The 72,089-nt window shown below is 31.7% G+C and overlaps 3 protein-coding genes and 1 long non-coding RNA gene across 4 annotated transcripts in view; 3 read left to right on the forward strand and 1 right to left on the reverse strand.

Annotated features, from left to right (window-relative positions):
• Window positions 1–385, forward strand: part of LOC123691872 — a 924-nt gene extending 539 nt beyond the window's left edge. Inside the window, exon 1 of the mRNA XM_045636457.1 lies at window positions 1–385. This exon is cut by the window's left edge and continues 539 nt beyond it. Within this exon, the coding sequence (XP_045492413.1) occupies window positions 1–385 (385 nt within the window).
• Window positions 386–19,976: 19,591 nt separating this feature from the next.
• LOC123691644 lies at window positions 19,977–42,795 on the forward strand. The gene is made up of 7 exons (XM_045636146.1): window positions 19,977–20,184; window positions 32,241–32,446; window positions 33,029–33,182; window positions 38,013–38,130; window positions 40,629–40,795; window positions 41,474–41,536; window positions 42,521–42,795. The coding sequence occupies exons 1-7, from the start codon at window positions 20,148–20,150 to the stop codon at window positions 42,595–42,597; spliced, it is 822 nt and encodes a 273-aa protein (XP_045492102.1). The 5' UTR covers window positions 19,977–20,147; the 3' UTR covers window positions 42,598–42,795.
• LOC123691646 lies at window positions 22,264–23,564 on the forward strand. The gene is made up of 3 exons (XR_006751436.1): window positions 22,264–22,305; window positions 22,763–22,957; window positions 23,405–23,564. It is a non-coding gene; the product is annotated as an uncharacterized LOC123691646 (long non-coding RNA).
• An 11,597-nt stretch (window positions 42,796–54,392) lies between the features above and the next one.
• On the reverse strand, window positions 54,393–55,486 carry LOC123691647. The gene is made up of 2 exons (XM_045636147.1): window positions 55,183–55,486; window positions 54,393–54,769 (listed from the first exon to the last, which is right to left on the reverse strand). Exons 1-2 carry the CDS (start codon window positions 55,244–55,246, stop codon window positions 54,435–54,437), a joined length of 399 nt encoding a protein of 132 aa, XP_045492103.1. The 5' UTR covers window positions 55,247–55,486; the 3' UTR covers window positions 54,393–54,434.
• Between the last annotated feature and the right edge of the window lie 16,603 nt (window positions 55,487–72,089).

Raw genomic sequence — 72,089 nt, forward strand, 5'->3', positions numbered from 1 at the left:
TCCGTTAGTAAAATCACAGATAAATAATGTGCACCGAACTGGAAAAAGTTCCGCATCTGAGAGACCCATATTGCTTAGTCTTGTATCCATTCTCACCAAGGAGGAGATATTACATAACTATAAGAGATTTAACAAAGAGAGTAGAAGCTCAAAACTAAATACCACCCACATAAATATTACCGGCCCACAGAAGCAAATCTTTATATCAGAATCATTATCAACCAGAGCCAAGAAACTCTTCTTTCTCACCCGTGAATTTGCTAAGAAAAATAATTATTCATTTTATTGGACAGTTCGAGGTATTATCTACATCAAAAAGGAAGAAGGTTCGCCAGCCATACGTGTTGATAACGAGTGTACCCTGAAAAATCTGAAACAAAAGTGACTATTTTCTATGTGTATAAGAAATTTTGTGCAGTGGCTCCCGTTTTGTTCTTTAGTTCGTATTAAGGGTCTCATAATTAGCTTATTTTTAATTTTATGTAAACAAATCTTACAAAACACACACATTAAACAAAACTTTGTTCACCTAAACAAGACAATATCAATATTGGAAATCTCTTCACATAAAGTAATTAAGTTACCAATATTATCATATTTTATATCTAAGTATTTTCTTATTTTTCTCACGCATATATACAAATTATATTTTTATAATATATTATTATACATAATAAGTAATCAAACAAAAGTTATAAATATGCACATTATATATCCCAATTTTCACATACTTTTTACAAAATTGTTAACAAAATTATTAAGTAAAAAATTTATATTAAATATTATCGTTAATCACTTGTACCACACAACATCATACGATACTAGATGGCCTACCGTATTCTTTCTGATTAATTTTAATATTCTACAGCTAATGAGAGGGTACCTCAAAAACTTATTGTTCTTTGGTTCGTATTTTAATCTTTATAATGTTAAACAAATAACCCTTGTCCGTTCTTTATATTTCATGCATACAAAGCTTAAGAAAGCTATACTTACTCTTTTTATATTTAAAACTAAGTTAAATCTCCTGCTCAATTTCGCAAAAAATAACAATGTGTGATTTTATACAAACATGTGTGCTTGATGATTTAGATAATAACATGAATCCAAGTGCAGTATACAGTGACCCGGAATCTTGTTGCAGCAAAATACGTAAGAATTCATATTTAAAAATATTAACGCAAAACATTCGTAGTTTGAGTGCTAACTGGGATAATTTGCTTCTATTGTTGTCGAGATTTAATTTTGTATTTGATATTATAGTTTTAACAGAGTGTTGGTTGTCTTGTAATAATATAATTCCTACCTTGACTGGCTTTAAATCGTTTGCAAATACAAAGTATTTAAATCAGAATGATGGTTTAACTATTTATGTACGTGAAAATGTTATGTCTGTAGTTCTTGAAGAACCGGATTTTTCTGAGGCAAATTGTTTAGTACTAAAGATTGGGAGTGATACAGCTCTTATAGCCATTTATCGTTCCCCAAGTTTTAAAAATATTCAAAATTTTATTAATTCTTTGCATTCGATCGTAAATAAATTATCCATGTATCCAAATATTATAATTACAGGCGATATAAATATAGACATAAAATCATCAAACACAGATCATTTATCAAGTGAGTATCTCAATTGTATAGCTATGACAGGACTTTTACCAGCACATTTATTGCCAACCCGATCAAACAACTGTTTAGACCATGTTATGGTTAAAAGTAAAGAGTTATATCATACTTTTATTATTGATTCTTTAGTCACCGATCATAACCCAGTAGTTTTTTGTTTGCACTTTTTTTCTAAAAATAGGCCAAAAAACGAACTTAAATATATAACGACAACCAACTATGATGCCTTGAGTAATTATTTTGATAAATTAGATTTTTCTCAATTATACACAATAACGGATCCTAATTTAGCCGCGTCTTATTTCACTAATCTTATTTCTCAGGGTATACAACAGTCTACAACTACGAAACAAATTTCTTGCCGCAAAAAAATTATCAAACCATGGATTACTCCTGGTTTACTTCGCTGCATTAGATTTAGGGATAAACTACAAAAAAAAATTAAAAAAGCGCCTAATAATCTTAACTTATCTATCACTTATAAACGTTACCGTAACTTTTGTAACGCATTGTTAAAAAAAGTAAAAAGAAATTATGAACGAACACTTATAATAAACTCAAGTAATAACAATAAATCACTTTGGAATTGCATAAAAAAAATTACTCACATGAATACTAGAAATCAAAATGGCTGTGACTTACTTAATAATTCTGAAAATGCGGTTGAAACGTTGAATAGTATCAACTATTATTTTGCTAATATTGGTAAGGAACTTGCAGAAAAGATTTCACATAATACATCTGATGCGACTCTTCCTTTCTCGTCCAATTTTTCTAATTCTTTTTGTTTCTATGAAACCGACGAGATAGAAATAAACAATTTGATAGTCTCTCTTCGAAGTGATTGTGCAGTTGGATGGGACAACATCCCAGCCAATATAGTTAAACAATATAGACCTATATTTGTTAAGCCCCTTGTGTACATTTTTAATTTGTGCTTGTCTTCTGGGACTTTCCCCAACACTTTTAAAAAAGCAATTATCCATCCAATATATAAAGCGGGAGATAGAGGTTCTGTAAATAATTATCGCCCTATATCGATACTCCCATGCCTCTCAAAGATATTTGAAAAAATAATGAATACACGTTTAGTTAATTACCTTGAGAAGCACTGTATTTTATCACCCAATCAATTTGGCTTTCGCAGATCGAGATCAACGACGGACGCACTACAGAATCTTATCGATCACGTTGTGGCTAATCTTGATATAAATAGAAGATGTGTGGCCGTCTTCCTCGATCTCGCGAAAGCTTTTGATACGGTGTCGATGCCCCTGCTATTAAACAAACTAAATTATGTCGGTATAAGAGGTAAACCATTTGAATTGTTCAAAAGTTACTTAACCGATAGAACACAAATTGTTAAACTAAACGGCTTAATTAGTACCGAACAAACGCTTTCTTTTGGTATTCCGCAGGGAAGTATTTTAGGTCCAACGCTATTCTTACTGTACATGAATGACTTGACAAATCTATCTCTTGAAAACGGCAAAATAATAGCTTATGCAGACGACACGGTTTTAATATTTGATGGTCGAACGTGGGAGGAAGCTTTTTCACATTCACAGTCTGGTTTAAATATCGTAAGTAATTGGCTGCTATCTAATTCGTTGACTCTTAATTCTGATAAAACCAAATACATAACTTTTGGCATGAACAAAAATTCTATAAGACATTCAAGTTACTTAACACTTAAAGCTCATTTCTGCCATGATAAACTATCTTGTACATGTATAACTCTTCAAAATGTTGATTCCATTAAGTATCTAGGTGTTATGGTTGATTGCTATCTAAATTTTAATAAACATGCAACACTTCTGGCTGCCCGCATTCGTAAATTGATAATTATTTTTAAAAATCTCCGTCACATCATGAACTTCAACCTCATTAAACGGATATACTTTACATTATGCCAGTCCTTAATAAATTATGGAATATCTGCTTGGGGTGGCATGGCTAAGAGTAACATGCTTACCATTGAGAGAGCACAAAGATCAGTTTTAAAAGTCATGACCTTTAGGCCAATTGATTATCCAACCAAAGATTTATATAAAAAATGCCAAGTCCTGACAGTGCGACAATTGTTTTTGCTGCAACTTATTTTAAGAAAACACCAGGAACTTGAATTTGAATTAAACAGCACTGATAAACGTAGATCCTACATGGTATGTGAGGTTAAACGTTCTCAACACTATTTTCCTATGAAGTTTTATGCAATATTAGGAGATTATATTTACAATAAAGCAAATAAAATCTTAAACATATATTCTATGAATAACTATAAATGTAAAAAAACAGTCACAGAATGGTTAAAGAAGTTGTCTTATGAATCCACCGAAAACTTACTAAAGATAAAACTATAATTAATCTTGTTTCACATATAAATATTATAAAATATATATAATTTGTTTAGTATCTAATCAATTACATATTAATTTATTAAAATTATAACTCAATATTTGTTTATTTTATGTACCTATTTTTTGTATTTTTATTTATTCTCTTTTTTATTTGTAATTTATTTGATATATTTACTTTATTTAATATTTTGACACACATATACACACACCCACACACACCTACACACACACACACACACACACACACACACACATTACTCATAAATTTAATTTTTTTTATATTTATTTAATAATCATATTTGTATAATATGCTTGCACATACCATTTATATATCTAACTAGCTCACTTTTCAAGTTTTTTGTTTTATAAAAGTTCAAATGACTTAGGGAGAAGCTGGTGCCTGTATATACAGGCTAGTTCTTCGAACTAAGCCTAAAACGGGTGCCACTTATACTTTTTAATTGTGAACAAAACTATATTGAATATGTCCATGTTTATGTCTATGAAAGAATAAGAAATAAACGATATATAAAAAAAAAAACGATATATAAATACGAACAGCGGCGGCAAGCTCTACATAAACATTAGTTTTATTATTACAAAAAAATTACCTTTACACTACAACATACATACAATCACGTGATTCTTTATAGAGAAGCCTAAAAGCTAATATATTAGTTTCTTTTGTCACAGTTAAGGTGAACCAAGTCTCTTAAAATACATTCTTTTACATTTCAGAATGTGCCAAAGAAATAACCTACATAAACTTGAAAAACATAAGTTTCCTAATGACGCGGTGGAGTAAAAATGCACAAAGCTTTAAAAGAACAACGGATACAAACATGAATACAGAGAGACACACTTTTACAATTATGCGCTAGCAAGGCTGTGGCATACTCGTAATAAGTAGCTTAAATATCAAGCTCGTCCGTAGAGGACATAGTACTCTTATTAAATTTTTGATATAGTGATGCTAGACCACTCATTTTAAGCATTTATCAGTCCATATGTGTCTGTATTGTAAGATTTAAGCCATCAGCCAATCAGTAGATGCCTTATTGTAGAACTTTCGGTTCTTGGATATGCTTTCATTAAAAAAGTTGTTTCCTGTCGAATCACCGACTTGTATAAACCGGAGATTATTTGACTGAACCGTTTCTAACAATGGTTTCATAACTTATGTTACAGGAAAGTTAATCAAAATTAATAGAATCAACAAACTAATCGTGTTTTAAGTAGCAAAATAGACGTGTTTAACATTATTATACAAAACAATAAAATTACGTCCGATTACGTGTTATTAGCCTAAAACCATTGTGATTTGTTTGCATATTAATATCATATAATACCATCAGTCCCGAATAAACACGGGATGTCAATAAATAAAGCAATGAGATGATAGAATCAATCTCGAATGCATAGAATAGTTTAGTCGAATCGCCGCAGGCCCTTGGAAGGGGCCATTACATGTACGATCGTTTATTTTTATGAAAAATGTTATTATTGCTTACAGAATTGTGTGTTTATGTAATTAATGTTGAATTTAACGTTCGAAGAACTTTCTTCAACAAAGTATTAGGATAAATAATAAATCATATTATGTATGATACTAATAAATCCATACTAATATTATAAATGCGAAAGTAACTCTGGTCTGTCTGTTACTCAATCACGCCTTAACTACTGAACCAATTTGCATGAAATTTGGTATAGAGATATTTTGATACCTGAGAAAGGACATAGGCTACCTACTTTTTACCCCAGGAAATAGGATAGGTTTCATCCCGGAAATCCCACGGGAACGGGATCTATGCGGGTTTTTCTTTGACTGCGCGGGCGAAGCTGCGGGTGGAAAGCTAGTAATACATAAATAGGCTATCTGTCAGAGTAAACCTCAAGAGATAAGCCGGTGAAAAGAGTTCAACCATGTTAACAATGGCTGTAAAAGTGAAAATAAAAAGACAAAAACAATGAAATATGTTTTATTTCTTGGATTAAAGTACATAAGGTGCTTAATAACTTATAAATTGTACTTCATTATATAAAGATATGTAAAATTCGCATTAATTTACCTACATAAAATTTTGGTAAACGAGATTTGGTATACATAAAATTAACCATACAAAGTAATTTATCCCAATTGAACACTGGCTAATATCCAACTAACCACCAGCTTAGAATTTCATTATTTCCCACAATACGTGCTAATGGCGCGAAAACTTTTCTTACACATTAAAATCAAATACAAACCGCCCATTCTGTAGCCACAGTATAGCATATTGGCTAGGGATGTTTGCCAATGCGTTATTGTTTAACAACGTAAACACGGGTGGAATAACTATATTTTTCTAGAAAAGAATTCATAATGTCCTTTATATTGTGCACAAAACCTTTGCTTCGTGATTGCTCTACTTTATTTAATATAATATTCTTTCATTTCTTTAAAACTGTTTAACTAGCTGGATAACCTTTTACTGTGACTGGGTATTAAATGTGAAGTGGTGTATTATTATTAAGAGTATATTATCGCATTAATCTTTGAAAATATTGCTCATAAACCTTTTATTACTAAGTTATCTTTAACATTCATTAATACAGATGCTCAATATTAATACATTAAAGTAATAAATAGGTAATTTTGTTTCAAAGAATTCAGCACTAATAAACAATGATTTGAAGAATATTTAATTCAAAGTTTTATTCAAGACAACTCTAGATTCCAAACACTAAAGGTTATTTATTGTTTTATATATTTACCTTCGTCTTTTGTTAAATATTATCTTAGAAATTGATCACATTATTTTTTAAGATATGATTTTAATTTTATTTATCCGTTATCGTCGAAATCTAGCCGATTTCGAAGATCTATTATTGTCATAAAAATATTTCGTGCCGTAAAATAATCAAATAATACCTATGTATTTTATACTTAATAATTATTAATATTAACTTATAATTATAACTCTTTATAGATATTATTACATAAAACATATACTAACAATTTGAAATGAAAGTATCCTAAAAATATACGAACTATAATATAGACGAAAAACATTGTTCATTTTAATACTTATAGGTACACAAATTATTCAGAACAACAACTGGTTATGTTTAACAACTTCGAATCACACACATTACCACGATCGTAAGCAATACTCAGTTATAAGCGATGTAAATCTTTTGAGCGTCTAAATCACGGGCCATACATATAATTCCGAATATACCATTTTCTAGAGATTTTCCTCAAAATACCATGGGGAATTGTTTCGCGAACTGCGCTCGAATTAGAGGATTTACTGTATGCTTTGCAAAGGTAGGCATGTTACAGTTATACGCAGTTAATTTGTTAAATTGTGTGTAAAATAGCATTAAACATAGATATTTAGTTGGTATGGGTTGAAAAGAGGCTCTCAATTCGCCTGCATTGTTGGCTTTGTTACCTCAGAACATTCGACTCGGTGAACTGATTTTGATAATTCTTTTTTTTAAAGCTGGTGCCTGTCATGTGGTTCCATTTAAATTTGGGTTGGGTCTGACAATATGAAGGTGGTTTTAAGTTTTTTATCAAAAAATAATTACCTATTATGCTTCCTAATTCTGTGTAAATAAGTTTCTGCATTGAAAGTAGAAATCTTGTTTTTATTTACCTTTGTAGAGCACTTTTGCGTCTGTCAACTGTTTTGCCTTTTTATTATATTAAAGAAAACGTGTGGCACTCGGGTACTGCCGCGCTAAAGCTATTGCATAGCATGCCTTCAAGCCACACCTCCGCCCGTCGGAGTGGGGAGCGTGAGGTTTTTTCGTTACGGAATTTCTCGATTCGGTCCCCGCGCTCAAGGCCCGCGATAGAAGCTATGTAATAGCTTAAAAAAGTAAAATTAGGTATGCAATATGCATATTGCATAATACAATATGTAATTACAAACTACGTTAAGCAATTTCGACGAAGAGTAATTACAGTTTTCTTTGTAAATCACGTGAAGCCAAACAATAAAATTTTTGCGGTCATTTTCTCATTCCGATGGTTTTATAACTACGTTAGTTTCGTATAAAAACAGCATTATAATTCTACTTGAAATAAATTATTACATATACCTACTACTACTTAGTAGGTACGTACTACTACTTACGTTCCACGGCTTCACTCGCATGGTCAAAGCACGAATAATATGTTATTCACTCCTAACCACTTCAAACACAAAACTCATTTAAAGTCACTCTTTTGCAACGTGACAGAAAGTCAAACAAACAAACTTCCGCATATAAGGATTTGGTAGCTTTAAATATGCCTATAATCTACATATATGGGGTGATTTCCATCCTGATCCTCGCTTGAATGGAACATTCTGGAAAATGTGTCGCTTATTAACCGAACCGGGGTATAAATTCTGCAAATTGTGGCTTATCGCCTCTTGAGTTAATGATCGGTATAACAGTAATATAAAATGAAAGAGACAATTTACGCGGAAATCGTATGGAACTTTGCAATTATTTAAGAGGTAAATATGCATTCATAACACTTGTGGTATTTTTTTATAAACTAACAGTAGAAGGACACTTTGTCTTTTATATTGTTAAGAAGTAACAATCCTAATCTAAGCTATTTTTATAATAGCAATCGGTATATCGAGAAAATTACTATACAATGTATTATCACATGCAACAAAAAAAATTGGTTGCCTGTAAAGTCGGTATACGGGCGAAAGTTTTACGTGACAACGACTTTTTATGTCTGTCTCTCTCGCTCTTAGGCGGGCTAACCATGCCCGCGTGCCTCTTTCGGTGACTCATCGTAACGTTACCGAGCGTTACACTTTTTCATAAGTGACTCCCAGCCGCAACCTAATTTAAGACGTTGTCACGTCAAAAAAAAAATTAGCCCGAACCTTATCTTCAATTTTCATTAAAGTCGGAAACGAAATTCATATTATAATGTTTCTGATTTTAGGATCTTGGCTTAATTAATTTATTTACTTCGTTTAACTAATGTAGTAGTTAATTTAAGATTGTAATTCAATAAAAATCCTTCCCTTAACCTGTACCATGGAGTAAGCACTTAGACCGCCGCAATAGACTGGTCAATCATTCTATTTACAGTCTTATTCAATAATTCAAGATCTCGAGTCGACACGACAGAACTGCATTTATATTTGGACTTCGCTAACTAAACGGTAGGCTCAGACAGGTTTAGAAAGATTATTTAACGTTCAAGTCTTGATAAAACTGGGTATCATTAGTCGCTGTAGGAAATAGAGTCGCTTATAGTTTTATATGAATTATGTGCATTGTTGTTATGGCAACTGAAAGACGAAATTTTGTACCTAATAGCGAGATTTTTATACACTAGGCATTAACTTTATGTTTTATTTTTTAAAATAGATTATGTTTATGTTTTAAAATAGAGTCAATTTTTAAGCCATAATTTTAACTTTAGATTGAAAGAGACATGGAATTAATTCTTGTTTAATTCTTAGCTTCTACAAAAGCTTAGCATTACTCTATTAAAATACTTTACGAAGAAACAACATTATGTAGTGTATTTGAATAACTAAGAAGGTACTTAATTAAAGCGTCTATATACGTACTATGTACATAACGAGTCTGACGTTATATTTAACGTACGGAAAACGAAACGTACGTACGTACGTGTGAAATCCACTTATAAAAAACATTTCAGCACAAACCGTACGAAAAGTACCAAAATACACTACACTATAAACAATCCTTATCATTCGACTTCCTTTGTAATTCGATACCGAGCCGATATCGAACAAAAGATGCCATACATGCATGATGCAGTGCTTTCAGTTCAAAAGACCTACTGTATTGGTACGGGGCAAATAAAAGGCACTCTCTGTATGCATGTAAATCTGCCCCAGGCTACGATACGGTACAGATTGAAACGTACGGCTTAACATTTTTATTGGGTGCACTCCGAAAATTCAGGATTAGCGCTGTAGATCGCTATTGATAAATTGAAGTCTAAGCTATCGATTCATATTCCATTTTGCTAAGCGATGTGGTCTTTTTATCGATGTTGGTTTAACTGCTTTTTAGTTCGGGTGCAGTTCATTGTTGAATTTATTGGAAATATTGGTAACTATTAATTTTTATTTATAATAGGTATTTAGGTGTTTCAAACATAACATAATACAATCATTTGCAAGACGAGTCCCAAATACTCAATTTATCAAATTTATTTCAACCGAACCAGCGGTAGACAAGATGCCTAATATATGAATAATACAATATTTATAATTTGAATTTTACTTTTTTATGCAATTTTGTCAGTAAATATTAAGCAGGTTCACTCCAAATATTTTGACGCTAGTCAGTCAACTATTTAAAAAATACATTTGCAATAATTCAAATCACATACTTCATTCACTCTAAAAACATTATATAAAAAGTTCCACATTAATTAACATTAAAGATGTATACGGAAACTTAGGTAAGTTGGCAGTGTCCTAACTGAGAATAAATTGAGATTTACGGGGACTCGCCGACTAGATTTGCGCTAACTACTAGTTTAGTTACAAAACTTTGATAATCTGCCTTTGCGTTGAGGCTCTTGTTTAAAATTATGTTAGCCATTTGAAAGGCTTGTGCTACAAGTAATAGGTTTTGTTATAGTTGTACGAATATTTATTTGTATACTTACGTAGGTAATGGTAAAACGTGTGATTTTATGGTATAGTTTTCGGTTAATCTATTCCAATCTATTGATATTATAGCTTGTGTATAATTAATATCTACGTGTCTATAAAATTAAATTGTCGACTATTAATCTTTTTAGAGTGCTTTAAAGTGCTTAAATTGTTGAATAAATTAAGGTATATAAAATCGTTTTATCTCATTTTTTTAACGCTTAGAATCCACTGCATCTTATGTTAAAAACAGTTTTGTATCGAGTGGCACTTTACCACCCTCATTAGGTCATTATAGTCATTAATGCCCGGTTCCTATATTCAACGGATCGTCATAGTATCAAAGCTACTATCCGTTTTTCTAGAACTAACTACGAGTCGTTATTACCGTTCCACAATTTTATTTCTTGACGTGCTGTCGACGGACATTCGTTGGTCATAAAAATACCGAGCCCTCTTCACTCACAGATGTGCGTTTCGTTATAAGCCAAATTGAAATTAAAATTACACAAAATTCAGGACAAAATAAGTTAAATATACAGCCGAATTATAAACTTTAAGAATAAAGTTTCTTATTAATAAAGAACTAATACTAAAGAACTATATATTTGTAGACATCTGCGTGATAATTTTCCTTCTAAACAACCTAATGCGTTACACAGAAAGCAAAAACGGAACGTTTTTCTCGCGCACGCGTGCATTGCTTGTCAGTTGTCAAATTATTGTCATTCATTGTTGATTCATTGTCAAGTTTTATAATTAAAGAATAACAATACAACGACGACTGTTTATATATTTATTAAAAATGGATATTACGCCGGTAAGTACGCCTTTATATTTCTTCTTTAAAATCGTCTGCCGCTTACTTTTTGCTTCGGACACTCTTAAGTTAAACATAGGTATTTCTGTTACAGAAATCGAAGAAGGCTATGAGTAAAGACGAGGTTGCTCAATTATAACCAGTAAGGAGACTAATGCTTCTACGAATAAATTAAAGGATGAATGTTGGTCTTCGTTGACCAACACATTTAATGCAAAAAGTGGTCAAATACCAGGAAAACTTTTTATTTTCAGCCAAAAAATTCAAACATAATAAGGATGATGGACAAATATTATGAAGAAATAATTGAAATACTGAACACACAATAATTGAAATACTGAACACACAATAACTACCTAATTAATTTTTGTATATTATTAAGCAATATATCTAGACAAACGGTAGAAAAAGAATTTGTTAGTACTAAATGTAAATCTTATGTAAAAAATGTAGGTATTTAATTCAGAGAGCCTATTACAGCGTTAAGGAATATAGTATAGAAGATGATAATCGATGGAGGGTTGTCGCGTAAGAATCACAGGACAGTTCTTTGGCATATATTATGTAGTTACATATTATTATGTAAAATTAAACTGTAATAAAGAAATAAAACTTTTATTCCATTTTATTATGTACTTTTATTTATTTTTTATTATTTACAATACAATGTTTAAGAAATTGATTTCTACATTGCAAACATAGACATATAATATATATATACTAGTGGTCCGCCCCGGCTTCGCCCTTGGTACATGTTTATGTTTTCTTTCCATAATAACCATCCTCGTACTTCAAGGAATATTATAAAAAAATAATGATCGAAATCGGTCCACCCGTTCACACGTGATGCCGTGACCAAGGGAAATAGGTCTGCCACTGATATCGATATTGTGCCTAAAGCATAGAACCTCAGCGTCAACAGTAATTGATGTTATGGAGATACCCCATGATTCCTGAAATGACAACATAAATTAGGTATGTAATAAGGTTAGACGTGTTTGGTATAATATTAATGCCTCCATTAAACTAACCTGGCTCCTTTTATTCGTACGTCTGGATAAATTTCAAGAAGTAATTGTTCAACAGATTCTTTATCAAGTCGAAATCTCAATTGAAATTCGTGAGAATCCAGGGTCGCAAAAAAATCCACTCCTTCTCTATAATATATACTCTTTCACGCCCACTATCTTCTTCCGAAATTCGATATAATATTAAACACTTCTCTATCACTATCTGAACTCCACATTTCGATATTGAAGCGGAAACAATGAAATAGTAAGAATTTAACCCAATGATATTTTATGTATAGATACGTTATATACTCACAATATATCAAAAAAAAATGCTTCATATGCAGTGTCAGGCACACACAAATACAAGTTTCATTTTACTTAATTTATTACATTGACAGACTGTATAAGAGAGATGGCTATAATAAAATGATATAAACAAAAAAGACAAAGATAGTTTGTCACTTCCGCGCAGGTGTAAGCAAAAGTCATAAGAATTCACCAATTAAATATAAATAAACAAATAGTTGCCATGGCAATTGGCATAGACTAACGACACAGAAGGTTCAATGTTATAGATGTTTCGTTTCCTGCACACGTAAACAAATGTGACAATTTCATTTACTATTTAATTATTATTATGAAGTTGTATTAAAATGAAAAAAACTTTTTTGGAGATATAACTGTATTAAGCATTTATTACTAGCTGTGGTGTTTGTTTTCGGTCATCATCATTTCACCCGATAAACACCCACTGCTGAGCATAGTCCTCCTTATAGAACTCCATACGGACCGATCTTACGCTATTCGTTTCAAGGCAGTTCCCGGAACCCGTACAAGGTCATCACTCCAACTTGTAGGATATAATAATAGTGGTGCCTAGATGAAAAAAAGTATGAAATAAAAGAAAGGATGAAGTATAAGCCTTTTTTATCTAAAACACAAATAAAATTTATGTTCAATAGCTATTTACAGAAAAGCAAATAGCATTTTTCGTCAGTAGCGATAATCTTTTCTTTAATTTAAACGTATATTCAACATCATTTTTGCAAACAAACATTTTTGCCATCACGATTTCATTGTATATAATAAATAGATATATTTGTTAATTACATGCACTGTGTGGATTTAAATATAAAAATAATCAAGTATTTACCCAAATCGAAATTAATAAAATAACCGTTCTATTTTCAATAATCGTGTCTACATGATAATCTTTGAACACAGTGTGCGCTAGCTTTGTCACACTAGTGATTGAAGCAATGTTTTATCCCTTTCATTATTTCAATACAAGTGTCAAGCAAGTGTCATTCATTAATAATTGCAAATTGTTATTTTTGCTCTAAAATTATAATATTTTAATACATTTACCTGTGATATGATATCCCTCTATCTTTCTTTATTTTACTATCGTAATTTGTGCACTTTCTGAACACACAAGAAGGCATTATTGATAATTTTAACGTTTTTATCAGCATGTGCGTTCGCTGTCACAAGTCACAATCTGACTGATTCCACTGGTCCCAATTAGGACCAATTCACGGTTTACGTTTTGGTGCGTTGGTAACGTATCTACCTCTTGTTTCTATATATAATATCATTGATTTAACCGCCCGAAATCGACGGGTAACCAAAATGCTATACGAATAGTAACTTTGACAGCATAATGACGTTAAAAATATTTAATAGGAACGCGATAAACTGTCTTCTCCATACAATATGCTTACCGTTCGTTAATAGTAACCCTCCCATCCGTCAGTAGGAAGCCGTCGGTAAGTTGCTTGACGAGACGTTTTTTATAGGAACGATTTTCGCTTACGCTTGGTTAATTATACTACTATTCGTAACTAAAACGGATCGTTTTTCAAATATAGGAACCGGGCATTAGTGCATTATTATAGCGAGTGTTTGTCTAGTTCTGTTTATTTTGTGTTCGATGTGTATTTTAATGTCAATAAGGCAATATGAATTGTGAATCGAGTTAGAAATATGTAAATAATTGAATGATTATTTAGGTAATGTGAATATTTAGAGAGTTTAGTACAAAAAAAAATGAAAATTGGTTTACCTATTTTCTCTTGATATTAACCTTTGATGAAATATTTTCTATAAAATAAATCAATTTCGTATTGATACATAGTTTTGTAAATTGTACTATCTGTTCTATCTATTCATGTTTAAAAGTTTCACTGCTGAATATAAAACTACTAAAGTTAAAACTTGCCCTCATTTTGCCCGAAACATTGGTAAAAGAACCATCAATACACTTGTACTAAGAGTTACTCGCACAAACCCGATACGCCTGCATTTTACGTGTGAAAAAACTACGGTGAATATACTTTTGCGTAGTCCAAGTAACATGGGACTATGATTTTTTTTCACCTGTAATAAGTGGTATAACCAGTGAACATGCTATAATTCCTTAATTACTTATTTATAACTCCTGCCATAGAGCGTTGATAGTTGATACCTGCTGGGTGAGGCGGTCAAGAAAAATGGAATTAAAAATTTATCTAGATTGTGTTAAATCATTTTAATTTACAAATATTGTTTACCATTTTTTCAAGACTACAATGGTTATAATAGGCTTTGGCTACCAAGCGATTTCTCTCTCCTGAAATGTGTTTTTCGTCACATTAGAAAACATTGTACTGACAACATAGAACGTCATCCACATTGTTAAATGTTGATGATGATGATGAGTGCTACATTTTCTAACCACATTTCTTACATAAACACCTAGAAATTAAAGATTGTAACGGATTTTATACGCGATTTATTCATTACTACCGGTCTGCCCCGGCTTCGCACATATTTCGCAATAAAAGGTAACCTATGTTCTTTCTCAGGGTCTAAAGATTGTCTGTGCCAAATTTCATCAAAATCGGTCCAGTAGTTTATGAGCTTATTCATTACAATCAAACAAACAAACAAAGTTTTCCTCTTTATAATATTAGTGTAGATATTATTATCCCGACGTTAACCTTTCAAAATGTCCCTTTACACCTTCCAACATGGTCACCAACCACGCACTCATCACGGAACTAGGAGCGGCGCGTAAAAGCAAAAAGTCCGCTCAATTCATACCGAGTAGATGAAACCGCTTTTAGGTCACAGCTAACGTTACAGGGCTCATGGTGATTGATATTAATTTTTCAATTTTTATCTGTACGTATCCGTGGGAGATAAAATTTTATGTATGTGACGATATTGGGAATTGTTAAAAGCCTGTGTTTGTGGTAATTTTGCTATTTTATATACGAAGCATCTATTGTGATGGAATAAATCATAGTGTAGGAGCAAGGGTGTACAATTTCTATGTACCTACTACCTATCTTAGAAATAAGAATAATTGTATAGGATATGTTACAGGGGACGTCTTCAAACTCAATATGTACTTACAGAGGTTAGTTAAACATTTCGGTTGTAGAAAATAAAAGTAATATTTGTTTATTTATAAATTATACAATAGAATAAAAAGACTGACTGGGACAATATGTTTGTAGAAGGAAAGCTCGCTTAATAATGAAATATGATACGATATTGTTTTTGTTAAAAATTCTATTAATATATACAGCTACTTTTCTAAATGTTTTGGAATTAGTCGATACAGAGCGCGTCTCATTTTTATAGTTAAAAACCACTTTGTTGTAATTTTCAATAGCATTTTCTTTATTTATGTATTTTCAATTTATAATCGATTGATTAAATCTACAATTTCTAAAACATTTAAACAACACCCATTAGAAAACATAACATGCACAAATTCGCGTGTTTAATAGAATTCTCGCATCTCATTTACAATATCGCTTCGAAGGTAAAAATCGTACGTGGCGTACATTGATAAGGCCCGGTTCGTACATAACTTTATCGTTATGTGTGTACGTGTTACATGTTTATGTTATCTTCTCTATACTAATGCATGTGGGTTTTTGTATAGTATGGTAAGTTGCTCTAGCTGTTATAGTTCTCTAGTCATTTCGTAGTGAGAAACGGTTCTAACTTAATTTGGAGATTTTTTTATAATACAGTTTATTTAATAATTATTTCTTCTTCTCATAAATAGAAGTATACTTATATTTCGATACAATTTAAAACTTTTAAATATTTATCTTAGACGCTTTTTGAATCTACATAATATTATTATAAGTGCCATCCGAGCCATTCCAATCGCGATTTGCAAAATATTTACAGTAAAACGTTCATTTTTTTAAATGTACATTTGGAGGAGGCATATTATGTCCTGCAGTGGATGTCCTGAAGGCTGGAACGAATCGTACATTTAACTGTATATTCCTCCACACGTATTTTAATACTAATACTACTATAAAAATTCAAATCAATTATTTAAAAAGTTAGTATATATTATATTCGACTTATTCGACTCACGTTATGCACTTTATACCCTTTTATATAAAGCCTCGTCTACACAGTATTAAGACACACATTATTCAAATTAAAATTTACAATGATAAGCATAACTGACCAGTACAGAACTATAGGGTCGTCGCTCATCCGTGGCACAGGAAACGTCGCCGGACATCCGCGACATGTGTACCGTGCCTTATACATTCCAATGTTCGATATCCGTGTTACCGTATTTTGATTTTAGATTTTGATATTTTTAAAGTCTACGTCATAGTATGTGTTTGATTTGTGTGTATATTTATTCACAACATGCATTATTACAGAACAATTTTATGCAACAGCTTTATATTTTATTATCAGTACAGCGTTTAAATTCTCCAAAAATACTTTAACCTACTTTTTTTTCGGTTTACCAATATTCAGCGACTATACAATTATACTTGCATTTAACAGTGCTTAAGTACAGTACAATGTCCTTACATACTAATAATAATTGTAATCTAATAAATTCCCTTAACTGGTATTTAATAAAGATTTACACTCACGAAGCGGTAAGTGTGTGAGGGACATTCAAGATTCAATTAGAGTCTTTATCAGTTGGAACAAATCCGATTTATTGGATAAGGGTGAGCTTCCATTGACGTCTTTATTTCTTATTTCACACGGTTTTAAGAATAAGAAATTGAATAAAATCCTTCTACGAAAGTTAATCTTTTCGTCGTTCTGTACGTAACGGATTGTAATGAATTCTGAGAATTGATGAGTAGACTGTTTCAAATTTTTTTCGGTGACGTGAGCGAGGTATTTTCACTTATAATACCACAAGAGCTTCAAAATTATCGGGTATTTTCCGATAGGTTCGTTGCAAACAAATGAAGGAATCAAGTTTTTAGTCAAGGCAAGCGCGAGTGATTTTTCCTGAAAAACTTGACGACTTTATTTGTTTGCAGGGAACCTTGAGGGAAATGCCAGATAATTTTGAAGCTCGTGTGGTATTCGGGGGATTATTTTTCCGTCCCAAATGTCGGCCAATAATTTCACAATTGAATTCAACCTGTCAAATTGACGTGAACGACCAGAGAAAATTTTCAAAAAATTATCAGTATCCATGTAGGTTGTACCACGTGACGTCGAATGGTGCAATTCTATTGGTCGATATTTGGGTCGGAAAAATAATCATAATAATTTTTAAATAAGCGATTTTAATCATTATAGCATTTTACTAGCATGATTGTGTCCATGTTATTAACCACATTATACTGATACTAGCTGCGCTCTGCGGTTTCACCCGCGTGGCTCCGCTTCTGTTGGTCTTAGCGTGATGATAATATATAGCCTTCCTCGATAAATGAGCTATCCCACACCGAAAGAATTTTTAAATCGGTCCTGTAGTTCTTGAGATAAGCGCGTTCAAACAAACAAACTCTTCAGCTATTATAAAAATATTAGTATAGATTCTTAAATGAAATGAACCTGACCTAGAGTCAGTCAAATTAATTGTGAGTGTTATGACTTATAATACTATTTATTTTCTATATAAATATGCAACTCAAGATAATGTTGTTTTCTTTTTTAGGATTATAATTTTAAAATTCTAGTAACTAAATATTTGAAAAAATTACAAACATTAAAAACACGGGCAAAAATGCCGAATCCAGCTTCATCGATATCATAACAGCTTATAGTGAACGATCACCTTAAGCTTTCGCTACCGGATGAAGTCAGCCGATAAATATCAATTAAGAATGGTCACCGATCTATTGTCACTTGGACTCCCTAATGTGAACTTGACCTTAAGTTCAGTGTTATTAAGTGACATTTTTCTATTGTAACTGTATTAGATACATTACGTATTATTTTTATTTCAATGGAAATCATAAGTTGTAGCAAGTAGGTACTGTAGTATTTACATAGTAAATGTTTTGGTTTATGGTCTATATTTATGTTAGGTGTATGTGTGAGTGAATCGTAAAAGTTTAGAAAAGAAGGTTTTGTATAGTATTTTCAGACTTAAATTATTTAGTCAGTATAAATTGATGGCAGATACGACAAGTTCAATAATTCCTAATTACTCCCGTTTCCGTTTTTTTTTTTTACTTGAGTATATTAATTGTATTTTTCTTCTTCAACGTCACCTCTGTGGTAATGATTTATTTATTTATTTATTTATGCTTAATTGCTCAAGATAAATTACAAAATGAGACATTAGCCTAGGATACATTACAACATGAATAAAAGCTTTTTCCCAAGAGATAGAGAGAGATGTTACATTATTTTGTTCAAATTAAATAAACATGTTACAGTACAATGCGTATCAGTATGGTAATGTGTCAGCATCAGTAATTGGCCTGATATGATCAGATGTAACAATTAGTATATTAACATAAAGCTGTACAATTAGACTGGACAACATTACGCACTGTTGGGAATTTGGTTTAGGTAGAAGGTGGTATGTCAACAAAAATCAAAAGTTCCGATTTGCAAACAAACAAGGTATTATTCACTCTCGTTTAAGCATAGTTATAGTCCAATCCCGAAACATTATCTCTTCGCGGAAGGACTGGTTTATCTTAGGTTTGGCAAAAGCCATCGTGCAATCCTCTAAATACTTACATTTGAATTTCACCCTTTGACTGAAGTCAGTAGCAGTCTCCGGCGTAGGCGAACGCACCATAGGCATCGCACGCGCATAAAGGCCCAACTAGACGACAACTGACGAAAATTGTTTAGTAAAAGCGTAAAATAATAATTAGTAAAAGGCCGAAATATTAGATTTATTTGGGCTTTGACAAAGTCGTTATGCCAGATCTGGATTTGACTAGTCCAACCTACGAGTGACCAAGTCGGGTTTTGACTATAACATTATTTTTAAGTTAGCACAAAAGTCGCGAATATAAAACAAGTTGTCAGCAGAAAAATCGCGCCAAAAATTTTCTTTTGACACTGACAACCGAAAAAGCGCGCCAAAACTTGCACCGGCCATAGACTACCGACTCCATAGATATAAAATTCCACAGATAATACACTAACGAGTGAATAATTTAAAGGAATTACAACATACTTCCGATATGCTTCGCTTACCACCGGACGTCAGTTGCTCCAGCGGTTAGTTACTGAACCGGGTTCGAACCCCACACACGTTGGGAACTTACTTATAACGACTTTTTTGTATTATTGTCACTTTATATATATATATATATTTTAAAGTTCAGTTGATGTTCGAAGTATGAAATTTTGTAACGGTAATTATTGTTATGGTTTTGTGAATTTGTGAGTACTTTGGTTATCTGTGAAAGTGACTAAAAGGATTTTGACAATGTGGTGGTTATTAAAGTTAACCATAATACTGCAATGTAAGTAAAGAAAATATTTATTTTTCAGTCTATACTCTATACCTATCTAATTTTTGCGATTGACTTACATTACAAAAAACTTAAAGGTAAACGTATTATAATATATTAAAAATACGTAATTATTATATGTTTTCTTTTATTACATTTTTACTATTTATACCTATATTCAGAAAATAAAGCTTTTTAACGGATATCAATTCGCCCGTGTAAAATGTTCGTAACGTCTTTCAGACGTCCAAACACCTGTTTTCTCTGTCATTCTCACGCTGTTTAATATAAGACAGAATAAGATAGAACATCACTGCAAACTTTGATTAATGATTTTTGAACGTAAATATTGTTTATGCGAAATCGAAACTAGTGACCTTCAGGTTCTATAAAATCGCCTTTTGCAGTTATTATAATATTATATTGTTAATTATTAATACATAGTTATTTCTATGTACATTGTACATGTTAACTTTTCAAATTAATAGGTAGGTATTTTGAAGAAAACAAAATACGGGTATATTGAAAACTGTACTCGGAAATAAATATACAAACTGTATTAAAAATAATACTGCCAAATATTTTAAAATGATGATGAATAATGTTTTATTTATTATACAGGAACACCATAGATAATAATTTTCAAATCACATTTATATGAGGAAATAAACATAGTCCATAAAACACATTAAAATTCAAATAGAGAATGCCTTATTGCAAGAAAGTATAAAATAATAAGTGAAGAGGATAGGAGATTAATTTAGTATTCAAAAGAGCAACTGTTTTACTCAGATACTGTTTTAAATTCATACCTTACGATAATATTGTCGTATCCGTTATTTAAATATTCCGTTTTACTATTTATATGAATAATATACTTTGTATGAATTAGTATTTATTTTGTTTCAAAGGGAATTTGAAAATATTGGTTGTTATTTTTGGGTAAGTATTCTAATTTTCATTGCTGTTTTAGTATCTGACATTTAGTATAAAGTTCAGTATTGTAACGAAAAGTGATAAAAGATTTATTTTATCCTAAGCATAAAACTACAATTAAAAATATACAATCTTAATAAAATAAACATTCACTCAAACACACATTTACCTGTCGACGTATTGCCAACCACAAAAGAGATAGGGTGTCACCACAAAGGCAAGTTTCTATAATAGATAGGAGTAGGTGCAAGAGCTTCCGCATTTACTTTTTTTATATAAATTCCTATAAACCTTATGAAGCCTTATGACTAAGTTTCACTAGCATTGTACCTCATATGTATAGGTAAACAACTGACTGATAAAAAACTTTTGAAATTTGATGAGAATGAGGTTTTGGTTTAAATATTTTCTTAATTTGAATGGGAATGCGTTAATTTATCCAAAAAATATAATTAGGTGCATTATGGTAATTCCGGATGATGAGTTAATGCAATAATATAAAAATAGGCAACTAGTGACTTCTCGTGATCTTCACGATACTCACAATAACACGATGCTCTGAAGTGGTATTCACAATTTGCCGATATTCAGAATTCCCCTAATGCAATAGGTATCTATATAACAGAAAACAAATCTTTACAAAATTTTATGATATTAAACATCGCGTCGTGTGCTGTAAAGGTCAGTATCAAATGACATTTTGACATCTAAATGTGGGACCACGACAATGACAGCGTCAGTCGCGTAAATCGATGTGTTAGCACCAATGACTAAGGAATCCTATGGACAGGGCATAATGTTCTATACAAACAACTGATTATACAAATATCATGCATTTCGATACCGAAATAATAAAACGAATACTGTCTCTTTCTAACTAATGAATATTCTGCTAAGTGAAAATATATGACTATACGTCAGTCAGTGCTAATTCTATACCGTTTGACATTTGAAGTTAGCTCAAATACCTACTGTGGCCGGGCGCCATTTTATGTTCTCGTTATTATGATGTACATGCTCTGTCATTGCTCCGTAGTAAACATTGAAAAATATTGAATATTTTTGTGATTGTGACAAACATTTGTGTCTAAAACATATAGAGTGGTCAAGGACAAATAGTGGCATAATACCAAAGCGCAGTATTGTGGGATGTGGCTCCGGAAAGAATGAAAACTAGAAAAGTTTGTCTTTGCACCGGTATGTAAACGTTTTGACTGAAATATTAGTTATTACTTTGCTGATTTACTTATTTTCATGTATATTGAATTGAGGAGTATTCACAGACTATGTTCAGTGTAAAATTGTTACCAAATATAGCTTTATTTTGTATATTTTCGTTCTAGTAAAATAATGAATTTGGGTGCTAGTGATGACTTATAATATCGACATCAGCAAAATGTTCGATGAAGACGTGCGTCTCCCAAGGCTGTGTCATTAATCTTAAGAATAGTTGCTTTGGTGAATACACTTCCAAAATAACAAATTAATTTTGCCAAGAGCAGCAGAAGGAAAAATAAAACACTTAAATTTACCTAATATGAATTTTAACTTAAGTAAGATTAATCGCTTTTATAGTAGGTACTTTAAAAATGTATTTATAAATAAGTCAGGTCAGGACTAAAATTATAATAACCTAAAAATTCATTTTTTGAAGGTTACCAAGAAGTGAAAATAGAAAAGGAGAATGGTTAGAAGCAATTGAAAATGAAAATATCAAGCCAAATGTAAAGGATATAATATCATAGTATGTTCCCTACATTTCCCCGAAAGTGCTTTCAATAGAACAATGGATGTGATTAGTCTGCACGATGATGCTATACTAGTATGTCTGCCGCTGCATTCACACAGGGTGAGGTTTTTATCTGTAGACACGTGATGTCTTCCAATTTACTTTTGGTCTTTTTATTTAGATTTAGGGCTGTCATTTATAATCTAACGTTTCTCCTATTTTGAAGGAGGCCTGTGAACAAACTGAGATGGTTTTATATGATTTTTTGAGTACAAACTTGGGTGATATTTGGTTGTTGAAATGTTATTGACTGAGGGAAAGTGCAATTTACTTTAAATACATGGGGTGTTTTAAGTTATTTTTCTATTCTTTATAAATTTATATTTATAAAGCATTTCAATGCCATAAAACCAAAAATATAAATTCAAGTTCCGCTATTGTAAGCCCTAATGTTGATATTAATTTCAAACCATCAGCATTGCCCTTTTAATTAAAATGTATTGCATTTTAGTTTAAATGTAAAGTGAACAATGCTAGTTAATGTAAACTGTGACATTTCATTTCCAGGTACCAGTTGAGCCTCAAATCCCGAACTCAAAAATGAACAGAGTGTATCTGAGTGCATTCCAGGCTACACAAAATAGTTTAGCTCTATAATTTTCTCTATTATTATATATTATTGTTTTTTTTGTCTATTATTTATAAATAAATAAATACAATTACTGTATATTGTGTTGTTCATCGTAATAAAATACTATTATATACCTATATTAGTATATATTATGTTGTTTCATTATATTACATTCCTCAAAACTGAAATTACCAAATTGTAAGTCTACCGTAATCCTTATATCGAAGTCAAAATTGAACTGGATTTATCAAATTATACAGGGTTAGCTATCTTGTCCGGCGAGGTTGCTGGTGTTTTACAAGTAACCCTGTATAGGTGTTACCGTCACGAGCAGCCATCGTCATACTTAATTTTATTAATTGGCATTGTCATTTTTTCCATTTGTAATTTTACTTCTATGTTTTGTACAATAAAGTTAAAATAAATAAAAAAGAGTGTGTGTTTATGTACACGCGTTACAAGTTACGCGCCAAAAGAAGTATAACTTCAAAAAAAATATATTAATATTATTTTTATATCGATAAACATAATAATGTTTATCGATATAATATTCTCGGCACTAAACACCGCCATGTTTTGTTACAAGCAATATGGCGCCGGCCACACTTTTTTTGTAGGTATGTCACTTCCATGTGATTCCTTATTCATTGGTTAGCACTCACTCGATTAACAATCGAGTGCATCGACCCGAGAATCGATAACATTATTGATTATCGATTTTAGTTTCATCAAGTGTAATGAACCTGTGTTGTGGTTAATTTAAACCTATTTTTAAACTTTATTTGAAACGAATGCTATAACTTACTGCTCTACTATTTTAAGAATTATAGAAAATTTATTCTCTTTTTCTGTTTTTCCATATTTCAGCTTGCCTGTAATTCCTAGTTTTGACGATGCTATGCATGATATAATTAAGTATGGAATAAAATTGTCATAATATCTAGGTACTTAGTCATGCATTATTCCTTTTTTGCATTATTACTGTGTATTTATTGAATTACAAAGCTTTTTGTCGATACTTAATTTTGGGATACGAAAATTTTTTTATACAATATGAGCATCAAATATCAATATTGACGATTTCACACATTACATTCGCACCTATATTATAAGCACTTTCATATACCAAATAAAAAACATACTAAGCAAATTTCACCGTTGATTTATTAGAAAATTTGTTTAACCAAAATTTCGCGGTAACGAAGAGAAGGAAATAATTGAATTCCAGATTCCAGACGCGTCTCTTAGTAACTCGGCTGTGAGTAATTCTATATAAATGATAAATCTTTGTCACCGTACGGTTCGCTACTAAATTACTACCCGCATTCCTAAAAAACCGACGGTGGAAACAAATTTAATTGTAGGAGTCGCGAATTTAATACTGTAATTCAAATTATTGTTTATACGGAAAATTTAAAAGATAAACCAGTAAAATTAGAACCTTTGAATCACGTCTTTAGCGCGTATGTTGTAGATTCTACTAGAGCTCCCGAAAACAGAATAAAAAATAAATAAAAGTTCGATAAAAGCCAATTAGTCATATTGCACTTAAAAATCTATTAAAGCAGAATATGAAATACATTTTTGTAATAACCCACCGTCTGTCTTCAATTGATTATAATTCTTTAGTCGTATTTTATTAAATTAGAACATACAAATTGAGCACAAATGAATACGAAACGAATAAATAAATTTTCTTGTATATTGCACATAGCAAGAGTTAATCACAATCGTGAATTTATTTAAAATTTGCTCTGAATTTGTGATTCACAAGATTTCGTGGTCATAAAAATGATGTTATTATGAATTTCTTTAAGAAAAGTGCAAAATCTAGTACACGTATTTGCATTTCATCAGCAAATGCTTTATAAATATAAATTTATAAAGAATAGAAAGAATTACATCACGAAATCGGATTAGCGTGAAGGACGCGAGTTTGAATCCCGCCTCGTGATGAAATTTTTTCTATTCTTCATATTATAGGTATTTATAATAATCTGATGTTATAAATTATAATTAAAATCAGAAACAGAAATCTATTATTAAATTACATTACCCTTAGAAGACACAGAGCTTTAGTTTGAAATAATAGAATTAGTCAAGACTTAGAAATTCCTACTGAAAAGTTATTTATAAGTCGATGAACTGCAAGACGTCAAGATTAGATTTTATAATTTAGTCGTAAAACTTGGCGTTATATGAAAAGTTAAATTGAATTTTAATGTTCAAACTAAAACTAATGTTAAAATAAAATAAGGCTGACGTCCAACGAAGAACTTATGAATTTTAAACATTTACTTAAATAACGGATTATTTATGTGTTCATGGAAATATAACTTTATTATCAACAATCGCTACTGTTATAACGAGGAAAGTTTGTGAGGTATGCATGGATGGAGATTTTAGGTTTTAAAAAATTCAGCTGATTAATTTTATCGATGAAATTTAAATGCATAGGAATTTTCGGCTATTATTTAAAGTATCATGAGATAATCTAACTTTTTAAAAGACTTCTATAGCCGGCGTACACCATACCTTTACCATAAAAAAATGTTGTGTGGTTTTATGAAACCACGGTAAAAGTGAAACTTTTTTTCACACTATAGACATTTAACTAAAAATTATCGTATTTGTACGATAATTATCGTACGTATCGTGCGTCACGCGACATGCGCTACACAGACCAAAAAGTTTGAGACGATGTAATAAAAGTTTCACTTTAACAATCTAAAGTAATATGTATATTATTGTAGCTTCAATAACATCCAAAACAATTATACCCTCGGTTTGCCAGAACCCTAATAGCATTTTGTCTGCAGCCGCCTCATCAAAGATGTGACGCCTGACTGCACTCGCTGTTGCATTCATTGCAAACGATATTTCATATTTCTAGACGTTTCTATGCTTATTGTTTTCTATACTAACGTTCAATTTAGACTAAAACTAACTATGATAATATAATATATAACTTAATATATAACTAGTGAATATTGTTCATTGTTCATTGGTAAAAACAAATAGCAGAATGTAATTTGATGAGTATTGTAGGATGAACTTTTAAATATTGATGCTACATTGAAATCTTATGAATTATGTTATAATTATATTGAAATTAAGTGTATTGCAAATTATATTAGAATCATCTCTATATCAAGATCTCGTAGGTTCAGTACGAATTTGAAATTCGACGTTTAAATCAATTTGAGGTCTATATTTAAGCAATTATCGCAAAAAATTTACTAATTTCATGACTATTTCTAAAAACGTAAGTTTCTTGGACTCTAAGGACTTAAATAATTTTTTAAAATCCATATAATAGTTTCTGCATGATTAAATTGTATTATTACTAACTTCCGTGTTTATATAATGAAAACAATACTTAAATGTAATTAAAACAAGGCCACGGCTGAAAAAACGATTTAATTACTGGCTGGTTATTAAATTATTCCTTGTGTTATTGGTGTTTTATTGATTGGGTCATTATGTTATTTAATGTCATCACTTCTGGGGTCTAACATATTAAATACATTTATACAATTTTATATTTACTATATTGGCGGTATAACACGGATAAAATATAATCATGAAAAATATAAAAGCCCGTTATATACGTAATAAATCCATACTAATATTATAAATGTGAAAGTAACTCTGTCTGTCTGTCTGTCTGTTACTCAATCACGCCTTAACTACTGAACCAATTTGCATGAAATTTGGTATAGAGATAATTTGATACCCGAGAAAGGACATAGAATAGGTTTTATCCCGGAAATCTCACGGGAACGGGAACTATGCGGGTTTTTTTTGACTGCGCGGACGATGCCGCGAGTGGAAAGCTAGTTATCCATAAATTTACCCATTTTGAGCGTTAGATAAAAAACAAAACTTAATTCTATTTGTAGCTGACGCAAAAGATTTCAAACGTGGCATCGTCGCAAAAAAGATCAGCAAATATTTTTTAGCAAAAGTAATTTATATTCCACATTTCCATGCATTTCTTAAAACCCTTTGTATTTTCCAACTGAGAAATTCTTTTGTAATTTTTCTAAAGAATAAGCGAACTTCTTGCGAACGCGAGCGATCCTGAAAATGACTGTCTCGTGTTAATAAGTCGCTACTTTTGAGACAGTTGAGTATTTTTGAATTATTAAGTCGACTCAAAACAAAAGTTTTCAATATACTTCAAGTTTAGTTGAAAAAAATTATGCGCCTATACTTAATTATTCCAAAACATTTGAAGAATTAGAAATAAGAACCATAGCTCGTAAAGACGAACAATAGTATAGAGATGATATTAGGATATGAAGCTAGTTGCTGGCGCGGCGGTGTTCACAGTTAGTACGATGTTTCACTTTTCAAAGTTCACTAAATTTATCCCTATTTATCTACTTAAATTAGTGCAGATTATAAATATACTATAAAAAATGTGAACAAAACGTTTATACAATAGTTACAGACGATCTTAAAAACGCAGTCTAAATCCACAACATATTAAAACGCACAGATTAAAAATGACACCACAAACATGTACAAACGTCATCCGTGTAATATAAAACTTTTGATCGTCTTAGCACGCGACAAGGCTTTCACGGCTGGGTACAACACAAAGGTGCCATAACGAACAGGAAGCGTGGTCTCTGAGCACGCGCGGTTTTTTTAACACACGCTGTATAGTCTATCGCGATGCAATTTCTTTTGAACGATGCGCTTTGTTTGGTGCTTTTTTGTTTGTTATTTATATATTTATGAAGTTCACGTGTAAAGCACGCGTTCATAGATAAAACAAAAAATGTTATAATTATTAAGTGTATAATATAATAGTATAAATTTTACAACTCAGATATCAAAATTTTAATCTCGATTCTAAATATATTATATAAAATATAAAGTTTTTTTGTTTCATTAAAATTTTGTATTTTATGTGCTTGGACCATAAAAAATGCAAAATATGACGCGTGTCACTAATTTGCTCACTTATATACTACATATAACCTAATATAACCTCTACAAAACACTTAATAAATTCCTATAAAAACTTTCAACTCATCCACAATTACTTCCTCAATTATAAATTTAAAAATTCTTATCGCACAGTGAGTGCACAGCCTTAAAACAATATGGCACCCTTCTATTTTTCTTATTATCAACGGTTTGCCAGCTAAGTGGAACGACTGCGCACGCGTCTTCGTTCCGCTCGCGATTTTGAAACACATGTCATATTGCGATCTCGCTCTTACACATGCACTACCATTGCTAATACATGCACTGTCCTTGTCACACATGGCTTGAAATTATGAAGCGTCTCGATCTTTGTATTGATAATAAGCTTGTGGTTTAGAATAAGGTTGAATATGTACAGAATATAAAATATATGTACGGTTTCTACTAATTATATAATAACGTTATAACAGTTTATAATCTAATTCTAATGTTATTATTTAACGGTACGGTACCTTGACCTGATAGAACCCAAAATCAACCTGTATAATTAAAACTAACGTCCCCTTGTGGGGTGTGGAGCAGATGCATTTCACATCTGTTTCACTTATCAATATTCTAGGTTATAAGTAGATAGGTTCTCTAAGACAGATCGAAATATTTTTATCTAGGTATATGTTAAGCCGGACGATCCACATTTGGTCATAGGCAACACTATAGGTGAATAGATTTACTTTTCTCTAATTGCCTGGTAGATACAACTGCACAGCGATAAGGCTGCACATGTGCTATATCACTATAGTATTATATTGTTTCTTTGTATGTATTTTGTTGTATTACAATAAAGTGTGGAATGATAAATACTTATAAGGTTGCCATAACAAACTTCTACCAAGGGGTAAACATCCGTGGTTACTGTATGTTTTATAAAAAGTTGGTAATGAAGTTATCTCACGGGAGGAAGTTCTGAGGATGTGGGCTTCCGACTCCTGCGCATATTTTACGAAATACGATGAATGTGGAGAAAAAACATGCTGATACTGATCCTGTTAGAGGATGTGGTTAGGTTTTTTGGGTTCTTCTTAAAGTCTGGTTTGTAGATCCCGTAGTGCCTTTTATTTTATAAATACTACTGTCCTATAGCTTAAGACACAATCTACATGAAACGAAATCGTTAATGATGATCATTTAAAAATAATTCATGAACCGAAACCTAACATTTCATATATTTTATACAAAATAGAACAATACGCAAATTAAACTATTCATTTTTTACAATGATAGGGAATCAAACTACAAAGTTTAAAAGTAAAAACTGCACCGGTACCATATTGCAGACACAAACAGGCAGTGAGTTATGATTGCGCCGGCGCAACGAGGGTGTGCGGCGAAGCGTGCCGTGCGATATACCTCCAACACAGGTGTTTCTAACCAACTTAAAAAACTTGTTATCAATGTTGAATGCTTTGTTGATAACTGGCTGCTACTCACGGTTTTCCCGCCGACAATAATTAAAAAATGGATAAGGCAATTACAACCATTATCGTTTCATTAAAAAAAGTTTGAGTGTCTAAATCGGAGATTCGAGATCGTGCTTCGAAACAGCACATATTTAATATAATTTTCTAATTATCTTTAATATTTAAACTATGTAGTAACTTACTTATACACAGTACTGTTTATTTCTGGTACAAATTTCGCATTTTTGTTCTTGTTGAATAATTACTATTTTCAACCTCAACCGTAATCTCCTACAAAATTGAACGTTACCATTCCAATGTTCTTTTAAAGAAAAAATAAAAGCGCCAGCACATTTGAAATTTGCGGCATTATTGTAATCAGAAGCGGAACTAACACACAGGAAAGTTGCAAACATATCGCAATCTAGCAGGAATATTATCCAAGTTACCCACCATGACTATGAGAATGCTAATGTTTCGTACAACCCACAATTTTAAAGATACGCTGGTTATTTCTAATTTAGTCATCACAAACTGAAGGCTTCAACTATTAAAGTTGGTCAGTCAGCTCATACAAGAGTGTACTCTCCATTAAGGACAAAGTAGTATTAGTAAGTATTAATCTAGGTAAAATATTCAAATACCCGTATATGTTACAGTCACACCAGGAATACCATAACGACATACAGAATATGCATAGGTGTAAAAATAATTGAAAAAGCTGATAGTACAAATTATAGTAGAATGTATAGGTATATTCTGGTGGCCAAGTACAAAGTATCTAATAACTACGGGAAAATTAAGCTACAATGCAAATTTTTCACATTTCACAATATAAAAAGCAAACAAACCCCGAATAAAATAACAACAGAACCCCTAATTCCGCATTTCAAATCCGAAAGCAATTATCTCTAGACAGACCTCATCTCTTTAGATTTGACGACAAAAAATATAACCATTCAAATTTATTTGATAAGAACCTCAGAACAACTCCATCTGGTTTCAATAATGATGTTTTCGGCCGAACGGGTACCTAATATGCCCTAAAGGATACACCTTCAATTTCATGCCGGATTATTGTGGGAAAAATGAAAAAGGTTGGCAGCGTGATTTACATAGGTATACCGAGGTGCAAATGACTGCTATTTCTCTTTTCCGAGCCTATTTATATTGGATTGGTGATTTATAATGGACTTTAGGGTCAGTTTTAACAGTAGTGGGCGAGCTGTTCTGAATCAAATTGGGTTTTTACCGTTGGGATAAATCTTTTGAGAATGTTTAGAATATTGAAAGTAAAATATTTTCTATTTGTTGACTCAATTTGAATACACGTGATAGATGTGACGTTAAGTATGTTCACGATTGTTTCCTACATTACTATCTAAATATTTATTAAGCTATTGCATAGCTTCTATCGCGGGCCTTGAGCGCGGGGACCGAATCCAGAAATTGCGTAACGAAAATCCGACAGGCACGGAGGTGTGGCTTGAAGGCATGCTATGCAATAGCTTTACCGCGGCAGTCCCCGAGTGCCACACGTATTTTTTTTTGTAAGATAGTTCTTAATGTGTTTCAAAAACTCGCTACAGAACCTTAAAATACGGCAACCTCTCATCCTCTTACATTGTAAAACATTTAAAAACAAAACGCAAACCCAATTCAAATTGCTTTGTTAAAAACAAGTGATCGCTAAGCTTTCCCAAATTCCATATTCATTTCTCATTCAAATAAAATCCAAGGAAATTTTCCTTTTTTGTAAGAATTAATTTTTTTTCGTTTAACTAAACTCGTTGACGTTTATTCTGCTAAACTTTTCAATTACTTGATGTCCCAAAGGCCTATGACGGTTATACATCCCAATTTCTTTTCGTCGTTCCGAATCGACTTATTTACTTTGTATTCAAGCCATAATTACGTATGGCCTTTTCTTTTTCTGTTTATTATTTTCATAAGCCTCAAATCATGTTGTTTTACATGCAAGGTCGTTCGTTGTTTATCGAAAATCAGAAATATTATTTTGAAAACTTTTTTGTATTTCGGACTCATAATATTATAATGAAATTAAAATAATTATAGATATAGTAGGTAAAACAAAGTACGAATTATAATATTATACTCATTCCTCATATAACATACGTATGGGTGTAAATGTACTAAATAGATTTTTAATAAATACACGCATACATAATTGTCAAAACTATCCTCAATTAATAATAATATTTTCTATGTTTACTTATCTATGTTAATAGTAATTCAATAATTGTGTTAATACATATTAAAAATACGGCTGCTGCTCCTCCTTTTTACAAGAATAATATATTGTGATAAATGTTTATTATATAACATATTATAATGATAACAAACATGGTTACAGACGTCCAATCCGTTCGTATAATCAACATGCGGGTACCAGAAGTCCTCCAGTACGGCACCAGAGACACAATCACGCTTGACTGCGATTACGTCACCGCCAACGTCACGGGGTTGGTCGTCAAGTGGTTCTTCAATGAGCGGTCGCATCCCGTGTATCAATGGATCCCCCCGCAGAGGCCGCAAGCGTTGGGGGTGCTGAAAAATAAGGTAAAATATTATAATATATTAATTTACTGATTAATTAAGGTGATAATCTCGTACGATGTATGTAATGTGATACATATTATATAAAAGTCGTAATAACTTTTTTACGTAAATTCTATTACGTCAATGCGTGGTAGGTAGAAGAATATAGGTAATATAAACATGTATATGTAATATGTATAATAGATAATATAAACATAATAAAATGTTGAGTAAAATTCATGAAGCTTATTGGGTCGTATTAATAAGTACGTTGTGTCCAATTGATTTAATTTCAATTAGAAATAACATTAAAAGTTAATGAAAGGTTTCTTCCTCTTTTTAGCTAGTTTCAATTTGTATAAAAACGCTCACTTGGTAACAAGTAATTGACGTTTATAAAAAAAACACAAATAAGTAACATTTGCTAGATAAATTGAAAACGATACATAAATTAATAATGTCTATCTATCCTGAACGTATTTTAATGAATTATTTAATGTCCTGGAAATTAGTTTCATCATAAAATAACAATACAAAATATGACCTTTAAATTTAATATGTACAAAGAAAAACCAAACTAATCAGTCTTACACTACCTTCCAGGTGGACCTCTCTTTCAAGATCTCTAACAACCCGTACACCCAACACAGGGCGCTACGAATTATTGAACCCAGTACCGAATTAACTGGGAACTACACCTGCGTTGTCTCCACATTCCTGGCTGAAGATGAGAGGACGAAGCCTATGACTATATTCGGTTAGTATTTATTGAAGTGAAACTTCTTAAGGCGCGTTGAGAGTAAAATTTCAAGGCCGCGTCATGGCAATACTGTCATGAAGTAAGGCGACGATTTTGTATCTTTTAAACTTGACAAAGAAGTTTCATTTCTGACACGTTTGCTCGGCACACCCGCTCTTTTTTACTTAAACATATATTGCTGCAACTATTAATTTAGATTTACTATACAAAATTCTAAAGATAAAAAACTTTTTCGTCCACAATATAAATAATAGGAGAATAATTATTAAAGGTTAATTTTAAAGACGCAAAAGTTAATCTTATAATATAAAAATGAATCTCAAAATGTGTTGGTAAGCGCATAACTTGAGAACGGCTTAACCGATTTCGTTAATTCTTTTTTTATAATATTCCTTGAAGTTCGAGGATGGTTCTTATGTAGAGAAAACGTGAATATGTACCACGGGCGAAGCCGGGGCGGACCGCTAGTTTGTTATAAAATTACATTTTCATTACACATACTAATACTAATTCAAAACGATTCTGTTAAATATTATGTTCCCTATATTCAAAGAAAACGTGTAAATTCCAAGATAAATCACGTTCAGCTAAATGAAATGCACAAGCCTCGTAACATTTTTTTTTTTCAATTCCGTTAAATTGACTTGCCAGTTGCCAACTAATCTTACATACAATATTATGCAAATAGCTTTGTAAACAACGTAACGAGACTCCGAGCAAAGTAATTTCCTCTTAATCTCTACATGTCACTCTACTTTATTTAATATTATAATTTTCCTCCTTTCAAGTAATAATATTAACGTAGACTTGAAGTTATCGCATTATAATATTCATTAGAAGAGAGAGAATTTGTTTATGGTTCTAGGTATTGTTTTTTCGTACTAAAATGTGTGTTAAGATCACATAGATTCATTGAAAATTCATGAACTAAAGAGACATTCATAGGTTTCAACGATTGACGGTGAATATTCTGTAACCAGTGTGTGTAACTGTGTACCTTTATACAAAGAATCGCAATAAGAAAAAATGATGACTTTTAAATTATCGTAATATATATATAAGCTTGAAAGTGTATTATTTTAATTTTTTTTCTATAACCTTTCAACGCAATCGTATAGATATTTTTCTGACATAACCGTATTTGATGTTTTTCAGCGACATTGATTTACAAATTAAAAACTAATATTATGAATATAGAAAAAAAGTACAATAAAAATACAATAAAACCTAAGTAAGTACAATTTTTCAAATCAATAATATTAGTCAAATTTTACCCTAAAAAGAATTCATACACATAAATAAACGGTGCTTAGTTATAAAATAAAGAGCCCTATATCAAAAGAATACAACCAGAATTAATAGAGCAGATGAATGAGTATGTAGGCAATAGAAAGGAAACAGGCTAATGGAATACAAATGACCGTTTTGCTTATACCGTAAAATCCATCAATATTTGAAGCAACAAGATATGGGCCAAAGATAATTGTGGAATGGATGTGACACATAACTTTATATCTACAGGGGCCGTATTATGATATCTTATTTCCAGACAATCAACGCTGTGAATTGAACTGACTGGCAAATTCATAATATTATATATTATGTTACAGTCAAAACCCTTAACCAGTCAAAGACGTTATTGACAGGTAAAATTAGTCAATAAAGTTATTGACTGAAGGTGTCGGTCAGAACCCTTATTGACTGATTTTATCTGATTTTGACCGATGCCCAATAACGTAATTGACTAATTTTACGGGTCAATAAGGTCAACAGACTGGTGAAGGGTTTTTACTGTAACATATATACGCAATAACTAGCTATAGGTAGTTAAAAAAGCGAAAACTGTCTGGACAAAAGAGGTCAATACGGCCCCAGAAAAGTTTTCGGGAATTTGATTCTAATGATTAATTCCTATGAGCCAGTTTACCTGCTGAAATCACTGAGAGCTAATGAAACCACTGATGACCATTTAACTGATAGTTAAGCAAAGCAGAACATACCCACAAGTGGGTATAAAGTAAAGTGTCGGTTTTCATGGACATAGTGAGAAAACTCAGTCTATTGGTAACCGTAACAAAGATTTTACATCATAGTTTACAATTCAAAACATTCATCGTAATTATTATCTAAAATACAATAACTGTGTCATCATTTATTCCCATTTAAGTATTATCTTTACGTTGAGCATTCTGTTGCAAATAATGCAAATCAAACAACATTAGCGATTGCAAAATAAAAGTTATTGCAACTATTAATAAAAAATCGGTTGTAAAATCGAAAATTCCAGAACATTATCTATCTACGTTCCACCTGCGGGTCTCCATTACAGTTTGCGTGTCCCAAACGTTGTTGTTTAGAAAACATGCTCGTTTGTAGCTGCAATTCGACGACATCTATATTACAACCTTACATTATCATCGCGTAGTTTCTACTAGGTTTGTAATCTATACTAATACTAGCTCAACGACCGCGGCTTCGCCCGCTTTGTCTAAATAAATTATATACTAAAACCTCCCTCTTGAATCACTCTATCTATTAAAAAAACCGCAACAAAATCCGTTGCGTACTTTCAAAGATTTAAGCATACAAAGGGATATAGGAACATAGGACAGAGAAAGCGACTTCGTTTTATACTATGTAGTGATAAGGAAGCTGAAGAGTTTGTTTGCTTGATCGCGATATTTTCAGGAACCACGCATCCGATTTGAAAAAATATTTGACTGTTTTCTGTTATTTTTCCGAACCACCGCGAGTTGCAGCTAGTAAATGATATTTTGTAGAACTTTATGAAGATCATACTTTTGTTTTCTATGGTTTAATTGACAGAAAATAAAGTTTATATCAATGCCAATAGAAAAGTTAGGTAGGTTATCTGTTCAACATTAAAATTTAGTTCACCAAACTTCTTATTTCACAAACAATTACGGCTTTTGTAAAGTTCTGACCTTTGCTTTGACCACATATTATTATGATAGTTTGAAAACTTTTAAACAATAATTGACAGATAACGTTAATACTAAATGCTCTATACTAAACGATGAACTAAATATTGAAACGCTTAAAGCGCGTCACACACGGTGAAGATACTATAATATTTTCACTACTTATTATTATTAGAGATATTATATTATTACTATAATATCTCTCACGCGTCCTACTATTAAATACAGATTTAGTTACGCGCGAATAACGTGCGTAGGACGTGCGAAGGTTGATACTCTAATATAAAACGTTATAGTATCTTAAGGTATCCGGTATCAGCGTTCTGATCATCATTTTTCTTTTTGTCATTGCGTACTAAGACCCCTGTAGAACCGCCATCCTGTTACAAAAGACCCGAAATTTTGTGGGTATATAGAACAAAGGTAGGTAGATTAAATTGCAGACATTTGACATCCGAAATACTTCCCTACCAATCCTTTGAGGTAAAGCAATAGTTATACAATCTTGTTCTGTACACCTCAAAAGCGTTTAATTTCATAAGTATTTACGACAATTGTGAATTGTGGAGTCGGTTAAGAATCTAGAATTCCAGGAGGGAAAATATTTAAGTAAAATTAGTCTATATCTGTTATATTTCAGTAGGTACTTAAATTAACAATTTCTATCAGTGTCATAGCTATAGAATTATGTTTTAAATAAAAATTTAATTTATACTTGTCAGATGTTCTAGTGAATAAAAACGTACATAGATCTGTTTCTTCCATGAGCAAACGTTCACATATTATGACAAAGAATGACCCTTTTATAGAAAGATTAGAACAAATTCCATCTAAGACTTGTTCTTAAGTTTACTTAGTCCCAGACTCGCAACCGAATGATTAAGATCCAGATCCCGCCTCTATTTTTTCTGTCGTAGTACTTAAAGTTTCAGGCCATATGTCACAGTCATCTGGTTGAATCTGTTATTGGATTGAATGACTAGCGTGTTCATTGAATGACGACATTTAATTTAATGACCAGAGGATTGTTTAACGTTCAAGGTCTTGTATGTAGTTGTACATTGAGTGACTTTAATCAACCTTTGGCCTAGTCATTTAATTAAATTTCGACATTCAATGAACGCGCTAGTCATTCACCTATTACGCTCAGTGACATATAAAATAGTGATGGCGTGAGCACAAACTTTTATATGATAATCGTATTGATTTTTAACATGGCTGTCGTCTATTTACACTCATATTATTTCCCGATCGAATGAGCAAATGTCATGTAAATCGATTCAACATTCGTGACGTGACAACATCGTTTTGTAAAAAGCGGTGTTTGAACGATAACATAAATAAAAGAGACTATTTTATCACTATAGTAAACGTCAAATAACTTGTGATAAATGAGAAGTATTTTTTTACATAATATACAAAATTAAATAATACTAATATTATAAATGCGAAAGTAACTCTGTCTGTCTGTCTGTTACTCACTGAACCAATTTGCATGAAATTTGGTATAGAGATATTTTGATACCCGAGAAAGGACATCCCTACATACTGGCTGGCTTTTTGACCTGGCTACTTTTTATCCCGGGAAAATGACGCAATCCCTGAAATCCCACGGGAACGGGAACTATGCGGGTTTTTCTTTACCTGCGCGGGCGAAGCCGCGGGCGGAAACCTAGTATGTTATAAATAAAATATATTTATTCAATTATACTTCTTAAATCAAGCGCTTTGAAATGTTAGAACTTATAGATTTTAAATTATCACCGATTTAAAAGGCCTCTTCCTATTTAAACCTTGATTTCTATAATATCAAAATATTAGGTTTCCTATAGTTGATAGCACATAATATAGAAATTCTCATACAATTTAATTTCTTCTGTTTCAGTACCAGAAAAAAGATTCGACATGATCATGGACAGACTGAATGACGGCTACTTGAATATTATATGTTCTGTGGAAGGAGTCTTCCCGAAACCAGAGCTGGTCATCTTGGCGGGAAACAGGTACCTAAATATTATATTTTTGTCCTATTCAAAATAATAGAAATGCTAAATCGCAAAACTCGAGAACGGCTGATTCGAAGTAAATATGTACCACGAGCGAAGCCGGGGCGGGCCCCTAGTTAAAAATAAAACGACAAAACCACAAAACAGTATTTTAAGTGTGTATTGTGTTTAGAAAAAGTTTCTGTATCAAACTTCGCGCACTTTTTTTGTTTGTTTCTAATTCATAATCACCATCTCTATATATCTTCCCATAAAAATAATGTCAACCGATAAAACAGATAATAATTCAATAAATTTTTAATTTCCATTGCACGCCATGTTCATAACATTAAGTATTAAATTATAATCATATAATGAAACACTGGAAACGTTAATGTTAACAATACTGTAGTTCATCATGTGATATTTTCATTATCGGACAAGCACTCGGTTTATTAAGTCATGAACAATAATTATATTAATAAATTGTTTTATCGAAATATGTACTTCATGTACAAGCTTTAGTGAATCAAAATCGAATTTAATTCATTGACATTCAGTTTTAATTTATTAAAATAAACTGCTGCAACCACGCATGTAGAATCTATTTCACAGACGTTTATCATTTAATTTGTGAATCTTTTAAACGTATTCTCCCTCCGTATCTATTAATTCCTTCCTTATTTCTTCCATTTTGCTCTTTATTGTTTTATTTTTATTCTATTTTTCACTACATTATCATCAATAACGAACATCTGAAATAAATATAATTGAAAATTTACTAATTCATAAGCTCATTTAGCAACAAATCGCTCTCAGGTAACTTGCAAACATAATATTAACCCAGTAATAAGATCTAAGAAGCCTTGAAAATTACTGCAACACTAATTAGCGCCTTGAAGTTTCGCACTAATATCCTTATTTACTTGGAAAGCTTAAGTTATACGTGTTAATAAAGTAAAAATCAATCTATTTATTTTCCACTTTCACACTTCGCCTATGATATTGTTATAAGCAATCGAGTTTTCTTTTTTGTACAAACAATAAGCTTAATATTAAAATTAAAAAACTTTGTAATTGAATAAAGAACCTTATTTTATGATGAACTTTTTAAACTCATTCATGTAGGTTCAATAGAATTTAACGAACGATGTAACGAAAATCACGTTAAAAGATCTACCTTTCGAGTTCCTCACTAATTCAACTAAGTAGAACATTTCCAATAGCTAGGACAGTCATAAGCTACAAAGACTATCATGTAATCGAGCTTGAGTTAGAATCCTGAAATTCATATCACAGAGCCTTAGAAGCCTCGTTTGAACTCACGCACTCACTAGCTCATCCACTGGCTCTCTAACTCGCTCGATTACACAAGAGCCAGTCCAAAAGCCAAGCAGTTGGATATTCGAGTATATCCTTCCGTAATCGCAGCCGATATTCATTGATTCTAACAAGCCGTTAGTGCAGCCAACATCTTGGAAACTTGCGAAGTCCAAATCGCAGCGAATAATACGAAACACTGTACGTTCCTTCGTCTTGATACATACAGGTCTAATGGGTTAACTAGTACCGTTGATTATTTATAATATTAATGAAGAATTTCAATTGCTTTGATTATTACCTTTTACAATTTAAGATGGTTAATTTTAATCGATGTTTCAACATAATATCACAAACATAAGTGATACTTTTTATTATTTAGATATATTAAGTAAACTATTTTTAAACTATCTTTGTATTCATGTTCAATTAATAAGACAAAAAACGCTGCATCACATTAAGGAACAAGGAGTTCTTTAAAATGTCACCAAATTAAATTAAATTTTTTAAAATCTTATAATTAAAAATGTGTTTAAAACGAAGCATATACAAACCTTATAACAAAATAGTCAAAGAGCCAACAAAACATAGCCTTTCATAACGTCCCAGAATAAATTCGACTCACAGAATGTTCCCTGTTCCTGTATGTTCCCAAACTCAGAGTTTTAGTCTAAATAATTCGGATTGCAAGTTGGCTAAGTCCGACATCTTGTACGGCACTCGACGTCGAATCTGTTCGCCCGGCAGGTATTCTATGCTAATCCTTGTGTTTAACTGAGGATAAGTCCTTATTGAGATCCGTATTATAGATATTGTCTACTATCATTGAAAAATATATGTATAAATAATATTTATTTTTTCTTGTTTAAAATAGATAAATGTCATTATTAATAATTTTGTACTAATGTGTACTTTTCGGAGATGATGATGAGTCCTATGTTATACATACAGTTTCATAGATTCTTTTCTACTACCCTGAAACTTTTGGATTAACCTTAAACATGAAATAAAAGTATAGTTAAAAAGTTATTAATTGTGTAATATATGTATTAACGCATTGGTGTACATATACCGTGATGTCCAGTCCAGAGCTACCATACCAAAAAAAAAATTACTAAAAATAAAAGTATTATAATTTCTGTTCATCTCTAAAGAAGTTTTCACTTAAAAACCTATGTAAATTAATTTAATTACAGGCCATTAAACGCGAAATCCTCTCTGAACCTAATCGAGGGTCGCTACACGGCTCTGACCAGCGCCGTGGTGAAGATCCAGCACTTACCACCCACTGTGGAAATATTGTGCGACATGCAGGTGCCGCTCGCTAACTATTATAGCAGGAAACGGGATATATTTTATAGAGGTATGTATTAATTTATTGTTTTACTCGTAGATAGAGGGATATTATGATGAATGCTATAAAATACGAGTAAATCTATACATATAATAAATCTGTAGAAGGGTCAATTCTGTACATTGAAAATATTTTAAAAATAAATAGCAGGGGGTGTTACTGGATCGATACCAAGCCCAAATATGTGATTAAAAAAATTTTTGTCTGTCTGTCTGTCTGTCTGTATGTTCAGGCATCACGTGAAAACTAACGGTTCGATTTCGATGAAACTTGGTATAATTATACCTTATTATCCTGGGCATAAAATAGGATACTTTTTATCCCGGAAAAATACGTAGAAAAAAAAATCTTAATTTTTCCGCAAGGACGGAGTCGCGGGCGGAAGCTAGTAAGTAATAATTTGTATTGACATTTAAGATTCATTGATATTCAATCTAATTTTAATTATCAAAAACTTCAATTTAACCTTTACAATATTAATTACATCTGAGATAAGTTAGTACTTATAATATAGAACCCATACGTGGAAATCTATCTACTCCGTTTAGTTGTCATTTGATAACATTAAAAATAAAAATTATCCTAAATCTTTATTTATTATATTTTTAAGGTAAATATTGTTGTATTTCATACTTAAAATAAAATAAAATTGACTACCTAATATAAATTATCCTTCTCGTGTTCCAGATCCTCATTTAACAACGTATGATCCTCCCGGCTCTGCAAACTCAAGAACAGCCAGAGATCATGGTAATTATTTAAAATTAAATAATACTTGTTTAATGCCAGCAGTTTTTCTTTTTTTCCATACTATGAACTATGGGCCTTTTAGTACTCTGTATATAGAAGTTTCTAGTTTCTTATCTTATATTTTACTTCTTTATAGCGATAGTCTCATGAACTTCATAATGAAGACATTATAGTTTGCAATATTAGTTAAGATTTATAATTAATTTAAAGACTTTGCTATAAGCAAGGTGACTCAAGGAAAAATATTTTATTACACAGTTTTAATTACGCATTTATCTCCTGCTCTATTGCAACCATAATTGCAACAAAGTTTTTTTATCAACTTTTAATATCTTACATCTTTTCGTATTTTCTATATTCTTCACACAACGTAAAGGGTAAAGTAAAATATCTTGAGTAATTGCTACACCGATGAAGCCTAGATCCTTTGAAGAAACCCCTTTTTAATAGAGACTAGTTTTATATAGCTTTTCCCGCGACTTCGTTTGTGTTTCTTGTATCCCACAAGATACGGATTTTCCGTGTAATTTAAAATCTTTTGAAGTGAAACTTCTTCAGGCGCGTTGAGAGTAAAACTTGAAGGTCGTACGGCAATACCGTCACGTCATGGAATAAGGCGATGAATTTTGGTATTTTTAAACTTGTCAAAGAAGTTTTACTTCTGACACAATATGTGCTCAGAACACACGCTCTTTGTATTTATTTTCCACTTTGATACTATTCGACACGAAAATGTGCATTTCAATTCGACAGTATTAAATAGTTAAACTTTATAAATTTATAAAGAATAGAAAAAATTCGATCACGAGGCGGGACTCGAACCCGCATCCTTTCGCGCCATTCCGGGGCGGATGCCTGACCAATTCAGCCACTCGTGACCCGCCAGAGCAATCGAATTTATTCTATTCTTTCAGTTTTATGTGTCTTAAGGGACACACCGTTAAACTTTATTATATTAGTAATATTAATTGTATTTATTTTCAGGTTTCATGAAGCAGTGTACTCCGGCGTTAATCATTGTCATGATTTTATTTCACTTTACATTAATTAATATCACGTGACATAAGTAATTATAATGTAAATAATTAGTTTATATTTGTATATAATTTTGTAAATAACAATTTATATAAGGAAATCAATTATTGAGATACATGTTGTTTAGTTTATAGATATTTTCTTTGTGCTAAATTATTATAAGGCGGGAATATTTTATGTTTAATGAAAAAGGTTGTACTATTTTTATTTCTATGGCTTAAATGTTTGTTGTAATTTATACAAGGACTTATTATATAATTTAAAAATTTATATATATAATTTAAAAATTTTATCAAGTTGTGCCCCGTAGTTTTACCCATATTGCTTCTTTCAAATTGGTCTTAGTGATAAGAAATTAAATATTTTTTTCAAATCGGACAAGTAGTTCCTGAGATTAGTGTGTTCAAGCAAACTATTCAGCTTTATGATATTATAATCTAATAGATCATAGATGCAATATAATCTGCAATTTAATATACCAATAAGGTAAAAGGCCTGTGACCAACAATGGGACCAAAACGGGCATGATGATGATGATTAATAAAAATCGAACAACACAATATTATGTACCTACTAGCTCTCCGCCCGTGGCTTCGCCCGCTTTGTCTAAATCTAATAAATTATATACTAAAACCTTCCTCAGCAATCACTGTATCTAGTAAAAAAAACCGCATCAAAATCCGTTGCGTAGTTTTAATGTAGTGATGTAGTAAAATAACAAAAATAAAAAATAAAAAATGTACCAGCCGAAGTGATAACCTCCTTCTTTTTTTGAAGTCAGTTAAAAAATAGATTAACCTATATCAATGCAAAGCATTCGAATTTCGCTAAAAGTAAAACGTGTTCCAAGTCACATAGCTATTAGATATGCTTTCATTACAATATTACGAAGTTAATTTAAATTCTTATAAACTTTGTTCCCGGCAGTTTTCTTCGGAAGTTCGTTTAATTATGTTAATTTTAAATTGTGAGAGGAAATGGTAGCAACGGATTTTAGCACTTTCTGATAAAACGTTTCAGCATTACCTGGAATTTTATATTATTATTACGTTTTGAATAAATTATAATATAGTACAATTATTTTAGATTTATATAGAGGAAATGATTACTATGATTGAAACAACGAATTTTAAAAATATTTCTATGTATTGTGGAGATTATAATTGTACCTATGCTATTTATAATTTTAAAATTAGGTAGATACTCCTAGAAGATAGAAATAATATATATATTTCCTACATCGATTTTTTTTTCTCTCGTTAAGAATATAATTTTCTACACATAACAATTGTATTGTATAATAATTCTAACTCCTTTTAGTGCTAAAATATCATTTAAATTATTTTCGAAGTTTGTGAAAATTAATAGTAAATATTATATTGTTTTCTAACTGTACTGTTAATATATTGTTTTCTAACTGTACTGTTAATATATTGTTTTCTAACTACAGTACTGTTAATATATTGTAAATATATCTGTATAATTTATTGTGAGATCTTTATTAGCCAAACATTTCCAACCAAATCATAATCTATGTATACTTCATAAGGGCTGTAAATAAAATTATAATTCACATAAAGTTTAACTAAAACCTTACTGTATTTATATCAACAATAATTTCCAAAGAAATATTCTTCTAGTCGAGAATAAAATATTTATAAATAATTGTGTTTTTATTTTCATTCCATGTGTTTTTGTTTTCTTTTCATGTGTACACTGAATTTATTTTCTACTTGTATTTATAGTAAGTACCAATATTAATTCTTTGAAATAAATGTCTCTAAACCTAAATACAAAAAAAACCGGCCAAGTGCGAGTCAGACTCGCGCACCGAGGGTTCCGTACAAACCTGCAAGGTTTACAATTTAAAAAAAATATATTATGTGATGTAACTAAAAATTTATGGTTTTCGTAATTTTTCCTTTATCTATGCTATAAGACGCTGCTTCGTACCAAATTTCAAGATTCTGAGTTCACGGGAAGCACCCTGTAGGTTTTGATTCCCTTGCAAGTGTCGAAAATTTGCGGCATAAACGGCTGTATCTTTTCATTGCTTTGGCTTAAAAGTTTGATTTTTTCACAGCTTCAAGGGACAGTAGACTTGAGTAATTGATATAAATTTCAGCTTCATACCTCCACGCGTTCCTGAGAAAAAGGGTCTTGACAGACGGACGGACGGACGGACAGACGGACAACAAAGTGATCCTATAAAGGTTCCGTTTTTTCTTTTTGAGGTACGGAACCCTAAAAAACTCTAGCATTTTCTCATTTAGAAACTGCTATATGGATCTTTATAAGCATAATGAATACAATCATAATACATATATCTGATAACATATTGTGGTCTTTTCCTAGTTTAATCCTATCCTACTAATATAAATGCGAAAGTTTGTGAGGATGTGTATGTGTGTGTCTGTTACTCTTTCACGAAAATACTACTGAACAGATTACAATAAAATATAGCACGCATATAAAGGGTAATTTGGATAAACACATAGGATAGTTTTTATCCAATTATGCGGGTTTTTGTTTGAAAACGCGGGCGAAGCCCGGGGTTAGTTACTATGCTATTCTTGCAATACTTTTCGATTACTCGACTAGGTACTTTGTAACATACATATAGTAGGAAAGTACGAACCAAACAAAACCAGAATAATCTAAGTCAAAGCACAGCTAGATCAATCTGGGACATAGCATACAGGTTTTTGGGACAAACACGAAATCAAAAGTATTGTTCCCATATAGGTAAAATGGAACACGAAACAAAAGATGGTGGCTGTAACAAAAGCGATGGTAATGAGTTAGAAATAGTAGCTTCAAACGATTGCACTGTGCAGTGACATTGCATGTAACACTGGTGTTGTTGGAGAGTGTTGATTTGGTATTTTTACAATATGTCTAGTTAAGAAACCAGGCACTATTTAGATTGGAATAATGAAATAACATGAGATGAAAATTGATATTATAAGAATTCATTATGAATTATATGACCAACATATATACATAACAACATATACATAATACAACCAATTCCTTTACAGCATTGTATTTCTACGGGCACGAGTTAAAACGTCAATTTCGCCATACCCCGTCAACCCGGACACAATGACTGCTATTTTTTGCCAATCCAATCCTATACACTCGCGCGAATTGGAAACTGAACTGCATCTGCTACTCTCCGTGATAGGCGCAGTTCAATTTTGAAAACCGCATATTGAGAATTTTCGTAGCAAAGTAATCAAATCATTGATAGAATGGATAGCCGTCACCGGTTCAGCGGAACTGTTAAAACAACGTATTTGACGTTTTGGTTTTGTTCTTCATCTGTGTTGAAATAATTTGGAATAATAAACCTCGATTCAATGTGTTTTTTTACACATTTTTTGGTAAGAACATCTAAGGAATATAAAATACCACCTATGGCACACTGGCGGAAAAATTGCATACTTAATATAAATCGTAAAAAGGTTTAGAAGTAAAAACTCTATAATTCCTCTTAAATTAAGGTTATGAATCTATACAAGTCACATAGCGTTAAAAACAACCGACTACAAACTTGCACTTGCAACATTTACAAATATAGACAAAAATGCTCATAAAATAAAAACTACTGGGCCTATCCGAATAAAATTTTTATGGGACCAATTCGACACCATCCCGCATCGAACAAAAAAAGAATCACGTAAATAAATCGGTTCAGAAACCTCGGAGTACCTAATCGGTGTACTTAATTGAGCACAAAAAAATATAATATCGCTATGTTCTAATCTAATATAATATTTGAACAAATAAATAATTCGGTAAAACTAACAGTAAAATTATTTTAAAGATTAATAGAGTTTAAGTAAAAAATCAGACATACTTTTATAATATTGGTACCTATTACATTATAAGCCACACGTATAAACGATACACGCGCACAGCATAATTTATCCAGCCACTAACAATATTGTACATAATACCCTAAGCCACAAAAATATGTTCACATTCCCCAACTAATTCTGGGCTGGAACATTGAAGGCACATTATAAAGGCTTAGGATCTCAACCACGAATAAATTTCCCTCGAGAAACGTATTTCACAACGCTCGGGACAGCCGAATGTGGAAGACGGAAATTTCGCGTTTTTTTCAAACTCGATTTTGGCTGAAGTTTTAATTGCAGTCGTGTCAGTTTTAAGATCGGAGACAAAGAAATAAAACGCTCAAAATATTTAGGACTAGCTACGCTTTGCTGTTTCACCCGCGTGGCTTCGCTCCTGATAGTAGCATAGATATCTTCGTTGATGATGATAGCCTATAAGCTTTCCTCGATAAATGGGCTATCTAACACCGAAACAATTTTTCAAATTGGACCAGTAGTTTCTGAAATTAGCGCGTTTAAACAAACAAACTCTTCAGCTTTATAATATTACTAGTGGTCCGCCCCGGCCCGTTGTTCATTTTTCGCAATAAAATGTAGCCTATGTCCTTTCTCGGGTATCAAAATATCGCTATACCAAATTTCATGCAAATTGGTTCAGTAGTTTAGACGTGATTGAGTAACAGACAGACAGACAGACAGAGTTACTTTCGCATTTATAATATTAGTATGGATATATTATAGTATAGATAAAAGTAAAACAACAACATAAATATTCATCAAAAAAATGTCGGTAAATATGTGTAGTTCTCAATAATCTATTTATAGATTATTCAGAATTTCAGGAAAAGGAAAGGCAGGAAATTACCTTTTGAATTACTTAGGGCGGGTTAAATCAATGCTAATGAAGGCCTTTGTGGGTCTTATTATATAGCTATTATTAGCTGAAGGAGGTCCAGCAGCAGATAAACAATATAAGGCAAACCTACAGTGATAATAAAAACAGTTTAATACAATTGAATGACATTTTTTCTTATTCTTTTATTATTTTTAACTTCTACTATTATAAGGGTATGTACATAACTTATACATTAGCATATTAGTGTGTCTAAAACTATTGACGTGCTTAATTATATTTTTTTAATTAATTTAATCGAATTCAATCACATTGTAATCAAAACTCAATATGAAATGTACACAGTTATGCTTTACGTGTACTTCCGTATTTCAATGCTTGCAACATTGAAACAATATTTCTATTTAACCAAATCTGCCGTATCCCTGTAATAAATTATAATTTGAATCAAAGCTATTAAAATCCTTTAATAAATCACGAAGGAAAAGCAATGAATAATACCAAAAAATGAGGCTAACAATGAACCCTTATCTGACATAATCGGTTTAAGTTAAAAAATATTAAAGAAGAAAAAAGAAACAAAAAATACGGGTCAGTAAGACTCGGCTCGACGGTTTGTAAAACAGCGTTGAAGTAAATATTATTAGGTTAATTAACGTTTGAATTCAACTTATTTGTATTTTTATATTATTTTGAATTTTGTAAAAAATGTTAAAGGTGTTGTTGAACTTAGCAGAGCAATTTCATTATATTTATAGACCTATTGCAGACACGTGATTACAATTTTTTCTTTCCTCACTACAGGCACACATACTGATAGTTTAGGTCAAAATTATAAAAGATGACAAAGTAAAATGTTACATTTCTCATGGTTTTCAGATAGATATAACTTTTGTTATTTTGTAGCATATTTTCCTTAAGCATGATAACGCTACACGGCCGGGACCCGGACGGGGCACGGCCGCGGCGCGGCGTTGAAACGTTGTTGCATAATACGATATCTTTAATATTAATGAATGTTGGAACTTTTTATACAATGTTTTTAGAGTTCACGGAATTGACTGTGCGAGTGGAATTACTGCAAATGTATGATTTAAATTTACGGAATTGACTAACTAACGTTAAAATAGTGGTGGTAAATGTCGCTTATGGGTTGTTAAAATTACTTATAAAAGAGCGGATAAGAAGATGTAATATTCATATTATTGTTTCATTTATATCCCGGCTCCGGCACGGCCCGGCTCTAGCAGGACCCGGCTCCGGCACAGTGCAGCGTGAATCATGCTTTACTTATTTGTAACAGAGTGTTCTGTGTGTATATCTGTGTAATTACTAATTTCAAACTATATACAAGCTCGTAAAAACCCTATAAACCATCAAACGAAAGTTGCGATACACGCAGTACAAACAGATTCGCGTTATTAGGTGGTTACCGTGAAATATGGACTAACAAAATACATTAAAACTTTCGTATTCCTATCAGCATTAATTCTGTTTGCCCATTAGCCGACCTCACTATTAATTTCTATTCAAATAATTCGGACAGGTCTCTAACTATTTGCGTTTCCGTAATGACGGATTACTTAATGTTTAAAGTAGTATAATGGGGTAATTTTGTTAGTTAGTTAATTTTATGTTTACTTCAATGGGCCCGTTTTGAGCTGACAATTTAAATAAGTCAAGAATTCACTGTATTGTCTGAATTTTTAATTAATGCCCGGTTCCTATATTTGAAAAACGATCCGTTTTAGTTACGAATAGTAGTATAATTAACCAAGCGTAAGCGAAAATCGTTCCTATAAAAAACGTCTCGTCAAGCAACTTACCGACGGCTTCCTACTGACGGATGGGAGGGTTACTATTAACGAACGGTAAGCATATTGTATGGAGAAGACAGTTTATCGCGTTCCTATTAAATATTTTTAACGTCATTATGCTGTCAAAGTTACTATTCGTATAGCATTTTGGTTACCCGTCGATTTCGGGCGGTTAAATCAATGATATTATATATAGAAACAAGAGGTAGATACGTTACCAACGCACCAAAACGTAAACCGTGAATTGGTCCTAATTGGGACCAGTGGAATCAGTCAGATTGTGACTTGTGACAGCGAACGCACATGCTGATATAAACGTTAAAATTATCAATAATGCCTTCTTGTGTGTTCAGAAAGTGCACAAATTACGATAGTAAAATAAAGAAAGATAGAGGGATATCATATCACAGGTAAATGTATTAAAATATTATAATTTTAGAGCAAAAATAACAATTTGCAATTATTAATGAATGACACTTGCTTGACACTTGTATTGAAATAATGAAAGGGATAAAACATTGCTTCAATCACTAGTGTGACAAAGCTAGCGCACACTGTGTTCAAAGATTATCATGTAGACACGATTATTGAAAATAGAACGGTTATTTTATTAATTTCGATTTGGGTAAATACTTGATTATTTTTATATTTAAATCCACACAGTGCATGTAATTAACAAATATATCTATTTATTATATACAATGAAATCGTGATGGCAAAAATGTTTGTTTGCAAAAATGATGTTGAATATACGTTTAAATTAAAGAAAAGATTATCGCTACTGACGAAAAATGCTATTTGCTTTTCTGTAAATAGCTATTGAACATAAATTTTATTTGTGTTTTAGATAAAAAAGGCTTATACTTCATCCTTTCTTTTATTTCATACTTTTTTTCATCTAGGCACCACTATTATTATATCCTACAAGTTGGAGTGATGACCTTGTACGGGTTCCGGGAACTGCCTTGAAACGAATAGCGTAAGATCGGTCCGTATGGAGTTCTATAAGGAGGACTATGCTCAGCAGTGGGTGTTTATCGGGTGAAATGATGATGACCGAAAACAAACACCACAGCTAGTAATAAATGCTTAATACAGTTATATCTCCAAAAAAGTTTTTTTCATTTTAATACAACTTCATAATAATAATTAAATAGTAAATGAAATTGTCACATTTGTTTACGTGTGCAGGAAACGAAACATCTATAACATTGAACCTTCTGTGTCGTTAGTCTATGCCAATTGCCATGGCAACTATTTGTTTATTTATATTTAATTGGTGAATTCTTATGACTTTTGCTTACACCTGCGCGGAAGTGACAAACTATCTTTGTCTTTTTTGTTTATATCATTTTATTATAGCCATCTCTCTTATACAGTCTGTCAATGTAATAAATTAAGTAAAATGAAACTTGTATTTGTGTGTGCCTGACACTGCATATGAAGCATTTTTTTTTGATATATTGTGAGTATATAACGTATCTATACATAAAATATCATTGGGTTAAATTCTTACTATTTCATTGTTTCCGCTTCAATATCGAAATGTGGAGTTCAGATAGTGATAGAGAAGTGTTTAATATTATATCGAATTTCGGAAGAAGATAGTGGGCGTGAAAGAGTATATATTATAGAGAAGGAGTGGATTTTTTTGCGACCCTGGATTCTCACGAATTTCAATTGAGATTTCGACTTGATAAAGAATCTGTTGAACAATTACTTCTTGAAATTTATCCAGACGTACGAATAAAAGGAGCCAGGTTAGTTTAATGGAGGCATTAATATTATACCAAACACGTCTAACCTTATTACATACCTAATTTATGTTGTCATTTCAGGAATCATGGGGTATCTCCATAACATCAATTACTGTTGACGCTGAGGTTCTATGCTTTAGGCACAATATCGATATCAGTGGCAGACCTATTTCCCTTGGTCACGGCATCACGTGTGAACGGGTGGACCGATTTCGATCATTATTTTTTTATAATATTCCTTGAAGTACGAGGATGGTTATTATGGAAAGAAAACATAAACATGTACCAAGGGCGAAGCCGGGGCGGACCACTAGTATATATATATTATATGTCTATGTTTGCAATGTAGAAATCAATTTCTTAAACATTGTATTGTAAATAATAAAAAATAAATAAAAGTACATAATAAAATGGAATAAAAGTTTTATTTCTTTATTACAGTTTAATTTTACATAATAATATGTAACTACATAATATATGCCAAAGAACTGTCCTGTGATTCTTACGCGACAACCCTCCATCGATTATCATCTTCTATACTATATTCCTTAACGCTGTAATAGGCTCTCTGAATTAAATACCTACATTTTTTACATAAGATTTACATTTAGTACTAACAAATTCTTTTTCTACCGTTTGTCTAGATATATTGCTTAATAATATACAAAAATTAATTAGGTAGTTATTGTGTGTTCAGTATTTCAATTATTGTGTGTTCAGTATTTCAATTATTTCTTCATAATATTTGTCCATCATCCTTATTATGTTTGAATTTTTTGGCTGAAAATAAAAAGTTTTCCTGGTATTTGACCACTTTTTGCATTAAATGTGTTGGTCAACGAAGACCAACATTCATCCTTTAATTTATTCGTAGAAGCATTAGTCTCCTTACTGGTTATAATTGAGCAACCTCGTCTTTACTCATAGCCTTCTTCGATTTCTGTAACAGAAATACCTATGTTTAACTTAAGAGTGTCCGAAGCAAAAAGTAAGCGGCAGACGATTTTAAAGAAGAAATATAAAGGCGTACTTACCGGCGTAATATCCATTTTTAATAAATATATAAACAGTCGTCGTTGTATTGTTATTCTTTAATTATAAAACTTGACAATGAATCAACAATGAATGACAATAATTTGACAACTGACAAGCAATGCACGCGTGCGCGAGAAAAACGTTCCGTTTTTGCTTTCTGTGTAACGCATTAGGTTGTTTAGAAGGAAAATTATCACGCAGATGTCTACAAATATATAGTTCTTTAGTATTAGTTCTTTATTAATAAGAAACTTTATTCTTAAAGTTTATAATTCGGCTGTATATTTAACTTATTTTGTCCTGAATTTTGTGTAATTTTAATTTCAATTTGGCTTATAACGAAACGCACATCTGTGAGTGAAGAGGGCTCGGTATTTTTATGACCAACGAATGTCCGTCGACAGCACGTCAAGAAATAAAATTGTGGAACGGTAATAACGACTCGTAGTTAGTTCTAGAAAAACGGATAGTAGCTTTGATACTATGACGATCCGTTGAATATAGGAACCGGGCATAAATAAACCAACACATATTTACTGAACAATCAGTGAATCCGCATGGCAAAGCACTAATTATTGTACTAAATAGCGCTTTGGATAACAACGTATTGTATATGTTACCGGCCAAACCCGATTTCAGGACAAACTAGTTTTGCCTAGGCTAAACTATCCTGGGTGTAAGCGTACTTATTTTAGGATAAACTAGTATGGCCTAGTCTAAACTGGTTTATACAGGTCTCAGGATGAACTATTTTGGCATAGACATCTGATCGTGTATAGGAAGAAATAGTTTAACCTAGGCCAAACTAGTTTGTCCTGAAATCAGGTTTGACCGGTAACATATATAACTCATACAAGTGCGTGCTAGGCTCACTTGTTGCGTATTTGGCTAAGTCAATATCAATAGAAGATTGCAATTATAATAGGACTTCAACGGTATTATACGTAAAGTCAATGATGTTATAGAGATTAGAGGACTAGTGTGATGGTGAATATAAATACTATGATAATAATACGATACTGAGAGTGTTTTTTGCGTTTTTACACCAAATCAGTTGAAACTTGATTGAGCAGAAAAAGGATTAAGAGGACCTAAGCTACTATTGAAAAATAAAGATATTTGACGACGCGGTTGGCGCAGTGGTAAAGTAACTGCCTACTGAGCCGACGGTCCCGGGTTCGATCCCCGGTCAGGGCAAATATTTGTGTGATGAACTCAATTATTTGTTCTTGGGTCTGGGTGTTATTATCTATATATTATGTATTTATTAAATATTATATTTATCGTCGCCTAGTACCCACAACACAAGCCTTAATTGAGCTTACTGTGGGACTAGGTCGATTTGTGTAATAATGTCCTATAATATTTATTTATTTATTTAATCAGGTAACAGTCGAAGGAAATTTTAATAAATTCTATACAATTTAACTACTTAATATGAAACAGGCACCCACCGCATCTGACAATTTGATCGCAATAAACTCAAAAATTGCTGCAGAGATCACATATTATTTTTTAGTGGTTCTCGAGGAATGTTTTACTTTATAATTTGTAAATTTTACGACAACGCAGGCGAAGCCGTGAGTGGAATGCTAGTGTCTTACTATATCAGAAATACTTAGTATATAATATTACCTGCTTTTATAAATATGGTAATAACCATATTTATAAAGGAACTAAAAACATACGTTGTATCGATACTCGTTTAAATTTTTTTAAATATAAAACCAATTCAATTCGACTCCACGCTAGTTCGGCCGGAACATTTTTAATTAAGTCAACACAATTTCGTTCCTGTGTGAAAAAAATTATAGCGCAAAGCCAATTACCATTGTAAAAGCGTTTGTCCGAAATTACCCTGACGAGACTGTACGGACAAATTTCTATCTCTTTAATTCCGATTAAACTCTTTAGTATTTTCTTTGTGATAAATTAACGGCGATAAAATAATGCTCTCTTTGGTATATCATATTATGTGATAATTGCGACATCTTTCACGTTGTTAAAAATGCAATAAGCAATATTTTATGGAAGACTATTTTGTGGTTTTAAAAATATAGAATACTAGCTATCCGCCCGCGGCTTCGCCCGCGTTTTCAAAGAAAAACCCGTTCCCGTAGGATTTCCGGGATAAAACCTATCCTATGTCTACCCTTTCTCGGGTATCAAAATATATCTATACCTCATGCAAATTGGTTCAGTAGTTAAGGCGTGATTGAGTCACAGACAGACAGACAGAGTTACTTTCGCATTTATAATATTAGTATGGATGACGATGACGATTTATTGAATAATAATATGTAATATTAATTATAGAATGGCATTTGTCTACTATAGGTAAAATAATAAAGGTAAATTTAGCAGTTATCATTTTATTCAATTTTCTTAATGGAAACAAGTAAGTACCTTTTCATTCAATTTCTGACTTCTTCTCTAGCATTTAAACCATAGTAAGTTAAATTTGAGGATGAGTTTCATTAGGTAAATTAAATTGAGTTTGATATTTATTATTATGTTATTTTCACATACAAATTTATTTCAATCTGCTGAACATTTATTATTATATTCTTCTAACTCATGTTCAATTTTATGAATTTGTTCCACTATTTCTTCAGGTGTAAGTCCTAATCTTGGTGCAAATGATGATTCATAGGAAAGAATATCATCATCACTTATATTATTTTCATCATCATCTTTAATATCACGTTTTTCTCTATCATTTGTTTCTGTAATATCATCTTTTACTGTGTCTTTATGATCATTTCCCATTATTACGGCTAAATATTCAAAGATTGTAGGAAGGTTTTTGAATATATTAAAGTATTCTTCTGTTAAAATTGTTATGTAACTCTCTTTAGTATTGTCATAGAGGTCTGAAAAAAAATATCATGCGTTGATTGATATATGTTTCTTCAATTATTATGATAATATAATAAGGTAATTTGAGTTTTAATTAAAAGGTGATTTAGATAAGATTTGCTTTCTTTGAAGTTATTTTTCGTGCTGACTATTTTAAAAAAATAAGTTCATATCTGTATTGCACTTTGAAATATTTGAAACAATGTTACTATATTCCACCTTATAATAAATAATATCAAAATACAAAGAATTCACTGTTCAGTAGTTCAGCAAATACTGTCAGAAAGATTTCAATCATACAAAGTAAGTACCAACGCAAGTAAACGTAAGTATACAACGTAAGTAAAACGTGCAAAGTGCAATTTCGCAAAGTTTGATAACTTCCTCATCATATAAAGAGTACAAGATAATATAATAGGAAACAAACCTTCGCTAGCAACAAATATAACGTTGAGCACAACAAAGATCATGAACAAGATCTTACAAGACATTTCACTGGGAATGTTGCTAACAGCTCGTTACTGCACAACAAATGTGTAGAGGCATTCCTTAGAATTGTAATAACCGATTGATAACGAATGAAGGAAAGCGGATGGTTAAATTAGCATTTCTTGATAAGTCAGCAATTGTATTCGTGACAAAGTAAGAATGTTTAATAAGTAACATAAGTGCGAGTAAGTGGAGTAAGGTTCTAAATTTATTAATGCTTTGACATGTGCTATAACTGACTAGCTTTCCGCCTGCGGCCTCGCCCGCGTTATTAAAAACCCGCATAGTTCCAGTTCCCGTGGGATTTACGGGATAAAACCTAGCCTATGTTGCTCAGTGAAGATGCAGCTTTCTAATTGTGAAGAAAGAATTTTTGAAATCGGTCCAGTAGTTTATGCGTGAAAACCATACATATATAAATACTACATAATTTTTCTTACCTTACCTCTTTATAATATTAGTACTATAGATGGTATTATTATTTAAGATTATCCAGATAGTGTTAATATAAAAAGTAAGTTTATCACAATATTTCACAAATTGGTACCTAATTACTTAACATACTTATCATTTTTAAATATAAAAGGTGATATGTCAACTAAAATTATTACAAGATTCCTATATCAATCGTTTTCAAAAATAGTCCATCTGTAAAAGTGCTTAACTTCCTTTCATTTTTATGTCCCAATGTCTTTGCTTCTATAAATTCTTCCATTCCATTATATCACTTCTATAGATTATTCCTAACGTTATTTAAAATAGAGATTATTCCAGATTAATATTCCACACGATTAACAGCAATAACATAGACCACAGTTTCCAATCCCCCGGAACCAATCACCTTTACAGCGAAGCGTTCTGCTTTGAGAACGACACCATAATATTCGAGTTCGGAGCAAATTTACAGCTGTCCACACCAGTTCTGATTGCAACACTGATTTGCAACTTACAATAGGCTACCCCGACACGTATTGGGCAGTTTATACCTCACGACATTGTTGTAAAAATGGTCGTCTATATGGTATGATGGTTTGCGTGACATAATTCATTTGTTATTCTTGATAAGTACCTAGTCAAGAAGTTATAATTATAGTGATATTAGTTAACTATTCGATATATTTTGCATATGACCGCCGCGGCCGTCCGTCTTTGATTGTACATTCGTTTAATCGTGATTATAGAACGTTATTATAACGGGTTAGATTTTATCTCTTGTTATATTTCTTTATTATATACAATGTCCTAAAACTTGATAGACAATAGAAAATATTTTAGAACGTTTGTGGTGACCAAAAGGGACCAGAAACTGATTTACTTGTCCAAAGTTAAATCAATAGATGTGAATTGTATTTGCTCCTTGCTCCCAAGGGCTGGCCACTAAGGGAACGATTGTTCACTTCTAATATAAAGGACTTTGGAAAGTTTATATTGAAATATATAATACGATTTCACTTTATATGATTCGAACTTTTTATCACGCCAATTTAGTTCGAAAAATATCTTCCTTTATGTATAGAAAATTTATTTGTCCGCATATAATTTGAATAATAAGAGCACGATAAAAAATATCGTAAGATAAGCAAATCGTATGGTGTAATACCAAAATCTAGTGCATAAACATCTTTACAGCAGTTCAAAGTTCCACTACGTGTCAACTGGACTTGCGTGTTTAACAATTATTGCACCGTGACGGGGTTTGCTATACAATACATTAGATTTCAGAAGAACTTAAATATTATTTCTTTGCAAACCATGCTTGGTTGTACAAATGGGAAATATTTGCATTCTTAGATTTTGTTATTCCAATTATCTCAATCTAATATCTGTTTTATCTCTGTCATCAAAAAGTTTTAATTTTCTCTGCAGATCGGGATTTTGTACTTACTTTCCGAAAATATGTATCACCGTGACTTTCACTGGAATCGATCGAATAGCTGTATCACTGAATTTTGATATGAAATACGTTCCTTTGGCCGCTTAAAGAAGAAAAATAAAATAGAAGGACATTCTTCAAACATTAACCACGCCGCAATCATAATGTATATAGTAGTGGAATCGTTAGGTTGTATATTTTTTGAATTGCATTCAAAGTACAGGAAAAAGGTAAGATAAGGCATAGGCATAGGCTAGGTATAGGCTTTAAAAGAACTTAAATTATTTGATCATAAATTAGTAGATAACTATGAAGATAAATACCTTCTCATAAAGCATGAAATAAGGAATCTATCAGAGTTGAACTCTATTCGGAATAGATATCCAGTAATTTATCTTATTATCTCATTAGACTTGTCTGCTCAAATGAATGGACGAGTTAATGTAATGAACGAAATTAGCGCTGATTTCCGATCTATTTCGTTAAGTGGATGGATTCTATGAAAATTCTATTAATATAACATTATTTCTAGTCTTTCCTATTATGTACGTATGTATAAATAATAAATGAAATATAGTAATTATCCGTTTCGAAAAGACAAATAAAAAACAACTTTTTTTGTCATGTTTATTTATTTATTTTAAGTATTTATTTATTTATAACACTTTACTATGCTAGTTATACAAATTACTTAAAACTAAAACTTATAGCTAAACTAGCAGAGGGTGGCCTTATCACTAAAAAATGATCTCTTCCGTGTATTATGTCAATTAAGTTTTTGAAGTAAAACTTCCTTAGGCGCGTTGAGAGTAAAATTTCAAGGTCACGTCATTACAATACCGTCACGTCATGCAGTACGTCTGCGATTATGATATCTTTCAATCTTACCAAAGAAGTTTCACTTCTGACGCGTGTGCTCGGCACACACTCTTTTTTGTATATTTTTATTACTACTCAAATATACATGCTACAATTTACTACTAAAATAATTTACCTATGCTTTTAATACTCAGTACCTTGTTGTCACAGTCGTCCCCATAGTATTGATAGATAAGATCGCAAATGTCAAGTATAATAATAAATTACAATATTAACTACCTGTGTACCAAAATAAATATGAACATATTTAGATTATTTCTTTATTCCGCTTATCATACAAATATCAACGCATGAAATTTTTTTTTATTATTTATTTATTTTAAACAATTAGATGACAGAGATCCATTAATGTTAGTACGTGACTTATAAACTAATATAATATGAATGAATAACCTTGAAGTGAACTTTAAATAATTGAAATTGGATATTAGTGTAAAATTTTATTTCACATTTTACATACATTAATAGATACAAGCATTATTTATACTCTATAAACTAATTAAGTTTCCACGGCATCGCGAAAATATTACGAATTGAATTTTATTGCAATTAATTATTGTACAGTGCTATTATTTAATTCATACATTAGTACTATTTATATGACATACTAGCGGTCCGCCCCGGCTTCGCCCGTGGTACATATTTCGCAATAAAAGGTAGTCTATGTTCTTTCTCAGGGTCTAAGGATTGTCTGTGCCAAATTTAATCAAAATCGATCCAGTAATTTATGCGTGAAAACCATACATACATACATAATTACAAACCTTTCCTCTTTATAATATTAGTCTAGATCTAGCTTGTTTATGAAGTTTAGAAGTAGATGTTACTGCAGCATATTTTTAATAAATCTTAATATATATATAAATCTCGTGTCACAATGTTTGTCCTCAATGGACTCCTAAACCACTTAAACGATTATAATAAAATTCGCACACCATGTGCAGTTCGATCCAACTTGAGAGATAGGATAGTTTAAACATGTAGGTACCACGGGCGAAGCCGGGGCGGACCACTAGTATCTATATAAAAATTCGAAAAAGTAACTTAGTTTTAGAGTCAAATGATGAACCAAATTAACATCCAATAAAACCATTTACGATACATGTTAACTTGTAATAGTTACTTTGCATACGGTATTTTAATTGAATATTGTTTGGGCACGCGATAGCTTGGGCTTTTATGGTTTCAAATTTAATCAGGAATAAGGGCCGATACAAGCTAAGTCCCGATAAGGCAGTTTGCATAATGACACAACATTAGCTTTGTAGGCGTTTTGTTCATCAGATTATAATGATATTACTTATGGGTACGATGTTTTGGAAGTGCAAATTTAATGTTGCAAAATTTCTAACCCGATATTAAGATAGTAGTTATTATTAAATTAATAATAGGAATCTAAAATCTTTGGAATTAATGGGGAATTCTTGAATTGTAGTTTTGTTTAATATTTTAATCATATTTTTGTCACTTGTCTAACAATAATTTAAAGGTAATATTTGTAAATTTAACTTAAGTATAAATAAAGTAACTAAATTAAAATACCCTTTCAGTACGAATAATTATTAATTCTGAACTGACGGAGGCCAAAAATGTCAATTTAATTGCAAAAGCTAAAAATAACATTGTTATTTCATAAATTAATTTTGGTTAACAAACAATAATTTGTATTTAGCAAATAAACAGTTGAATGTCAGTTTAATTCTAGTAAAATGAACGTAAACTGAACACTTTTTCCTTGTAGGAAATTGCAAGTTATACTAAACAGTAATGAAGTTTGCATTTAAGTCCATTATTAAGGTGGTAATATACAGTTGCGCCAATAATATAATTAGAAAGTTAATTCTTAGTAATTTTCCTTTATATGTGTACTCACCGTCTATTTTTGTTCTTATTATTATGTAGAAATACTGAAAGAATATTAGATAGTTACGACTGTAAAAATTTATTGAAAATTTTCTTAATTAATTATTTTCTTCCTTTGAAGATATTGTACTTGCATTTTTTTTCTGTCGGGTTGTTTGCTACAGTTCTCAATGTTTCGAATTTTTCTAAATATAGGTACACCTGGAAATTTTACTATTTATATATTTTCAACATAATATTACTGAGCCTCTTATGATTTACAACACTGTATTTACTATGTTTTTTTTATTCCACTTGTAAAAAATATTCTTCACAATAATATGTTAGACACGACCTTAAGCCTATAATATGCGGTTGTCGTCAGATTAAAATTAAATGAAGGCTTGACCCTAGACATTCGCGAGCCTATTATTACCACTCGTTCAAGCCTGAGAACCGTCGTGTGCTGCCATTATTCAATGAATTATGAACCAATTTCGTAAAAGTATTCAATGTACGAAAACTTTTATAACTGCTATCGCGAGAATAATAGAGTTCTTTATAGTTTGACATAGGGTAGCTTTTTTATAGCCCTGTTTGTTCAGTACTCTTTATTTGAATGTGTAATGTGGCTATTTTTGGTGTATTTGGTTAGTTTTATATAGTTTTACGGGTTGGATAAGGGCATCGAATTAAATAAAAATAATCGATTATTGAATTACAAAGTAGTAGTAGTAAGATGGACTCTTAGAGGTTGTTAGATTTTTTTTATATTTGTCATGATAGTTAGGATTCCTATTTAGATAAACCTAGCTTATGTAGAAGATGATTTATAGGAATATTTTTTAATGAAATTAAGCGCCAACAAATAATATTCTATAAAAAGGTAGTAAGTAACAAACGTAATGAAAAAATGATGATAAACTTTATATTGTTAAAAATATGTTACAGTCAACTTGATTGAAACAAGACTTGTGAGAAAAGATAAAATGAACCAAGTAAATATAATAATAAAAGTGGTTATTTTATTTAACTTCTTTATCAATATCACTTCAAATGACATGTTTCGTGTTATAATGTAGGCTTAACTGTAATATGTCATTGATTACTGTTTAAAGGGGATTACCTTCGATGCAGGGCTTTCAAATATGTTTGGTTTTTTTATTTACGATTTGTAAATTGTTGGACGTTATGACGGTTTCCAAAGTAAGTATTAACGTAATAGTAGTAGGTACATGAACCATATTTTCATTTCAAATTTAGATGTAGGTAGGTTTTTTTTGTTACGTTACGTAAATGTTACGTTTTATGACGAGTGTATAGGAGCTTAAAAATTAAAATGCTTTAATTTGATATTGTATTTATTATCCATAAAACAAGACAAACATAATTTGTTTATCCGAATTGATTTGACATCACAGATCTTTGCCATAAAATGACAACTATTTACAGTCGGATGTCACTACAAACACGGCCTTACAATATGTTCTTACATCGCGAATCGCACATGGCGGGTAAACGACACCCACTAGACAGATTTCCGATCGTGCCCTTATAATCGACACCGATTACTTGAAGCCCTACCGTGTAATATCGGGAACATAATATTGCACGATTTATCGGATATGCTGTTGACAGCTTGTGATATTATAGCAGGCGTTTTTGGAATGTGATTTCATTTCCGAAGTAAGGTGATACTGGGTGGAAATTAATTTCCTAGTACGGTGACCCATCGCTGTTTGTTATCCATACTATTAATATTATAAATGCGAAAGTAACTCTGTCTGTCTGTCTGTTACTCAATCACGACTAAACTACTGAACCAATTTTCATGAAATTTGGTATGGAGATATTTTGATACCCGAGAAAGGATATAGGCTACTTTTTATCCCGGGAAAATGACGCAATCCCGGAAATCCTTGGGAACGGGAACTACCTATGCGGGTTTTTCTTTGGCTGCGCGGGCAAAGCCGCGGGTGGAAAGCTAGTTGTCTATAAATTAGTTTTCTGTAAGTATTATATTTCAGCAGCTCAAAAGGGTCATTGGGAAAGCATTATCGGTCACATGTCTATGTGTTTGTGTTGTACCTATTAGTATTAAAATTTCTAATTAATCAAATTTTTCGTGTTGATGTTATACGTAAATTAACATTATTTCCTCAAGTAGCTTTGATGATCAAACTAACGCCCTGGGGTGCATTTAATTCGTAACCATTTCTCTATCTAGATATATTTTAATTTAATACACAATATATTATATATTATTCATTTACTTATTATATTTATAAAGTATATATCGATTCAATTATATTTATACTTGCATATTGTTGGATACCTTAGTCTGAACGGAAATACATCTACTGTCAATAAGACATCCTAAGGCGGCCACTGAAAATCAGTGTTATCACACTGAGTGGTTGGCCTAATTATGGCATACGTATATCTTTTAAGTTCCTTTTTTTTAACTAAATTATTGTATATTTTTTTTACGTGTCCATAATAAACTTATTTTCATTTCATTTCATTTCATATAGGTATATTATGAATAGTTTTTAAGTTTTTTATTCTTCAATCCATACCTATAAGTACATTACAGACATCCTATAATTTCAGATCATCTCCGATCTGCATATCAGACAATATCTCAATTTTTACGTTACGAAACTTCGCACACGAAACACTCGCAATCAAATTGGCAAGCAATTTATCCGGTAACAATTAAAGAATCGAATAAAATTGAATCGCAGTCATCAACTTATTTGAATGTCTGACCGTTTCACCTGCACAGAGCAATCGACCGTACTGGAGTTACGCCAAAGAACTACATTTAAGTGGTGTACAAGAGTTTTTAACGTTTAAACGTACTGTTACAGTTGACGGAAATTTCCCTTTGAGTATGGAATTTAACTTTGTGCGTTCTTTTCAGTTCGCGCTTTTTGGAGACGATTTTTTATTTACAGTTTTTTGGAATGTAGCTAAGCAAAGGAGTGATGAATATTCTTTGTAGGTGAAATATGCGTTATCCATACTAATATTATAAATGCGAAAGTAACTCTGTCTGTCTGTCTGTTACTCAATCACGCCTAAACTACTGAACCAATTTGCATGAAAGGAAAATGGCGAAACTGGGCCTAACTGTTACAGAAATCATAATATATTTAAAATTCATTATGTTATTTTTAGTAATTCTTGGTAAAATATTTACTTCTGATTCTATGGGAAAACAAATCTATGAAAAAAAAGATAATGTGTTCACTACCGGCATTGTTATTTAGATTTCTATGACTACCGGTCTTATCAAGCAGAGATTGTCAGTGTTGTCACGAGTAAAAAAGTCGAATATATCGATTAATGCGAATGAATGTCTATATTTTATTTTTAATTTTATTGAATTCAAATGCTTTATAAATCAGAAACAAAACTTAACTTATTTTTAACACATATCTTAATTTATTTAGATCATTCTATAAAATAAAAACATGTTTTACTTAATCAATAATAATTATAACATTTTTATTTAGGTAGCTGGCCATTAATAAAATGTCAAATTATTAATCATAATTGTGTCAGTGATGAGTGATTTGTTTATGTTTGTTGTTTGACATTTGAGTGAAGTTTTAGGCCCTTCTCCCATTACGATACGCATAGGCGATTCAAGTATCCTGCAAGTCTCGGAGACTAGTCGCCGCGGAGTATCTCACATACATTTTTATGTAGGCTCACACACTACGCTACTGGAATCCTACACGTCCGCGACTAGTATAGCACTACTCACCGTGTCGGTCGCTTTTGCATCGTGTCTCGACTCTCCCGCGTATCTCTTCGTTAGAAAGATAAAAATATCTAATCATCATGTTGTAGTTCTCGTTCGGCTACAAAAACTCTACAATTTATGTTTCTTTCAATATATGGATGAATCCAGTACTTCTTACTCTTACGTTGGCGTCTTCTATTTCTATAAAAAAGAAAAACTGCAAGAGCTTCTTCGTCACTGGAATTGCTGATTGCTCGACATAACGACGTTGTTGCAATAAATAAATGAATTATTATTATTATTATAACGTCGGTCCACAAAAACGAGGCATAATAATGATGAATTTAGTCATTTTCAGTCGCATAATATGCGAGCATCGGGTAGCCAGCAAATATCTAAGTAGTATTCTACGCGAGTATCGTATTCTAGAAGTATCGTACCTAATGGCAGAAGGGCCTTAGTAACGTTATATTCAAAATTGATCTTAATCAATATCCCAATATCTCTGCTATCTCATAGAAAAGATCTATAATTATTATATTCATAGAGTCTGTATATTTTTATCTATTTAATCACCCATAAATCATCAGTGTAACGATCAGGCCCAGAGTCCTATGGGAGTTTGCCATTCTCCTTTGGTATGGAGATATTTTGATACCCGAGAAAGGACATAGGCTACCTTTTATTGTGAAATATGTAACACGGGCGAAGCCGGGGCGGACCACTAGTTGTATATAAGACAGATATGAGATATCTAACACTCTCTAACATAAGAAATACCAAATGTTTTAAAAATGATCTTCTATTAACACTATTTTAATCAAAAATTAACATTCCTTTTAATTGTTTTGATTGATAATTTACTTTGTTGATACGCCACCCTACTAATATTATAAATGCGAAAGTTTGTATGGATGTATGGATGTTTGTTACTCTTTCACGTAAAAACTACTGAACCGATTACAATGAAATTTAGCACATATATAGAGTGTAACTTGGATTAACACATAGGATAGTTTTTATCCCGGAAATCCCACGGGAACGGGAACTATGCGGGTTTTCCTTTGCAAACGCGGGCGAAGCCGCGGGCGGAACTCTAGTACTATATAATATTATACTTACTGGTAATTTAATAAATATTTTAATCCAAATTCTTAAATAAACAACTATATTTCTCTATACTCCGTATCTCTAGATCTGGTTAGAAAACCTTTAATTCATTATTTTGTTATCCATACACCACTGCCTTTCAAGAGTGATTAGAAAATCTCCTATAAAACTAAAATCAACTACGTACTCTAAAATAAGTTATCCAAATCCCCATACAAATTTGAAAACGACAAAACAGCGTGTCCGTCAAGAACGAAACAACATAATAAATGATGGAAAGCTGTTTTGCAGACCGTCAGCTGTTGACACCGTAAGGTTGACAGACACTGCGTTGCTTCGACAGTTGACAGTGTGAGTGGCAGCCTTTGGGTGTCGGTATTTTGGTACTGACGAAGTTTTCGAGAGACTGATTCTAATATGAGTGCGTTTTGCTTGAAGTGTAGCGGATATTCTGTAGCAATGAATTGAGATTCTAGCCTTCTTATATAGTTAACTAGCTTACCGCCCGTGACTTCGCCCGCTTTGTCTAAAACCTAATAAATTATATAGGTACTAAAACCTTCCTCTTGAATCGCTCTATCTATTAAAAAAAACTGCACCAGAGTCCGTTGCGTAGTTTTAAAGCTAAGCATACAAAGGGACATAGGGACAGAAAAAGCGACTTTGTTTTATACTATGTAGCGAAGACATATGAGATATTTTTGTGTTGACATTGTTTGAGTGGCAAGTTTTACGTGTCGATAGCTCTAACGAAGTTTTCGAGAGACTGATTCTAATATCGACTAACATGTGCACGAATATACCTATACGACATTTACAATAAATGTATTTCCCTGTATGAGCGCAAACATTCATCATTGAATGAAGTTTTGCGGTTTTAAGTTTGTAGTAATTTTCGCGTGTAACTTATTAACTAGTTACTATTTGAAATTGATATTTTTGGTTTTATGGAATTCAAATGCAACTGAAGGAATGGAATAAATTCAATTGCTCTGGCAGGTCACGAGTGGCTGAATTGGTCAGGCATCCGCCCCGGAATGGCGCGAAAGTATGCGGGTTTGAGTCCCGCCTCGTGATCGAATTTTTTCTATTCTTTATAAATTTATAGTTACTATTTATCATTCTGAGTTTAAATCATACACATAACAACATAACATAAATAATTTTGGCTACTCTTAGAAAAAAATTATACCCAGACTAATAGTTAAATTAGCTAATAAAATGATAAGTGGGCGTCTCTTTCTTCCGAAAATAGAATAAGATTATGACGTATTTGTTCCGGCTAATTTAAAAAAATAATTAGAGTAAATTTGATAGAACGTAGGCGTAATAATTTCATATTTAAAATTATTATCCTGTTCACACCTACGTCTCGTTACGAATTATGAAAAATATGTTGAGTTTCTACTGCCAATAAAATATGTTATAATAAACCACCTCCTTGTTAGAGTGGTAAACACGTGAGTGGAACCGAGGGATCCTGGGTTCGATTCCTGGTGGAGGCGAAGAAAAAATGTGTCGGTCTGGCAGGATAAAGAAAGCTTATCACCATGTCTTTAAAGGAAATCCATCAGTGAAACAGATTTTTGAATAATGCCCCATAATCCTATATGGGACGCGGGACTTTACTTATAATAATCCATTTAATAGAACTTAACCAGTCCAGTAATAGTTCTTACATCAAACACAACATCTTGAGAACCTCCGTTGTTTCATGCACATCTCTTAGAACAAAAAAGCGTGAGTGCCAAGCACACGTGTCAGAAGTGAAACTTCTTTGGCAAGATTCAAATATACCAATATCGTCGCCTTACTCCATGACATGACGGTATTGCCATGACGCGACCTTGAAAATTTACTCTCAACGCGCTGAAGAAGTTTCACTTCAATACATAATCTCGAGTAATTAAACAATTCGAAGTAAATGCTTTCTTTACAGTTTTAATTGAGTGCTTAAAATTGAAAACCTCCATTTCGTGCACATTAAGGACTGTAATGGTGACGGGGCCACGCGAGCTCATACGTTATGGCAGGCACAAGTTATAAGAGAACGCGATTTGTATAGAAAATATTAATAAAAAAAAGATTTTATTAATGTTTGGAAAATATATGGTTGTATACAGATAAAAATCTGTTACACATCTTCAAATAGTGGTTATATCATCATATAAATATTTTAATTCATCATTAAACAAACAGTACTTACACAATAGTATCATTTCATGACATTGTGGAAATAATGTGAAAAACGCTTGGAAAAAAACTACCTATGTCTACGAAATTGGCTATTAAAAGCAAAGTTTTAATTTGATCCTCATTAATGTTCTCATTTTAGCAACCTATTAAAAAATTAAGACAGCTTTACCTTAAGATTATTATTATTTTATGACAATAATATAATTCTGCTTACTTTCTGCTTATAACTTAAACCATAATGATTTATACGTTATATAATAACGCATTAAAATTGTCCCCGACAGAGTCTGTTCACGCCCACGGAAAATGGTGAATATCCTTTATTTTGGATATCATTTTCTATTTCGAAGCTTATAAAATATTATACAGCGTTTATACGAACAAATAAAATATAAAAAGCGTATAAGTTAGTACATGTATACGATATTATTGCATTTAAAAAATATATTGTTAAAAAGGAAACAAATTCATTAACTTTGTTGTAAAGTTTACTAAATTCACAAATAAATAGGAAAAATTCAATTTTAATAACTATGTGTAAATTAAACTTCGAAAGCTCAAAGTATGTAGGTGATAGGTATGCCATGTTTTCAATTTTTTCAAGTAGGAGTTGCGAATTGTTCTGCTTGAATAGAATGTTTCCTCACCTTATTAAAATTACAATGATTGCTTCTTTACTTATCTACTTACTTACATAATTTCCATTCTTATTTAGAAGAACATACTACATTCACAATTAAAAGTTATGTCGTTAGATGCATCAGACAACGCGCCTTTGGTCTCAAAATGTCAAACAACATATTTTGTCGACAACGCGAAAGAGTCAAAGCAAAACAAATAAATAGGTAAATTCACAAAGAGCACAGCTACTATATTCACGCTAAAATGCTATCCTACAAGAACTAGTACTAAATAAATAAGGCACTACAGTTAGCGATCTCTACCTTGCTAAGTAATTGCGAGGACGTTTAAATACGAATAAGTGAACGTCTAATTAAATCTAGACGGACGGTAAATAAAAAAAGTTTAATAATATATTTAAAATATTCAGTAAGTAGAATTACTGTTTATGGAAAAACTTAATACAGTTTGGAAGTAGGTTAATAGGGCAATAACTTTGTTAAAAACAGTCAAATGAAAAATACCATATTCTCATGATAATCAGAAAATAAAATAATAATATAACAAATCCAGATCTGAATCGAATTAAAAATACCTGTAACATTAGTTCTTTTTCTCTAAGTATTTCTAATGTGATGATCATCGTAAGAGTAACAAAATATTGTTGCAAATAGCAAATTCAGTCACACTTCTTTTAAACAAAATTCGCGTCAAGCTGCACAATATCTCATCTTGAGATTAAAAATAATCCCAGCTTATTCTCCGACCATTTCAAACTGTATGTATCTATTTTCTACATTTTCGTTACAGCCGTAAATCTGCGTCTACCCGCACGAGTGAAACGGCATCTAATACCGGCTTAAAGTTTTCTTTATGTGGGAAGCTCCAGGAAATCATATTTCTCGACCCTAATGGCCTCCTGTAAGCATGTTTGCAGTATTTTCCAGAAATTAACTTTATATGAAAATTCGCTTTAAACTGCTTGGAGTTATGATTGAATTTAATATTTTTAACTCGTGTTTCACTTTTTTAGTTATTTAGATCAGTAATTTTTAAGTAAGGAAAGCCAATACGTAATTTTAACGTGTTTATTTCTACATTATCTTAAATTCAGAAGTACTATAATTGCTGGTTTTATGAGCTTTATTAATTATATCCGAAAATTTACGTAACGTATGAATTTCGAGTAATTGTTTGATAACTCTATGCATAAGAATTTGTACTTTGAAAATAACACACAATATACAATTAGTGATAACAGTTTATCAAATTTTATGCCGATAATCATAGTTAACATCGTTGAAGGACCTTACTTTCTTTCTACATCGTCCAACGAGCCCAACAATGAATGGCAAAACTTAATTCTCCATTTACTGCAATTTACATACGGTGTTTACGTGAAAGAATGCGTTCCAACTTCGCAAATGTAGCATTAAATTCGAATAATTGCAAGGGATTTTTCGGTAAAGTGGTTGAATTGCAAATTTATTCCCGTTAATGGTTGCTTATTCGGTAAATGCACTTATCGCTTCATTTTAAACAGGGTGTAATACGCAGTTCAAGGTGATAAATTGAAAGTATATTGTATTCAGAACCTTCAATTATTAATGGAGTTTTAAAATCACTTCGATATCTGAAGAAGCATTTAAAAAGTAGTAGTGCAGTTATCTCTAACAGCACATTATAAGAATACAATATTTTTTCTCAATAATGCAGCCTAACTATCTTTATCAGCTGTTTAATTAATAGCCGAGTCGTTTTATTAAACGGTATAACGAACGGCCAAATTATATCCAATCAAACAGCAAATTCTTTGGATGCATAACATTATTTTAACCATCTATATATTGTTATATATTCTAAAAAGGTATCGAATACGCTGACGATGCAAATTCAATGTTTCTAGTTTCTAATAAAATATAGAGCATACAACCGAGCCCAAGGGCTATAACAACATATTCTCAGTACGAACAAATATAATAAATATTATAAGTAAAACTCTCCGGAGACAGTTTCGGAACATCGTGATCATTAGATAAGTTTTAGTGGCCGTTATAGTGTGCTTTATACTGCCACTGTAAAGGTTACGATTTATTTGTAAGCAACCGTGGGACTGCGTGTAATCACATACTGGGTGTAGGGTTGCTGCTAATAAGTTTCTGGTGTTATTGACATCACGTAGTATTAGTGAAAAATTCAATGATTGGTTACATTTTAACTGATTTTCAAAAACGACAAAAAGTTCTAGTAGCGTACTTTTCTTGCACAACATTATGGCAGCCAGCTTTTTGTTTCCGAATGAAGACTGAACGTTAATAATTAACGTAAAAACGTGTAAATAATAATTATTATAATGAGTCTCTTCCATTCGACGACGCGGTCGGCGCAGTGGTAAAGTAACTGCCTACTGAGCCGACGGTCCCGGGTTCGATCCCCGGTCAGGGCAAATATTTGTGTGATGAACTCAATTATTTGTTCTTGGGTCTGGGTGTTATTATCTATATATGTATTTATTAATATTATATTTATCGTCGCCTAGTACCCATAACACAAGCCTTAATTGAGCTTACTGTGGGACTAGGTCGATTTGTGTATTAATGTCCTATAATATTTATTTATTTATTTATTTATTTATTCATTCTTTACAATTAAATACGCTTACTAAAAGATTCCATTTAATTAAAACGCAATTTCAAGTAAACGAACTATTTGAGTTACTGACTGCTTTAAGACAAGTTATGTTTTGATAATAATTTCTTCGTAGCAGCCCTATCTGCATCGGAGTTTTAGTACGCCCCTTTATGGAACTACTGGTGTTTAATATACGCCACAGACGTTCCAGTGCGTTTTCTATGTCGAGCTGAAGGTCACTAATTATATCATAATGTATGTAATCTTCCCCATTAGTTAACAGCTTATGGTATATAATATTTGGTATTGAATTTTGTCAATAGTGTTGATTAATAGATACAGGTTTAGACAAAGAGTTTAAAAATGTCTGCACTTTCTTGTATATTATGAATTTAAAGGATATCCGCAGTAAATAGTTTCGTACAAGACATATTAGTTACGTAGGTATTTTTAGGATTTCTGAGATCGAGGAGATTTTTATGGTCTTATATCTCGCTCGACTTAATTGTTGTTATTATTGCTGCGTTTTTTTGTTGTTCTTGAACTCAACTACAATATTAAAAAAGTAATTGGACAATCAAAATCTACAAACTTTTATTCAAGTTACGACCATACCAATAATTACAACCAATTTCAACAATTGCACATCCATCTAATCTATTAGACTTGAACGCTTCAACAACTAAATACTCCGTTGAATATTTTCAAAGGGTGCAATTTGAAAGACTCATTGTCTCTCTTGTCACTATCACCGGACTTTAGGTGGCTGGAGCGTGGCTTCAACGCTTTTGTCTCACTCCAATGGATCGATGAAGTATTTGTATATTCAATTAACAAACTGATACGTCTGGACTCTGGACTGGTTATCTTTGAAATGCTAGTGCAATAATGATTTTCTTGTTTATTTTTGTAGCATAACCTGTAACACTCATGACCATTCTTTTGCATTGAACGATGAAGTTTTTGATAATATTGTGAGCGATGTCAAACTTATCATAAGAACAATATATTGGTTTGAACTATCTGCTACCTGTGTATCTATTTACACTTAAACTAAGTGAATATATTGAATATTGATATGGAGCAATAAAATTATGGAAAAATACTATTGATGTTGCTATGAAGATAATATCGACAAAGTTATAGAAATAATTTTAAATACTAAATTATATGGGTAGCGCACCGTTGATAAGTAATTAGCGTGAAAACTCATAAGCTCTTTATTTCAAAATCTTTTTAATTCGGAAATTAAGTATTATAATTACCTATATTTTTGAAACGTTAACTCTATTCCCAGTTTATCTAGGAACAAATCTTAATATATATAAATCTCGTGTCGCAATGTTTGTCCTCAATGGACTCCTAAACCACTTAACCGATTAATAAAAATATTAAAATTCGCACACCATGTGCAGTTCGATCTAACTTGAAAGATAGGATAGTTTAAATCTCAAATCGTTTTAGTGAAAGCGGGCGAAGCCGCGGGCGGTAAGCTAGTTATCTATAAAGACAATCAATTATTTAAAACATACGAGCCTTAACTCCTTAATAAAATAACAAAATTTCTCAACTAATGCACTCCTTTGAAATTCCAGTCAGACGTTCTGTGGGAGTCAGAGAAAAGCAAAGTTACCGACGTTACTCGTGTTATGCAAATGAAGAAGAGTTGCGAAGGGTTCAACTCGTTGAAAGCATTCACCCAAGTTTCTTAAAAATTCACAACTCTAAGAATGATAGCCTATCTATGTACCGAGAGGAGGAATAAGGGATATGGCATTAATATTTTTTTGAATGATTTAATTCTATGGAATAATTTTAGTCCAAGAATGATAGTCTATCTATGTACTAGGAAAAGGAATAAGGGATATGGCATTAATATTTTTTAAAATGATTTAATTCTACGGAATCTATGATATATAAAAGAGCTAGATACGTTACC

This window comes from Colias croceus, chromosome 5 (genome assembly GCF_905220415.1).
Source record: "Colias croceus chromosome 5, ilColCroc2.1".
Classification (NCBI taxonomy): Eukaryota; Metazoa; Arthropoda; class Insecta; order Lepidoptera; family Pieridae; genus Colias; species Colias croceus.

Excerpts from the sequence above, each read along its gene's own strand:
- LOC123691644 (XM_045636146.1), top strand. The coding sequence starts at position 20,148 with ATGTGGTGGTTATTAAAGTTAACCATAATACTGCAAT. Across the intron at positions 20,185-32,240 it reads GTTAACCATAATACTGCAAT|ACGTCCAATCCGTTCGTATA; the intron begins GTAAGTAAAGAA and ends ACATGGTTACAG. Across the intron at positions 41,537-42,520 it reads AAGAACAGCCAGAGATCATG|GTTTCATGAAGCAGTGTACT; the intron begins GTAATTATTTAA and ends ATTTATTTTCAG.
- LOC123691647 (XM_045636147.1), bottom strand. The coding sequence starts at position 55,246 with ATGTCTTGTAAGATCTTGTTCATGATCTTTGTTGTGCTCAACGTTATA. Across the intron at positions 54,770-55,182 it reads TATATTTGTTGCTAGCGAAG|ACCTCTATGACAATACTAAA; the intron begins GTTTGTTTCCTA and ends ATTTTTTTTCAG.